The sequence below is a fragment of the Eucalyptus grandis genome, chromosome 8 (genome assembly GCF_016545825.1).
Source record: "Eucalyptus grandis isolate ANBG69807.140 chromosome 8, ASM1654582v1, whole genome shotgun sequence".
NCBI classification, from domain to species: domain Eukaryota; kingdom Viridiplantae; phylum Streptophyta; class Magnoliopsida; order Myrtales; family Myrtaceae; genus Eucalyptus; species Eucalyptus grandis.
Genome location: NC_052619.1, coordinates 51,868,366 through 51,935,625, shown reverse-complemented (window position 1 = coordinate 51,935,625; position 67,260 = coordinate 51,868,366). Strand labels below are relative to the sequence as shown.

At 38.7% G+C, this 67,260-nt stretch overlaps 1 long non-coding RNA gene and 3 pseudogenes across 1 annotated transcript; 1 reads left to right on the top strand and 3 right to left on the bottom strand.

Annotated features, from left to right (window-relative positions):
• Nucleotides 1-15,021: 15,021 nt before the first annotated feature.
• On the bottom strand, nucleotides 15,022-17,681 carry LOC104414924 (annotated as a pseudogene).
• Nucleotides 17,682-40,298: 22,617 nt separating this feature from the next.
• LOC108954573 lies at nucleotides 40,299-43,423 on the top strand. Its single transcript, XR_005545207.1, has 3 exons — nucleotides 40,299-40,667; nucleotides 40,752-43,189; nucleotides 43,284-43,423. It is a non-coding gene; the product is annotated as an uncharacterized LOC108954573 (long non-coding RNA).
• A 4,945-nt stretch (nucleotides 43,424-48,368) lies between these two features.
• LOC104414921 lies at nucleotides 48,369-51,369 on the bottom strand (annotated as a pseudogene).
• A 1,578-nt stretch (nucleotides 51,370-52,947) lies between these two features.
• LOC104414922 lies at nucleotides 52,948-57,934 on the bottom strand (annotated as a pseudogene).
• Nucleotides 57,935-67,260: the final 9,326 nt, after the last annotated feature.

Sequence of the window (67,260 nt, the reverse complement as noted above, 5' to 3'; positions counted from 1 at the left end):
ATTAGTAGTTTAGATAATAGCTCAAGAATTTCCAGGCCAGTTTACCCACAAAACCAGCCTGAACCAATTATAGAAAACACAGGTTTTCCTCATCATTCTCCTACTTATTCACAAATGATAGATGTCAAGCTTAATATTTTAGAAAAACATTTTGAACCAAACAAAGTTTTTCTTAATAAAGAATTTAATTCTAAAAACAACAGACAAATCAAAGAATGGTTCTTCAAAACCTTTGTTGATAAAACAAAAGATCTCAAACAAAAATATTACGACTACGGGTGCGTTTGGAAACTACTTTGGAAAGGGCTTTAGACACCTAAAGTCCTTTGGGCCAAGTATAGGGGTGTTTGGCAAAAAAATTTGAACCCCCATTTGGAGAATGTTAGCTTTGTGAAGCTGAAAGCGCAAGGAAGGTGAGGACTTGCCTTGGACTTTCGGCTTTTCTGGCATGCCAGGTGAGTATTGTTCATATTTTCTTTTTTCCTGAAATTATCCTTACGAACTTTTTATTTTTCCGTTTTTTTCCCTTATGAGGACAATGTTCATCTTCTTCGTCTTCTCCGTTGAGGGTGGTTGGCGTGGTCGCGACAACCTAGCGATCGTCATCGGAGAGTCAGGTGACCTACGCGAGTCGCGGTGTTGCCGGCGACCGTTGCTTGTTGCATCGCGACCTCCACATGGAGCTCGCCAGGGCCACGCGACCCATCTGGTCGCAGGTCTAGTCGCGACCAGATCTGGAGTCGGAGGCTCAAGCGGTGACCGAATCTGGGTTGCGCGACCTTGTCGTCCTTGGATCTAGGTCGCGGCGGCATCACGTGAGGTCACATGACCTAGATTCGGGGCGGTGAGGTCCTCTCGTGACCTCGACTCTCGGGATCTAGGTCGCCGGAGGTCGAGGCGGTATCACACGATGCGCGCGACCTTGTCGCCCCAGATTTGGGGTCGCTGGAGGTCACCAAAGACAAGGAAGGCTGAGGGGTCAGAGGCGGAGGTGTCGAAGAGGACATTGCCGGAGGAGCGACGAGAGACAGAGAAGGAGAAGGGCGTGGTGTTGTGGAGGACGAAGATGAGGTCGGAGTAGGCGGCAGCAGAGAGGTAGCATTGGGAGAGGAAGGCCGGCGTCGGCGATGGAGCTAGGGTGTGTTCGGGGAGAGCGCGGTGGGGAGGGGAGGGAGATCATCGAGGGATGAGGTCGTCGGGGACTTTCCATCGACGGTGGTCGGCGTCTATGATTCGGACTTGAAGACAACCGCCTGCTTCGAAGCTAGAAGGAGACTCGTGTAAGCAAAAGTTAGCTACTTTGCATGGATAGCCAAAGAAAAAAGCACATTGCAAATTAAAAAACTATATATATATATATATATATATATATATATATATATATATATACATATATCTGTTGTACATATACACTATTAAAATTAGAATTTTTACCACAAAGCTCCTTTGTAAATGTAATTCCCCAAATATTATTTTGCTCAAAGTACTTCATAAAGGGCTTTCAAAATACAATTTACCAAACAAGGTTTACATATACGAATATGAAGTCCATATATTTTTCTTTGATTGGTTTGAAGAACAATTCCTAGCACCAAAAGAAATAGTTGTTTTTTATCATCATTATAAATGGAAACTTGATAATGGTGAAACCATAGAATCCAATCATCCACCTCTTAGGAGAATAAAAATACAACATGGAGATAGTGAGGTAACAGCTACTCCTTTTAGGTTCCCAGACAAAGGAGACTCTCTTTTCACTCATAAAGTTATTGAACAAAACAATTATACAAATCAACATTTGTTTATCATAGGAAAACAATTGAATAGGATAGAATCCACCATCCAGAATCCTACTCAACTCATCACACCACAAGTTGATAAACTCAAAACACCCATTTTTCAAAGCTTTTGAATTTCCAAAAAACCTTAGTTCAGAGTTTGCCAAAGCCATAGAACAAAAGAAAAGAATTCCTAGGGAAATCAAAGCTAGAACCTGCTCTTATACTAGACAATCCTAAATTCCAAGGACTAATTATTAAAGACACCCCGGACAAACCTACTATTAGCACCCTGACCAAACCCTATAGTGACTTTGATAATGAATCAGTCGCTGAGGTTAACAGACTCAATTGGAGACAACCCCAAAAACTTTATTATAGTAGAGCTACCCCACTTGACATTGCCCAAGAAGTGTCGTCGCAAAAAATATGGAACAAATACTCTCCTGATGCCATTTATGAATGGAATATAGATGGTGTTGCCGAAAGCAATATCATGAATATTTTGAATAACATGGTAATGCTTGCCAATGCCTACAAAATATAGCAAGATGTTTATGATCTTGTTGTTGCTAATCTTTTAGTAGCCGGATTTACTGGCAATTAAAAGGTTGGTGGGATAATTATTTGACCGATGAACAAAAAATACAAATTTTAACTACCTATAAAATCGATGACTTTGGCCAACGCATGGATGATGATCAAGGACATCTCATCCAAGATGCGGTCAATACTCTTATCTATTCCATTTCACAACACTTCATAGGAGACCTTTCACATATTAGAGATAGGAATCAAGATCTCTTATCTAATATGCACTGTAAATCCTTAGGGAGATTTAGAGAATACAAAGAACTCTTCCTTCAAAGGGTTCTTATTAGACCTGACTGTAATAAACCTTTTTGGAAAGAAAAATTCTTCGCAAGTTTACCCCAAATTATAGGTGACCAAGTCAGAGATAAAATTAGAGAAGAATACAGTGGCCAAATTCCTTATGGTCTTCTTTCATACGAAGAAATAGTCTCCTACGTTTATAGACAAGGAACACAAATGTGTAATACAATCAAATTACAAAGACAACTCAAGGAAGAACAACCTCTCACCAATATAAGCCTAGGAGATTTCTGTGCCCAGTACAACCCCACTTATAATGAAAAACAAAGCCAAAATGTAAAGGGACTTGTCCTTCTGAAAAAGAAACAAAGAGATATCGCAACAAACCTCAACCTCATAAGAATAAATGTAGACACCATTGTTTCTAATCCTAATACTTATTACAATCTAAAAGACATTTTAAATAGAAACAAAAAACCCCAGTTTAGACCCATAAATATTAATGACCTTCAAAATGAAATAAAACAACAAAAATTAGAAATACAAGCCTTGAAAACAACACAGCTAGAAATGAAACAAGAAATTTCTTCTATAAAATCCATTGTCATAAAAGGAAAGACAAAATCAGAAGACTAAAACGAAATCACCAATACTTCTGACACCTTGGACCTAGCCTTTCTTATGTTATTAACATAAATAACATCTAGAAAATGGATAATAAATATAATGATAAAAATTAATAATGAATTTATCATTGAAACAACATCACTATTTGATACAGGAGCATATCTCAATTGTATCAAAGAATGCCTTGTTCCAACAAGATATTTTGATAAAACTTCCAAATCATTAAAATCAGCCTTAGGAGACAAATTAAACATTCAATACAAGTTTCCAGAAGCATTAATAATAAAAGACCAAATGTTCTATAAAACATCTTTTCTCTTAGTAAAAAATATGAGACAACAATTAATTCTCAGAACACTTTTCATACAATTGATCCAACCTTTTATAGTTACTAATGAAGGTATTGAAACTCATGCTCTTAATAGAAAAATCACTTTTAATTTCATAACAAAACCACAAAAGAGGAGTTTAAATACTTTCCAAGAACATTCCATTTCAGAAATATATTGCCTAATAAAAGACAAAGAAAACCAACTTGAATTCCTAAAAGAAGATTTAGAATTCAAAAGAATAGAAGAAAATCTTATAAAACCTAACATCATAGAAAAAATAGCTTCCCTACAAAAACACACAGAGAAAACTATATGCTCTACTTTACCCAATGCTTTTTGAGAAAGAAAGAAGCATATTGTCGATTCACCTTATGAACAAGAATTTTCTGAAAGAAAAATACCTAGAAAAGCCCATCCTACACAAATGAATCAAGAAGTTCTGAAATTTTGCCAAACTAAAATACAAGGCCTCTTAAATAAGAAACTCATAAGAAAAAGCCAATCACCTTGGAGTTGTTCTGCTTTCTATGTTAATAAAAACGCTGAACTAGAAAGAGGAGTTCCCGAATTAGTTATTAATTATAAACCTCTAAACACAGCCCTTAGATGGATAAGGTATCCAATACCCAATAAAAAAGATTTGCTTAACAGATTATGTAGATCATAAATATTTTCTAAATTCGACATGAAGTTAGGATTTTGGCAAATACAAATCAGTGAAAGAGATAAGTACAAAACAGTCTTTATCGTTCCTTTTGGTCAATACGAATGAAATGTTATTCCATTCTGTCTCAAAAATGCCCCCTTCAGAATTCCAAAGAATCATGAATGATATCTTTAATCCTTATTCAGAATACATCATAGTTTATATAGACGATGTTCTAGTTTTTTCCTCTAATATAGAACAGCATTTCAAACATCTTTCTACTTTCATAAAAATAATCTTACAAAACGGTTTAGTAGTCTCTCCTACTAAGATTGCACTCTTCTAGACTAGGGTTAGATTTCTAGGTCATTACATCCATTTAGGTACCATAATTCCCATAGAAAGATCGATCTCATTTACTGATAAATTTCTAGATGAGATTAAAGACAAAACCCAACTATAAAGGTTTTTAGGTAGCCTCAATTACATTATAGATTTCTTTCCCAATATAAATATTCTTTGCAAACCTTTACACCAAAGGTTACGTAATCCTCCACCTTGGACTTCTGTCCATACTGACATCGTCAAACAAATAAAAATCCATGTAAAAGATATACCATGCTTACATCTTATTGACCCGGGCATTCTCAAACAGGTTAATAACAACAAAGAATAAGTTATTCAGTTTATGTCAAAACATTGGAATTCCACTCAACAAAATTATTCTACAATAAAAAAGAAAAAGAAATACTTGCTATAGTTTTATCTATATCAAAATTCTAAGGAGACTTATTGAATAAAAAATTTCTCTTGAGAATTGATTGCAAATCAGCTAAAGACATTTTACAAAAGGACATTTTAAACATTGCATCAAAATAGATTTTTGCCATATGGCAACCCATACTTTCAGTATTTGATTTTGACATTGAATTCATAAATGATTCTTCAAATTCATCACCTGATTTTCTCACAAGAGAATTTTTATAGGGGATATCAATATGCCAAGATCCAAAAAAGACAAAGATAAAGGCAAAGGCAAAACCACTGCCGAACCCTCCAATACACCACTAAAGCCAATAGCCAATACGCCACTAAAGCCAACAGGCTTAAGGCTGCGTTTGGTTCAGCATTTGCAATGGGCTTTGAGTCCAATAAAAATGCTGAAAGCCCAAAGCTACTTGGAGAAAATGCAGTTGTGTTTGGTAAAAAAATTTTGCAAATGAACTTTGAGTTGAATGTGTGTTTGGTTAAAAAAACTTTCACAAGGGGCTTTGATGGGTATTATTTTTTCTTTTCTTTTCTTTTTTTGAAAATTCAGCTAAACCCTTCGCCGGACCGGCGAAGGGCTGCGGCCGCCGGCTAGCCAAATCTGCGCCGGCGGTCGTCCCAAGGTCCCCGAGGTCGGGCGACCTCCGGCGCCAGATTTGACTCGCCGGCGGCTGTCGCCATTCGCCGGACCGGCGAAGGGCTGCTCCTTTTTCGTTTAAAAAAAATAAATAAATAAATAAATAAATAAATAAATATATATAAGGGTAATAACGGAAATATGAAAAATTAATGAGGGTAGTTTAGGAAGAAAAAAATTATTTTCAGCATTTCCAATGGGAGACTTTCATTTGAAAGCTCCTTCAAGGAGGTTGCCAAACACCCTATTTTTGGGTGAAAGGGCTTTGGGGCGTGGATTAGCTTTCTAAATGCCCATCCAAACGCACCATAACACCCATCAAGACATGGCTCCAAATGGCAGAAAATAACCAGTCATTCTTACAACAACACCAAACACCTTTAAAAATAGAACCCATATTATCTGAACCATGATAGCCTTTAATCAGCTAGCCAACATACTACCAAAAGAAACAATATTGTTACTTGCCAGTCTTTACAAAAAAACAATAAAGAAAGAGCCATCTAGTGCCATTGATGTAAGCAACAATCCTTCCTCGCTTGCTACACAAAAACAAGCGGAATACAAAAGAATTTCGAATGAAGTGGTCATTAGGCCACAGGCAACTCATCATTCTCAAAGATCAAAATTTTTCCCCAAAACATCTTTTCAAAAAATATTAATTGTGGAAGATGGATTCTTCGATAAAGAGCCAATCAAATTTACAAAAAAACTTATATCCAAAAAATTGGCTTTTCAAACGACATAATACAAACAAAACCCTTGCTTATTATGAGCAAATTCTAGTGGAAACAGAATCGGCAAGGTTCACTCACTTTGCTGACAAAAACAATACATAAAATATCCTATACTTCACTATATCCATTAGTAAAGTCATACATCCCTTGCACTGGGGAGCTTCACCCCATACACCTAGAAAATTACAAACCAGACTTACCCAAAGCCTACCATACTCCTCCTCATATACATGTGGCACCCCTTGACATGGCCCCCGATCCGTTAAGGTCGCAACTGTTCGCTTACCTTTCACTTGTTCTAATAACATTTCACTTTGATATCATTTCAATTGCAGCGGGTCCATACAACTTGGGGGTATACATCTTTTAGATCGGTCCCTTGTGCAATTCATGTAGCGAAAGCACATCCATCAACTCCCTTCCCTATATTCAGAAAACGTTACACACCAACTAAACATCTTATATAAGTTAAAGCGGAACACTTTTATTTACATAAAGTAGATGGACATCTTTAGTCGGTACATCGAAATGCCATGGTTTTCTATACTTGGCTATACTTCAAAAGATGATCGACATCTGCTCCAATGTTGGCGTCCAAAAGTCCATCGATCAATGTTGGTGTCCAAAAGTTCCTTCCTTTGTTATCCTCCTCCTCGCGGTCATATCCAACCACTTGATCCATCTACCGGTGACAGTGGTAGTATATGTATCTTATCTAGTCTGAAATGTTATTCCCCAAAATAGGTGAGTACAGCCACTCAGTAGGTAAATGACCCAATAAACCACTCAATGCATTACACAATACAATCATAACAATCATAGCATAAGACATATCATTCAAGCGTCCATGCATAATTTACCTTGGAGCCATGCATATGTCATCATACCACATGTACACACATCCTCATGTAATCATCACTGTCATATCATACATGTACCATCATGCCATAGGTGCACATACATCCATGCACTTACCATCATGCATCCATGCATATATCACCATGCCATATGTGCACATACCACCATGCAATCATTATTAAGCATTCATGCATATCCATGCCATATGTGCACATACCACCATGATTCATATCATCCATGCTATCAAGCATACATCACCATGAGATCCATTCATGCCTTCATGATCGCATTTTCAATATCAAATAGCATCTATTTATTTTCATAAGCCGATCATGCATCATGCCATATGCATACACCCATGCACATGATTCATTTTGAATTCTTATCTTTCACAAGGATCTCATAAGTTTTTCTTTCCAGGGACCAATGTTTGTATCCCATAATTCATTGCTCGCATCCAACCAGGCATCGCGAGGAACCTCTGGGCATGTATTCAAAATACAACCAGGCATTCGGCCCCCCCACATTCCGAGCATCTCGCATCCCAACTAGTATCACGAGACATCCCCTTGGGCACAAACCTCCAGGACTTCCGGAATTACGTACCGACATACCACCAGGATTCCCCCCCTTTGGAATTACGTACTGTATACCACCGGGCATCTCGAAACTCTCGAGGACCCTCCGGAATTACGCCACTAGGCCACTGGGCATCCGGCACCCCCACTTTTCGGGCATCCCGACACTCCCGGGGCATCATCGGCTCACACCTCCGATGGTCTTCTCATCACCACAATGCATATTCACATACATCTCATTTTCAATTATAGCTCAATTTCAACATGGCATATGATGTGATGACAAACAAGATTATTTTCACCATTTGATTCTTATATGCATTTCCAATCATCATCATACATGCAGCAAGATACAACCACTTATGACAATACAATCCATGGGGTCCATACAACTTAGAATAATCCATACATCGTGACTTTTGAAATTAACCAAATTCCAGCTTACACAATTTCGGAAAAAATGTAAATTAAATATCCATATGATCTTCAAAAATCATACAATTAGAGCATGTAATAGAAAATACATAAATGTAGCAATTTCATGCAGAACACATGCCCAAAAGAGCTTCACACAAGAAGATATAGCTCACACAATACAACATGCAAAATTCGGATAAAATCAGATTGCGCAGTTCTTGAAATATTTCGATTAAAATACCCGAATGACCTTCAAAAGTTGTGAAATTTTACCATGTGATATTAAAGATCCTAAGGTATATTTTTCATGGAGACATCTAGGACAGATTCACTCTAGATAATTTACTATAGATGGTCGAAGCTCCTGTTCCTAGTACCGAACAGTCCAGTTTAGCTGTCTCCGAAAAATCAGGGTTTCGCCTACTTATATTTCTTTGCTTCCTCTGAAATTTTGATATGTTTTGCCTCAATAGGTCTCCTACAACTTTTATTAAGGTATCTAAGTGAGATTCTCAAATAATAGTCACCATATAGTCCACGAAGTCTCGGGAGTCCAGTACCGTACTTCCAGATCTGCCGTCTTCAAAAGAAAATCTTTTCACTAGGATAAACTTGCTCGTTTTACCTCAAATTTTAGTATGTTAATCTTCATGATGTTATCTACAACTTTCGTGAAGAAGTCGAAGTGAGAGTCTCTGTAAAAAGTGACATGCAACCCACAAAACCACCAAGAGGTCAACAAAACAGTTTCAGATCTGGCGTTTTCGTAGAGGAAGGGTTTCACCCCTTAAAACTCAGCCATTATGGCCCAAATTTTAGTATGTTATAATTTGAGATGTTGTCTACAACTTTCGTGAAGAAGTCGAAGCCAAAATCTGATTCGAAACCCACATTCAAGCCTCTACAAAATTCTGGGGCAGACGGCACACTCAAAAACAGAACACATTTTCAAGAACAACATACTCAAGCTTCGGTTTCTCACACCCTAAACGTCTGAGATTCACCACCATTCAAACACACAAGCAAGACATAACATGCAAGAGCAGAATATAGATCCCAACTTGCCTTTGTACCGAGCTATAACGAGCACGACGGTGGACGACGGACGCACGGCGACGAGCGACGGACGAGCAGACGGACGGACACACGGCTTCTTCTTCCTCTCTCTCGGTTCCTCACTCTCTCGGCAACTCCCTCTCTCTCTCTCTCTCTCTCTCTCAAAACCGGCCACTCCCTCTCTCTCTTTCTTTTTGGTTGTTTATATACTTGCATGCATCCTCATTTTGCATGGGAGACACTTGTCCCCCAGGAGGAGACAAGTGTCCCTCAGGAGGAGACAAGTGTCTCCCTTGCTGAGACACTTGGATAACCCTTCATGCCACTTGTCACTTTTCATGCAAGTTGATGGGCCTTCTTGGGCCGGGCCTCTTGGCCCACTTTAGGCCCATCTCACTTGGGCCTAAAGTCCAAACTTAAATGGCCCAAGTTTATTTTTAATAATACATCTTAATCCTCATTTAAATAAATACCTAACTTGCAAAAATAATAAAGCCGAAATCCTTTTATTATTTAGTAAGGAAAACTCGAAAACCTAGACCGAAAATTACTCAGTTCGATCCAAGACGGTTTAGCCATTTAACCCAAAATTATTCTCTTTTTAAATGTTCTTTTAAAAAATGTATTTATATGATCAGATTTCAAGACTTTAAAATATAATTATCAAATTCTTTAACAATAAATTCACCTATGTAAGCATATGTATCGTAATTATGTTTTTTGTTTACGGTGCATGGTTAACTCTCGTATTCAGGTCTGGCGATGCTTTTTGAGGAAAATTATGTTTTTTTTTTGGGAAAAATGCTTATTGGTATATAAGTTAGTTTCCGGAAATTAGTTTCTTTTTCTTTCTTTATATGGCAATTCTTCTTCACAGAGCTTTCGGATGACTTGGACGTCATCTTTACGTCAGTTGAATGTTGTTGAAACTTGCAAAATAATCTTATGTGCAAGCACACGGGAGCCACGTAATGTTCATCTTCGAAACAAATAGATATTGACACATGCATTTAAAGTTAAAGTACATGATATTCTATTCCAAAAGTTAAAGATGTTGGATATCGATGACCTAAATGAATTGTATTTTAATATTTAGTCATTTATAATTTTTCTCTGATAATTCAAAAACTAAAATTTTATCGAACTTGCTAGCCCGACAGAAAGGATGAATTAGGGCTTAAATTACAAACACCACCTAATGCAGAAAGTTAGGTTCTTTAACGGTGATTAGAGCAGCTAATTTAAAAAATTAACATTATATAAATATTATGTGTTCCTTTTGTATAAGAGTATGTTTTCGACCATTGGACTTGGAGTGCTTGAGCACACACTCATGTATTACAAATATATTTTTGTTTACTGTAAAAAAAGAGTAAAATATATTTTCTGAACCTAAATAAGATCAAATGTTTGAGGCGTGATTATAGAGTCGTAAGCTCTACTATTAGCGTGTGTTTGAAATTGGACATTTTATTTAATCTCTATCATCTCGATATATTATAAAGCCTCTATAGATATCAACGTTTAGGTTATGTGTTTATGTTTTTATCAATCAGAACTTTTCATTTTGCATAGGTAAAAATGGTGGCAAACTTGATTGTCTCCAATGTTCTGAGAAAAGCGAAAGAAACTGAGTGATTATTTCAGAAATTGATAAGTAAAACAGGGAAAGAAATAAAGAGTAATTTACAAAAATAGAAAGAAAAATGAGATAAATGATGTTTTGGCCAGGACATATATAGTTATTTGACAGTTTTAATTCAATTTTGTTCTTTCATGTCCTTCCTTCCCTCCACCATTTCTTCTTCACTTAGGACCGAAGCAAGTTCATAAAAGGTTCTGACAAAACAAGACCTCGTGTCGTAAAATATCATAGTGGCCTAAGACAAGAAAAAGATAATGAATCAACAAGGGGAGGGGCTAGGGAAATAACTCAACAGAGGCCCCTTGATATTGACCAGTAACGAGGTTACTGCGAATTCAATCGAAAAAATGTCTCGATTTCTCGTAGTTCATTGCCTTTTGTTTTGTAGAGTGAGTTGTTTAACTATAAGTTATTCTATTCTGTATAGGAGTTTCAGATAAGCGAATAACTAAGATGTCCATTGTGAGATTTTCCATCCATAGTCAAAGAGTAAGTAATGTGTTCTTTCGTTTCGTTTTATTAAACTTTAGTTGCATGATGAATTGCCTTTTGGGGGTCATGTTCTTGTGTAGTCATTTGAAAATATGTCACGATTCCCTTAGATTATATTGTCCTTCATTTTTCAATTCGTTGCTAAGTAGAACAAGATTTTGCATGGCAAAAATTTGATCTTTTGATATCTGAAGTAGTGACTCAGAATCACCATATATGCATATCTCATGTGCTTGAATGTTCCAGGATTTCAATTGAAAAATGAAAAAAAAAATGTTTGGGTGTATGTACATGTTTTGCATATGTTTTAGCACATGTGATGTGTCATCAATCTCTCAAATTCTGCACAAATAGATAAAAGGTGATAACTTTTAGAATAATTGGATTATATTTAAGCCGGTAGAGTTGCTCAAGAAGCAATTCCCCTTTATTTCTTTACATATAGGATTAGAGAATGAAACGTGTAGTGCAGCATACTTGGACAATTTGGCATCATCACTTGGTCAGTGACCTATTAATTGATCAAAGACCGCTCTTCAGCAGCATAAGCTCGGTCTCAACAAGTGAGCGAATGGACGTACTATGCCTACTTAGTCCAATGGTGCCAGAGAAGATATTGAAGCTTTTCTAGCTCTAATGCCATACGCTCTCATTCAAACTCGTCCTCCATGCGAAATTGATGAAGATCTGCACATTTGTCGATTTGTCCCTCATCGACCTTTCTGGTAATCGAGATACTGGCTGAGGTTCACTTTTTGCAAAAGAGGCGCACTTACTCTTAGTGAAAAAAGAAAGAGAATAAATAATTAAAAAATTAAAATATTATTAAAAATGTTAACGTTAGTGCTAGCTGTGTCATATTAGCCTAACCTATTAAAATTGATCGGACTACAAAATACAAAAATGTTTAAGAATTAATTGACAAAAAAAAAAAAAAAAAAACGTTACGATCGAATTAGTACAATTACAATAAGTTTATGAGTTTTTAAGTAATTCTTCTATGCAGTTTGTTGTCCCCTCATAGGATGTTAGAAGAAAATGGTTTTGTAATTAAAAAACAGATTGAAATTTTGCTCCCCAATCATCAAGTTTACCATTTAATTTTGGCACTCTAAATTTTGTAATAAGTTTATTGTTAGATAAAGTAAAGACGATCACAATCCTTTCTTTTTTCCTTTCTCCCAAAATGCTGTTAATTCATTATTTTATAAATATTCTATTGAATTTATATGTTCATATTTTCTCTCGCATCATCAATTTCAACTTTGAATTTTTCCATCCTACGAACAAGCTTATAAAAAAAAAAAGATTCCCTTTCCAATGTGCAACTCCATTATTTAATAAAAATTTTAGTATTTTGTTATAAAACAATTTTTTTGAAAAATATCTAATTCTTTTTAAATTCACGCAAATACGTGTATTTGTACTATTGTATAAGAAAAAGTCGGCTCGACTGGGTTAAAACTAGAGGAAGTTGCCTAAAATAAAAATACTAGACAAGGAAATAAAAAGGTAACTTCCAAAAAAAAATACAAGTAATTCAAAGTATCTTGAAATAAAAAAAATATCATGCGTTCAGAAAAGGAAAGTTTTAGAGATCTTCGCTATGTATATATATACAATGCCCAATTCAAGAACAATCCACTTTACCATCTCAACGATTTCTCGAAAAGATGTCGAATTATCAAACTTTAGTCTCTGCAATGCCAACGCCTGTTCCAGACGATCAGTCCTTGCCCGGACCTCGTGTGATCGTGTCATTCCATGTCCAACTCTGCTATCTTCAGTCCCAGGTACGAGGAGGCACTGAATTCCCGCCTCGCATCCTCGACCACCGTACCTTTTCGTACCGAGCCGACCACCCGAGCGCGCCATTCGCCTCCCGCGACCACCTGCCATCATCGCCGTCCTGGGCGATCGTGTCCTCCGTGTTGGACGACATGCGGCTGCCCTTCCTGCTGGACCGGCTATGGTGGCTCGACTTAAGTACGGAGACGAAGGCAACCAAGAAGTGCCTGACCCGTGATGAGCTAGCGTCTGAGATCGCGAGGGTCGCGTCCAGCGCCGTTAGCAACCCTTGCAACGAGGGGCGCAAGAGGACGGAGGTGGCGGTGAGCATGATTCACAAGGTCGCGATCTCGGAGCATGAGTTCCGCGAGATGCGAGCCCAACTGCGGAGACTCGAATTGTGCTACCTGCATTCTCGGATGCTCGAAGAGGAGGAGAGAGGGCGGCGGTTTCCTATTCTGGAGCGGCGGTTCCTGCTCAATCTAATGAGGCAAGAAGGGTTGGTGGCAAACCCTTATCACGACAGGGAAGATGTGGGCGAGGAGGGGGAGGAGAAGGGTCAGGAGAGACTCACTGGACCAAGCGGCGATCAACTTTGAAGCTGCACGGGAGTCGATAATTCAAAGCTTGAACAAAGTGGTGTTTAAGGGTGATGGACGCCCAAGTAGTCAAGAATTAGATTGCGTAATTTGCATGGAAGAAATTGCAACGGGAGACCAGCTTGTTAGCATGGATTGCGCTCATGAATTTCATAAAGATTGCATCGAAGCTTGGCTGAGGATACACCACACTTGCCCTTTGTGTCGCTGCAAGTTGCCCTCCACGAAGTCATGACATCCAAGTTTGAAATTATGTTTGATTTGCAAATGAAGTGTTTGCTCACAAGTCTAATTTTTTTCCAAACAGGATTTAAATCAAAGTGGATTATCAAGGCACTTTTTAATTACACTCAACCAAGTACAATCCGGTTTCTTGGTCTCTTTCTTCTTTGAAACATCGACGAACTTCCTCTCTCTGTATGAGCTGGGTTTACTGCTCTGTTTTCACCATACGCTGCAAACTGTGCGCAGAGAGAGAAAGGATGTTGGTCTTCATTTGAATTCTGAAATCTATGGAGCAGTCATCAACTTTGTCATCCGGCCTTCCAGGTAATGTATCTAAAGGCTATATCTCTCATCTGATTCACTGATGAACAGATAAGCAAACAGGCTTTGTGATTCTAATCATAGACTGTGCTTATGATTTCGAAATATATGTGTGGTTTTGATGATTTATGGGTTCATTGATTTCCTTCCACAGTTGCAGAGTAAGCAATGAGTTATCTATTTTCTTTCAATTAACTTCAGTTGCCTGATGAATTGCCTTTCAGAGTGCTTGTTCTTGCGTAGTCATGTGAAAATATGTGTCGATGGCCCTGAATCATATCATCCTCAAGTCTTAGATTCGCTGCTAAGTAGAACAAGATTTGGAAGGAAAGATCTCATCTTATAATAGCACAAGTTGTGAGCTCAGAATCACGGTATATGGGACACTTGGATGCTTGAATGTACAGGAGTTGAAATGAAAATTATAAGAATGCGGTCTATGTACACATTGTACACATTTTGCATCTGTTTTGGTAGATGTACTTGGGGTGTGCTGTTAATCGCACAAAACCTGTGCAAACAAATAAGGAAGGTGCTAACTTTCGGAAGCATTCCATCATACTTATGCCGGGCAGTGTTGCTAAAGAAACAATTACCTTTATTTCTTTACATCTGGGATTGGAGAATGAACTGATATGCCGTCATGTTTTCCATTTGTTGGATAATTTGGCATCATCACTGGGTCAGTAATCTTTTGTTTGATCGATCATGTTGTTCTTCAGCAGCATAAGTGCGGTCTCAATGAGTGAGTGAACGGTCATTCTGTGCCTGCTTAGTCCAATGGTGCCAGAGAAAATATTGAAGTTCTTTAGCTCTGATGTTGTATTTATGACTCCTTCAAGTTCCTCTTCCATGCCCAGATCCCTGAAGATCTGCACATTTGTTGATTTCTCTCTCATCATCCAGATTGCCAGCTCGATTGCAAACCTTCTCAATCCGGCACATTTATATGTGGGTTCCAGTGGCTTCTCAGGATCTCAACCAAAGCACACGCTAATTTGGCTTCACTAAACCCTGCCCTCTTGAAGAAGGCAGTCGATTCTTCTGCTGTCATGAACTTGAAAGCATGTACCGCTAACCCAACTATCACCTCTTGTAGTTTGCCTTCTCCTGACAAGATTGCCTTGAGAACCTGAATTGAGGAAATATGGTTAGGTGGGAACAATTAATATCGTTCTCTCCAGGACAACTTAAACTTGTACATAACTGCCCTTTTCGGTTATTGAGATGCCGGCTCAGGTTCAATTTTTGCAAAATAATGCACTTACTGTTGGTGCCACTGCTGTTACTCCCTTTAGCTGGTTGAAGGACTCTGGCCCACTGTAAGTGCACAGATTCCTCAAAATTCTTCCAGCATTAACATGAAGAAGCGGAATCTCCAATGCTTTTAGGAGCTTCTCCACTACATTTAACTTCAAGATGCGATGACAGTTACTCTTGCTCTCGAAAGCCAGCATTGCGAGTGCTTCTCCAGCCACAATCCTCACATCCCTTTGATTTTCCGGCACTCCTTGGAAGAAAATCTTTAACAGTTCTTTCAGAACTCCACCAGTCCCTCCTACACGCTCTGTCGCATTGTTGTCCTGTGCTAAACTGGTAAGAATCTCAATCCCTAGTTTCTGCAGTTCTGGTTGTTTCTCTCCATGTCATAGAATGTCTCTTATGTTGCTTATGGTGTAGACTATCTCTAAGATCTCTCTCCGGAGATTTTTTCCTATGGTACCTGTTGTGCTTGCCAGCATCTTTATAACCTGAAGGGATCTTTTAACAGTCAAAACCTGCGATGTGGTAATGGTTGAGTCCTTCAATATTCTTTTGTCAGCACGAGTGAAATCTATGATTTTGGAAAGAAGGCCCCTTGTGTTTCCAATTTTTCTGCAGTTACCCTGATCATGGGCTAGTTTCTTTCGAATGAGAAGTCCCAAATTATTGGAAGTCCAGTATCCATAGTCTTCATGGTCAAAGACGATTTTCTTTTCACCAATTTTGTCTGCTGCAGAACTGGGGCTTCCGTTTGTCAAGAGAAGAGATAATATTGATTCTATTGCCCCGGGAATTCCAGCAACACAAAGAGAGTTTTGCTTTTCCCCAGCTAATTTTGAAACTATTTCTGCAGCTGATAGCCTGATTTCTTCCTCTTGTGGGTCTTTCCAGTTCAAGAACTCCACCAGTCTCTGTATGATGTATGACTGGCAGAGTTGTTCTGATCTTCCGAAGCATGTCATCTGAAAACCGTTCTTTTGTAGAAAACCGGTAAAGAATCCTGGCTCCTATCAGCTGCTCATCCAGCGAGTTTGAACATAAGAGATCCATAGCAAAAGTGACCAAATCCATTCCCAGGCCATCAAAAATGCTCCCATTAATACATTTTCAATAGGAGTCATAGAAAAATCTCCGAGCCAAGATCATACCCAAAGCGCCCAGATTGCATTCCTCGTTCACCCGTTCAAGAAGCTTATAGATGACAACCTTCCACTGCCAGTAAATTTTCTCTGTCAAGACGACCAGAGCATCTGCCAAAGCGATGGCATAAAAGGTACGCAGAGCAGCTTCTTGGTGCCTCTCGACAGTGTCTCCTTCAGCCACCTCACCAAAATTGTGCTCAAGGAGCTTCATCAATGAGAGCATAACGCAGGCTGTTGCAGATAAGAGCTGAAGCCAATACAAAATCTTGCTGATATTTCTCGAAACGAAAACCCACCCTGCATAAGGTACGATGGGAACTTCCAAAGAAATCCAAATCCAGGTCAGCTTTGTATGTAATTTCCTCTCTCTAACATATGTCGCATCTTTAGTTTTGGAAATTTCCCTGTTTTGTTGACTTAACTTCCTCGGCGCAGTGCTGGTGGGGCTAAGCATATCCTTCAGGATTCAATTAGATCTCTAGAGCTTCATCTTTGTCCTCAGAAGCTGCTAATTCCGGCATCTGCTCTTGACCATGTGGATTGGCGTTGCCATTCCAGCTCGTGACTCCTTTTTAATAATCTTGCTCCTTCAATTAATAAAATGATGGCAATGAACAGAAGTCGGTTTTGTCCAGGGCATTGGCAAAGCCCCCCAGGATTACAACCATCGGCCAGATAAAACCAAGGGTTCCCAGGCCAGTGGCCGCGTTTTCGAGAACTGCACGGCGAAGAGCAAACAGTGTCAGCTTTTTCTCGGGGGGCCAGAACAGCCGACAGAGTGGGGAAACAGAGTTTCTTCTGTTTCTGTCTCTCATACCAGCACTAGTTTGCGGCTCAAAGATTGTGGCAGGTGAAATGATGGTATCATTTTTCTTCTGAACTGGAGGAATATCTAGATGAATGTTGCTTTGACCTTTAGCGGAGTTCTTCACCTTCATTTTGCAGTTTGGAGTGGCTCAAGAACGGACGCCTTTTTATCCGTCATATTTGTTGAGGAAAACTTATATTTAGCGGCGTTCAGTAAAACATGAATTCAATTTCTGAACTTTCTGTTTATGACTTTCCTAGATTGGGATGAGAAAGAGCAGCAACATCTATTGCCAACTTTCCTGGAAGTTCTGTTGCGCTTGGACCAAATTCCAATATCGTTGGCTTACTTACTTCTGAAGTTCCATCAACGAACTTTCTTGATTGCCCGATGAAGGTCTTGTGCTCTCTTTCCGCATGCTGGAGCTACGCCATTTGCTGCTTGGCGACTGCTTTGGCTTGTAATCAACAAAACTTGTACGAGAGAGAAGACAAGTTCGAGACAGTAGCAACTCTGCTTGAGATGTACTCAAGGTCCTGATATTATACAACGAATGATCTGGGTTCTTGAGTTGTACATCGCCATGCACAGCTCCTTGTAAGGCACTGGCGCCGACCTCAATGAAAGGAAGATCAGTTGTGAAGTTGAACCTTTCGAGGTTTCCTTCTTTGGGTCTCTCTGCGCACTAGGGTCATTGGGTCAACTGTACTATTGCAAGTGTTGAAATAATAGTTATTTTTTTTTGCACATTTTGCTGATTTGATTTTTCAGTTATTGGAGTTAGTGGAATCACGTTTAGCTAATTTGTGTGTTAGTTGTCCTAGTTTTTAGGTGTTAGTGGAGTAAGTGCTTTATGTAGAACATGGGTATTTATTGGTCCTATTTTAGTGGTGTTTTTACGTTATGTATTTGTTTTTTTTTTTAAACTTCGTGGTTCTGAAAAAAGAGGAAGTTTCAGCCTCATCTCTCCTCCCCTTTAGCTTTTCTACAGTGGTATTAGAGCCTTGAGAAGAGTGAGAGTTCAAAAAAAAAAAAAAAGATAAAGAAGGTTTACAGGTGTGAAATACTTTCGTGAGATAATTGCAGCAACAATATTTCCAATGGCCATCGATAATTTTGTTCAGCCAGTAATTCCACACTTTGATGGTCACTATTGTTGGAGAAAACTTCCTTGAGTGTTTTGAAGTTGACAAAACGTTTCCATCAGTCTAATCTGAAAACTTGTAGACTCTTCCATCAAAGTCTGAAAACCTCCGGACTATCAGACTCAAGACTCAAAGTTTATCCTCATTGACAGTTTCTAGTCCGTCGAAGAAGACTTATCCAGAATTAGATGTTTCGTCAAGGATTTGACTTTATCGACTGGAGAAGATCTCTTGACTAGATATAGTATGTCAGAATCCATTATTCTAATCAAGATTGATTCGGGAATTGTGGATCCGTTGATTGGTGAAGTATACTTGGAAGGTTCTACTTATGGAAACCAAGATCTTAATTGTATGGGCGAGCATGATTGATGGGCTATCGTCATGTTCCTTAAATAGCTCGAAGATCTTCCTAATTGATTCTATCTACTTGGTAGATTGGAAGAATTCCTTTGGTAAGTGCCAACGGGTATGATGGCATAAAGAAGTATATAAGGAAGACGTTCCAGTTGTTCGAGTGTGTGCACAATAATAGAATTCCAAAGTCTGAAGCTCATTGTTCTTAGTCAATTAAACCGTTGAGCGAAATCTTGTACACAAAATAGAGTCTATATCATTGAGAGACCTTGAGGAAGTGTAGTAGAGTCTCTACACTTTGTGGAATCAAGGAAGAGCCTAATCAACAACTCTTTTGTTCATAGTGAAATCTGCGCGGGGCTGTCGGTGCGGAAAAGTGGACGTGAGCTTGGATTAAGCCGAACCACTATAATCTCTGTGTTCATATTCTCTTCTCTACACTCTTTTACTTTGATCATAACTCGTTTTGTTTACAAGAGAGAATTTTCTTTTCATAATCTATTGTTGATCAGCACTGCACATTGATATAGCTAGTATAAGCACCTAGAGGAGGCTGAATAGGTGTAAAAATAATTTCTAGAGATATGAAAGCAATAGTGGACAAACAACATAAAGGAAGCTCTCCTTTAGTTAACAAATCGAACTATGATCAAAGTAAAGCAGAGAGTAGGGAAGAGAAAATTGAACATAAGGTTTATAGTGGTTCGGCTTATTCCAAGCCTACGTCCACTCTTCTGCACTAACAGCCCACTAACTGGATTTCACTATGAACAAAAGAGATGTTACAGCATTGATTTCCCTTGATTCCACAGTGTAGATATTCTACTACACTTCCTCAAGGTATCTCAAAATATAGACTCTCTTTTGTGTACAAGATTTCGCTCAGTAAATGAATTGACTAAGAATCAAAGAGCTTCAGACTTTAGAATTCTTCTATCGTGCACACGCTCGAACAACTAGAACGTCTTCCTTTTATACTCCTTTGTGCCATCATACCCGTTGGCACTTACCAAATGAATTCTTCCAATCCTCCCGTTGGATAGAATCAATTAGGAAGATTATTCGAGCTATTAAAGGAACATGTCGACAGCCCATCAATCCTGCTCGCCCATACAATCAGGATCTTGGTTTCCATAAGTAGAACATTCCAAGAATACTTCGCCAATCATTGATCTTTAATCATTCTTGATTTGAATAAAGGAATCCGTTATGTCATATCCAGCCAAGAGATCTTCTCCAGTCGATAAGGCCAAATCCTTAATGAAGCACTCAGTTCTGGATAGCCTTTCTTCAATGGATTAGAAACTGTTAATCAGAATAGACTTTGAGTCTTGAGTCTGATAGTCCGAAGGTCTTCAAATCTTCAGACTAGACTGATAGAAACGTTTTGTCAGCTTCAAAATATTCCAGAAAGATTTCTCCAATACACATATCTCGCAAAATTATTTCTGCACCTATTCACCCTCCTTTAGGTGCTCATACTAGCTTTCACAATTGGTATCAAAGCTTATGTACTCATTTAAATTGAAGTGTTTTACTTTAGAGTTAAAGATCCATGGCTAGTATGTTGGCTTGAGGACTGGTGTTGGAGAAATCCTCATGAAGAGTTTTGAAGTTGACAAAACGTATCCTTCGGTCTAGTCTGAAAGTCTGCAGACTCTGTCAGTTTAAAGTCTGAAGACTTCCGGACAGCCAGACTCAAGACTCAAAGTCTATCCTCATTGACATCTCGAATCCGTTGAAGAAAGGTTATCCGAAACTAGGTGGTTGGTTCAGGGATTTAACCTTATCATCTGGAGAAGACCTCGTGGCTGGAGAAGACGTATCAGAATCCTTTGATTGATCAAGATTGATTCAATGACTGAAGATTCGATGATTGTCTATATATTATTGGAAGGTTCAACTCAAAGAAACCAGGCTTTCAAAGACAGCAGACCAAGTCTGTTGACGATGAGGAACCAAATAAAGATGTAGTCTGCTTTGAATGCAAGAAGAAGGGACAAATAAGACCCAACTGTCCTCTTCTGAAGAAGAAGAAAGGAAAAGCTTCGAAAAGCTCTCAAAGCTGAAACCTATATCAATAATAGGTCTTGAGTCTGGCTCTCAAAGCTCTCAAAGCTGAAACCAAGCTCCCAACTGTCCTCTTCTGTGTTTAATTTTCTCTTCCTTACTCTCTTTACTTCAAACGTATATCAATCTGTTAAGAATTGCTTCCGTATTCAAGAAAAATTGCTTGTGCGCCTATTCACCCCCCTCTAGGTGTATATACTAGCAATATCAATTGGTATCGAGCACTGTACTTACTTTATTTGAAGTGTTTTACTTCATAGTAAAAGATCCATGGCTAGTATGCTAGCACCCGGGGGGCTGATGGAAGGGCAAAGCAATACCGGACCACCTTACTTTGATGGAAAGGATTACAACATCGGAAGAACAAGATGAAAGCTTTCCTACGATCAAAGGATCCTCTGGAATGGGATGTTGTAGAAAAAGGATTAATTCCTACCCTTTTGCACCCGTCTACGAAAGAGGAAAAGATCTTGAAGAATCCAGCGGATTGTCTCGGGAAGAAATAACCAAAAGACAAACACTCGATGCAAAAGCAATTTACTCTTTATATTGTGCTTTATCACCAACTGAGTATAATAGAATATCTTCTTGTGGTACAGCAAAAGAAGTTTGGGACATATTGCATATCACTTATGAAGGAACATATCGAGTGAAGGAAACAAGAATCAACATTCTTCTCGGTCAATATGAAGCCTTTAGAATGAAACCAGGAGAATCAATATCTGATATGTTTAGTCGTTTTACAGATATTGTGAATGGTCTTGAAAATCAAGGTTAACCAACTTCTGATCCCATGAAGGTAAACAAGCTTCTGCGTGGACTCTCCAAGGATTGGAATCACATAAAGACTTCGATAAGAGAGACGTAGAGAATTATGCCACTGTCTGTTGATGAGCTTATTGGAACGCTTCAATCCTATGAAGTGGAAATGATCAATGAAGAAGAAGATCCAAGAGGTAAGAAATCCATTGCATTAAAATCAAATGATGATTCGATGTTATAGATTCGAAGATGATATGGACGATGAGGAGCTTGCTCTCATGATAAGAAGATTCAGAAAACTAAATAGAAAAGGGAGAAGGTTCAACTCAAAGAAACCAGGCTTTCAAAGACAGCGGACCAAGTACATTGATGATGAGAACCAAATAAAGATGTAGTCTACTTTGAATGCAAGAAGAAGGGACACATAAGACCCAACTGTCCTCTTCTGAAGAAGAAGAAAGGAAAAGCTGAAAAGTTTCTTACTTGTTCAAATATATGTAGATGATATCATTTTTGGATCCTCTAATGAAAGTCTGTGCAAGAAATTTTCAAAGTCTATGCAAGAGGAGTTTGAAATGAGTATGATGGGAGAATTAACATTCTTTCTTGGTCTTCAAATAAAGCAATTGAAAGAAGGAACTTTTATTTTTCAAGAAAAATATGTTAATGATCTTGTCAAAAGGTTTGGACTGGAGAATTGCAAAAAGGTCGACATACCAATGTCAAGTTCTTTAAAGATAGACAAAGATGAAGAAGGAAAGAAAGTTGATCAAAAGCTGTACAGGAGCATTATCGGATCACTTCTTTATCTTACTGCTTCTAGACCTGATATTTTGTTGAGTGTTTGCATCTATGCAAGGTTTCAATCAGATCCTAGAGAATCTCATCTCAGTGCTGCGAAACGCATCATCAAATACGTCGCTTCATCATCAAGCATCGGTCTTTGGTATCCTAAGAAGGGAGACTTTAATCTTCTAGGTTATTCAGACGCAGATCTGGCCGGTTGCAGAGTTGATAGAAAGAGCACTTCAGGAACTTGTCAGTTGCTTGGAAGCGAAACAGTGTCTTGGTTTTCAAGGAAACAAAGTCTTGTGTCTCTTTCAACAACGAAGCGAGTATGTAGCTCTTGGAAGCTGCTGTTCGCAAATTCTATGGATAAAACAACAGCTAAGAGATTTTGAAATTGAAGACTCATGCACGGAGATTAATTGCGACAACACCAGCGCTATCAACCTCACCAAAAATCCAATTCTCCACTCAAAAGCAAAGCATATAGAGATTCGACATCACTTCATTAGAGATCATGTTCAAAATGGAGATGTCTCAATTCAATTTGTTGACTCAAAGAATCAACTGGCTGATATACTCACAAAGCCTTTGGACAAAAATCAATTTGAGTCTATACGGACCCGGACTCAACATTTTGAGGTATGAGGATATCAAAGTCTAAAGACCTTCAGACTCAGGCTTATAAGACTTTATCTACGATCTTGTCTCAACCTTGGTATGTAAGTCTTTCTCTCTCCAATGTTATCTTTAAAAGGTACGATCATCAGACTCTGTTTAAATTGTTGCTATATTTAACCGTAAATTTTGCAACGATTCATTTTCAAAAAGAGAAGTTACTTTTGGAATAGCTATTTTTCCGGATAAAGGCAGTTATTTTGAAAAGGAATATTTTATTTCCTTTGTGACGATTCGTTTACTTCTCTTTTTAACCGAACGAGCACTATCGATTACTCTTCACTTTTCTATTCTCTTTACTCTCAAAACCCTAGAAAACATCGATTCTCCACTTCTGGTTGTCTCCTTCGTTCATTCTTAAAAAGTTTTCATCTTTTCTCGGAAAGACAAGCAAGGAATCTTCCATTCACTGAGAAAGATGTCGTTTTCAAGAAAGTCCTCAAGAATCGCAAGCAGGGGACCACAGAGAATGAGTGAAGGGCCTACTCACTTTGATCTCACGAAGATGAAGTTTCTCCCGGATCGGCATCCGAGCCCACAACATTCTCGCGGCGTCACTCTCCACCATCTAGTCCTCAAGGTGTTGTTCAACGGAAGAAATCATTGAGGAAGCGAACCGTAAGATCTCAAAAAGCCTGCTTTTATCTATAAGCTATATCGAGCTTTAAAAGGAATTCGTACTCCTTTGAATTATGTTGATAGTTTTGTTAAAGAAAAAGGATATAGGAACGAATATATCTTTCTGAAAAGAATGGAAAGTTTGGGAATTGCTCGAAAAGGGGTGGTGAGGAAACCCTTGCAAATATACCAAGTGATCCTCGTGATCGGGGGCCAAATCTGTAGATGGGAATGATGATGACAATATGTTCAGTTTATTTCAACCGAGAATGGGTATTGCGGCTGAAATTCAAGGAAAAAGGGGAGATTTGTTCAGATCAAAGGAACAAAAAGATCTATACTCGAAATTGCTGAAGCGTGGGGTAATAAACCCTAGAAGTGTGGACTTTGATTTTCTGGATGCTGTGAAAGTGAACTTGAGGGAAAAGTTCAGTTATCTCCAACTGGAAAAATTCGGTTCTGACTCAACAGAGGCCTATGCTGAACTGACTGCATATTTCTATTCAAATCTTAGCTTTTTATATGCGAATAGATTTTCCTTCAGTGTCAAAGATCAAGATTATGTTGTTGATATGGATATGCTGGCTGATGTGTTGGAAGTTGAGAGAGGGAGATATCAACCGATAAAGGTTTCCATTGCTCGTGCTACACTTGAACTGGTGAAGGATAGGAGAACAGAAGAGAAGATCACCTACTCAAGGATGAATGCATTCAACATCCTGCTTCACAAAACTGTGATTAATTGCCTTCGGCCAAAATCTACTTCCAAAACTGATGTTTCAAGCCCTGAGGCAAAGCTGATGTATGCTATCCTCTGTGGAAAGAAGTTTTCTCTTCCTCATACTATCATGTTTCACATGTATAGAGCAGTGATGAAGGACAGAGGTCAACTCCCTTATCCAAGCCTTGTTACAAAGTTATTCAGACATCTGAATATTCAGCCTCCACAAATCCTTTGTATTCGATCATGCGATCAAATGGTGGTAGGACTGAAAATGGTGACTAAAATGCGTCTGAAGGAACTGAGCAAGGAATTGGAGAAATTCAAGGAGAAGACTCCTGCTAAGTCTCATCAACTCTCTTCTGCTAAGAGAAAGGGAAGGAGCCCATGGTTGCTCCATCAAAGAAAAGAAGAGCTCTCCTCGTTGAGGATGAAGATGATGACGACGACATCACCATCTCTGCAATGGCATTGAAAAACTTGAGTCGTCCTGTTCCAGAGAAAGATTCGGAACAATTGACGAAAGAAGCAGAGGAGAAGGAAGAAGAAGAAAAAGAAGCAGAGAAGAAGAAAAATGAAGAAAGAGAAAAAGTGCAAGAAGCAGATCAAGTAAGATCTGAAGAAGAAAGAAGAGAAGGAGAACCTGAAGGAATCTCTTCTCCTCCCGTAGGCATTGAAACATGGGGAGATCAGGAGAAAGGAGTGACATCTTCATATCGAGATGAAAGTGAAGGAGTCAGTCGTTCGCCTGCAGACCCAGAAGATGTCTATGCATCTCAATTTCCAGAGGAAGGTCATGAAGCTTCATCGCCAAACCTGCGAGATTATGCGATCCACCATCGTCTGCTTTTACTCCATCGAAATGAGCGAAGCAAGTACTCAGACTGATAATGGAGCAGATTTTCGCAGAATCATGGACATTCTCTTGGAGATGAAAGGTCAGATTTATGCCTTGGGATATGAAGTTCAAAGCTTGAAGAATGAAAGTCAAGCTTCTTCCTGTTCATTAAATGAAAAGATGCAAGCCCTCTCTATTCAGAATCAGGCAAATGCCAAGAGTGAGGAGGTTGTATAGCTGAAGGAAGACTTTAAGAGGCTGGAAGGCATTGTTCAGTCTATGGAAGATTTCCAGCTTGTTCGCGTTCCCAAGCAATCTTGATTTCATCTTATCCTTTTTCAATGATGACAAAAAGGGGGAGAGATGCAAGATTTTGATTCAAAAACTCTTTACTTTCATTAAACTTTTTAGACAAATTTGAGGTTTATGGTTTGAACCTGTTTGACTGTGTTTTTGTGTCTGGATGCCTAGACTTGGATTTAACTTGACTGCTTCTATTTATCAATATTGATATCTTATGAATGGCTTAATCATATATTGGACTAACTTATTTTCTGTGGTTGCAGAATCTAGTGTTATTCTATTAGCCATTTATTTCAATAAGATATGCATATGTGTTTGAGAAATGTTTTGCGGGTCAAAGTTATCCAAATCTGCGGGGAAGGTTTTGTCACCATCAAAAATGGGGAGATTGTTGGAGAAATCCTCATGAAGAGTTTTGAAGTTGACAAAACGTATCCTTCGGTCTAGTCGAAAGTCTGCGCAGACTCGTCGGTTAAAGTCGAAGACTTCCGGACAGCCAGACTCAAGACTCAAAGTCTATCCTCATTGACAGTCTCGAATCCGTTGAAGAAAGGTTATCCAGAACTAGGTGGTTGGTTCAGGATTTAACCTTATCATCTGGAGAAGACCTCGTGGCTGGAGAAGACGTATCAGAATCCTTTGATTGATCAAGATTGATTCAATGACTGAAGATTCGATGATTGTCTATATATTATTGGAAGGTTCTACTTATGGAAACCGAGATCCTGATTGTATGGGCGAACAGGATTGATGGGCTATCAACATGTTCCTTTAATAACTCGAACAATCTTCCTAATTGATTCTGTCCAACGGTTAGATTGGAGGAATTCCTTTGGTAAGTGCCAACGGATTTGATGGCACAAAGGAGTATATAAGGAAGTCGTTCTTAGTTGTTTGAGGAGTGCGCGATAGAAGAATTCCAAAGTCTGAAGCTCCCATTTGTTTAGATAAATCTCTTGAGCGAATACTTGTATACAAAAGAGAGTCTATATTTGTGAGAGACCTTGAGGAGGTGTGGTAGAACATCTACACTTTGTGGAATCAAGGCAAAGCTGTGCTGTAACTTCTCTTTTGATTATAGTGAAATCCAGCCGGTGGGCATCGGTGCGGAAGAGTGGACGTAGGATTGGAATAATCCGAACCACTATAAATCCTGTGTTTAATTTTCTCTTCCTTACTCTCTTTACTTCAAACGTATATCAATCTGTTAAGAATTGCTTCCGTATTCAAGAAAAATTGCTTGTGCGCCTATTCACCCCCCTCTAGGTGTATATACTAGCAATATCAACTGGTTGAAGGGCAAAGCAATACCAGACTGTCTTATTTTGATGGAAATGAATACAACATATGGAAAAACAAGATGAAGGCATTTCTAAGATCAAAGGATCCTCTGGAATGGGATGTGGTAGAAAAAGGAATCATTCCTAAAGCTGCATGAGTCTCAGAAAGAGGAAAAGAAGCCATTGAGTCTAGCGAAATGACTCAAGAAGAGATAACCAAGAGACAAGCTCTTGACGCAAAAACTATTTATTCTTTATATTGTGCATTATCACCTACTGAATATAACAGAATATCTTCTTGTGTTACAGCTAAAGAAGCCTAGGATAGATTACACATCACCTATGAAAGAACTGACCGAGTGAAAGAAACCAGAATCAACATTCTGCTCGGACAATACGGAGCATTCAAAATGAAAACAGGAGAATATATCACTGATATGTTTAGTCGTTTTACAGAGATAGTGAATGGTCTTGAAAATTAAGGTCAACCAATTTCTGATCCTATGAAAATAAACAAGTTACTGCGTGGACTCTCCAAGGATTGGAATCACATAAATACCTCAATAAGGGAGACACAAAGAATCATGCCACTCTCTGTTGATGAGTTGGTTGGGACTCTTCAGTCTTATGAAGTGGAGCAAATCAACGAAGATGAAGATCCTAAATGTAAGAAATCTATTGCATTAAAATCTAATGATGATTATGATATCACAGATTCTGAAGACGATATGGATGATGAAGAGCTTGCTCTCATGATAAAAAGATTTAGAAAGCTAAACAGAAAGGAAAGAAGATTCAATCCAAAGAAATAGAGTTTTCAAAAGCAACAGAGTAAATCTGTTGAGGATGATGAATCCAATAGAGATGTAGTCTACTTTGAATGTAAGAAAAAATGATACATCAGACCCAACTGTCCCATTCTGAGGAAAAAGAAAGGAAAAACTGAGAAGTATCGAAAGGCACTCAAAGCAGAAACTTGGAGTGATACAGAACGTGAAGAAAGCGATGATGATTATGCAAATATTTGTCTCATGGCTTAATCAGACTTCGAGACAGACTCAGATTCAGACAGTGAAATCGAGGTAAGTAATTTGAAAATCCCTACTAAAGACTCTAGATACATTGATGAATTGTGTCTTAGTCTTAAAACTTCTCTTAAAAGGATTTCCGAACTTAAAAGAGAAAATTCTGCACTAAAACAACAGGAAAATGTTTTGAAAGAAAACGTCAAAAGTTTAGACAAAAGTGTTTCTACCTTAAAAGAAAATGAAAACAATCTTTCAAAAGAAATGCATTCTTGAAAAATGACATCTCAAATATTTCTAAAAGATTTTCTATAGGATCTGAGAAACTTGAGAAAATTCTTTTAACACAAAGACCTTACTTCAACAAATAAGGTTTAGGAATTACTGCTGAAACTATTCCTCTAATTGATTTTCATAAAGTAAAAGAAAGAATTAAGCAAAGACTTACAAGAAATGTTTACAAAAATCATTTCCAAAAAGTGTTTGTAAAACCAGTAGGTCGCAGTGCACTTAAATGTTCTAAGTGCAATAGTTCTAATCATTTTGAAAAATAATGTTCTATGGTTTGGAAACCTGTTAAGAAGGTATGGGCAAAGACAATATATCATACTAACACCAATGGACTAAGAAAATATGGGTACCAAAGAAAGCTTGAGTCTCTTTTCTAAATGCAGGTCACTATCAAGAGAAAGATTAAATGGTACCTGGATAGTGGATGCTCAAGGCATATGACAGAAGATTCAAATTGCTTCATAAAACTTGTTCAAGTTAATGGTGGAAAAGTTTCATTTGGAGGAAACAGCAAAGGAAGAATTGTGGGATACAAAATTGTAAAGATTGGAAGTCTCACAATCAGTAATGTTTCCTTAGTGGAAGGACTCAACTACAATTTGCTAAGTATCAATCAGCTGTGCGATACCAGTTTCAAAATCAATTTTCAAGAGGGAATCTGTTCAGAAACCAGTAAAGACTCATCGCAGTCTTTTACGGGTCAAAGACATGGAAATATCTACCTCTTGGATGTCAAACCAGATGAAACTCAATGTCTAATATCAATTCAAGAAGAATCAAACTTATGACACAGAAAACTTGGGCACATCAATATGAAGCAAATAGCCAAAATTTCAGCAAAGAAGCTTGTTCGTGGTTTACCCAATATGTCATGCCAAAAGTCTTATCTATGCACACCATGTGTGTTGGGAAAACATGTAAGAAACTCATTTAAACCAATAAATCAAATTTCTACTAATCGTGTACTGCAACTTCTGCATATGGATCTCTTTGGACCAACCAGAACTCAGAGCATTGGAGGTAAGAAATATTGTTTAGTGATTGTGGATGATTATTCAAGATTCACTTGGGTATATTTCCTGGTAAGTAATTCTGAAACATTTTCTTACTTTAAAAAGTTTGCTAAAAAGATTCAAAATGAGAAAGGGTATGTTATTTCAAGTATACGGACATACCACGGAGGTGAATTTGAAAATCAAGATTTTGCTAAGTTCTATGATGAATCTAGTTTTCAGCATGTGTTCTCTTCTCCATATACTCCAGAGCAGAATGGAGTTGTGGAATAGAAGAATAGATCTTTGCAAGAGATGGCTAGAACTCTTTTAATTGAAAGTAACATCTCTTCATGTTTTTGGGATGAAGCAGTTTTACAGCATGTTATATCGTTAATAGAGTTTTTCTAAGGCCTATTTTAAAGAAAACTCCCTACGAGTTATTCAAAGGTAAGAAGCCCATTGTTTCATATTTTCACCTGTTTGGATGTACATGTTTTATTTTGAAAAATGCAAATGATCGAGTAGGGAAGTTTGAAGAAAAATCAGACGAAGGGATCTTCCTTGGATATTCGACCACAAGCAAAGCTTACATAGTATACAACAAAAAGACTTAATCTGTGGAGGAATCAATGAATGTCAAATTTCAAGACTCTATGCAAAACAAATCGATTTAGACTCAACTTGAAGAATCTGAACTTACTCTAGACTCTACAAAGTCTAAATCTCCAGAAGCAGCTAAGACTTTAGAAGATTAGCAACAAATGATAGTAGAAGATTCAAATGAGGAAAAAGATCAACAGTCTGACAAATCAACCAGCAATTGGAAGCATAAGTCCGGTCATCCCACAAATCTTATTATCGGCGATATTAATGAAGGAATTCACACAAGATCCAAAAGGTGCAAAGAGTCTAGTGCTGTGGCTCTTCTGAAATAGAACCCAAAAGTATAGAAGAAGCTCTAACTGATGAAAGCTAGATTGAAGCCATGCAAGAAAAACTCAGGCAATTCAGTATCCATGATGTCTGGGAATTGACTCTTAAATCGAAAGGTAAATCCATCATTGGAGTTAAATGGGTTTTCAGGAACAAGATGAACGAGAAAGGAAAGGTCGTAAGAAACAAAGCAAGACTTGTGGCCAAGGGATATACGCAAGAAGAAGGGATAGATTATGATGAGACTTATGCACCAGTAGCAAGGTTATAAGCAATTAGATTATTACTTGCTTTTGCTTGTCATAAAATTTTCAGGTTATTCCAAATGGACGTCAAAAGTGCTTTCTTAAATGGATTTATCCAAGATGAAGTCTATGTGGAACAACCACCCGGTTTTGAAGACCCAAGGAAACCGGACTCTATTTTTAGACTGAAAAATGCTCTATATGGTCTAAAGCAAGCACCTTGAGCTTGGTACGATAGACTAATATGTGCAAGAAATTCTCTAAGTCTATGCAGGATGAATTTGAAATGAGCATGATGGGTGAGCTAACCTTCTTTCTCGGGCTTCAAGTGAAACAACTTAAGGAAGGAACTTTTATTCATCAAGAAAAATATGCAAATGAACTTGTCAAAAAGTTTGGACTAGAAAATTGCAAAAAGACCGATATACCAATGTCAAGTTCCTTAAAGCTAGACAAAGATGATGGAGGAAAGAAAGTTGACCAGAAGCTATACAGAAACATCATTGGTTCACTTCTTTATTTTACTGCTTTTAGACCTGACATTTTGTTTAGTATTTGCATTTGTGCCAGATTTCAATCAAATCCTAAAGAATCTCATCTAAGTGCTGCAAAGCGTATTATCAAATACATTGCCTCAACCTCAAACATGGGTCTCTGATATCCTAAAGAATGAGACTTTACTCTTCTTGGATACTCAGACGCAGACCTAGCCGGATGCAGAGTTGATAGAAAGAGCACCTGTCAACTACTTAGAAGTAGGACAGTGTCTTGGTTTTCGAGGAAGCAAAGTACAGTAGCTCTTTCTACAGCAGAAGCGGAATATGTATCTCTTGGAAGTTGTTCACAAATAAAACAACAGTTAAGAGACTTTGGAATTGAATATTCATGCATTGAAATCAAATGTGACAACACCAGCGCAATCAATCTCACCAAAAATCTGTTCTTCACTCAAGGGCAAAACATATAGAGATTCGACATCACTTCATTAGAGATCATGTTCAAAATGGAGAAGTTTCGATTCAGTTCATTGACTCAAAGAATCAACTGGCGGATATATTTACAAAGCCTTTGGAGAAAAATCAATTTGAAACTATTCGTTCCAGACTAAATATCCTAAAGTCTGAGGAAGTTTAGACCCATGACTGAAAGTCTAAAGACACTCAGACTCAGACAATCAAGATTTTTTACTGTAAGCTGGTTTTATTATCCCCCAAATCAAATCCCGAAAAGGTACGATTATCTATCCTTAATTGATTGTTGCTATTTTCAATTTTCGTGATTATTGCAATTTTTCCTTTTCGAAAAAGAAGTTATTTTTGAAATGACAGTTATCCAACTTTTAAAAAAGGCAGTTAATTTTTTTTAAAGGCATCTTTACATTTCTTTTACGACAGTCTGTATGCCTTGTTTTGACTGCCTTATATACTGTCGGTTCTTCTTTGTTTCACTCTCACAAACCCTAAGAGAGCTCCGATCTTCCATTTCTATCTTCTTTTCTTGCTTAATCTTCGAAAAGTTGTCATCTTTCTTGGAAAACAAGCTTGGAATCTCTCAAAAACTATGAAAGATGTCATCCTAAAGAAAGTCTTCAAGGATCGCAAACAGAGGACCACATCATACACGTGAGTGGTCTACGCACTTTGATCTCACTGAGGAAGAAGAATCTACTCATTAGCGACAAAGCCCACAACATTCTCAGCAGCGTCCATCTTCTCCTCCTAGACCTCAGAATGTTTCACATCAATAAGAGGAAGAAATCATCGAAGACGCAGAACCCGTAAGAACTCTTAAGCCTGGCTTCACTTATAAGCTTTACCGTGTTTTGAAGGGGGGTAGTACTCCTTTGAACTACATTGACAAATTTTTGAAAGAAAAAGGATATCGAAATGAAATCTATTTTCTACGCACAATGGAACAATTGGGAAATGCCCCTACTGGATTGGCGGAAGAGGCATTGGCAAATATCCCAACTGATCCACGTGTTGGAGGGCTGAGTCAGCTAGATGGGAATGACGATGATAGGATGTACAGTCAATTTAAACCGAGAATGGGTGTTGCGGCAAAAATCCGATGTAAAAGGACAAACTTGTTTCGATCGAATGACCACAAGCAACTGTAATCTAAGTTGCTGAAGCATGGAGTAATAAACCCTAGAAGTGTGGATTTTGATTTTCTTGACTCTGTGAATGTCAATCTGCAGGAAAAAATCACTATTCTTCAACTCGAACAGCTTTGTTCTGAATCTACATAAGGTTATGCTGAACTTATTGCTTATTTCGATTCAAATTTAAGTTTCTTGGATACGAATAAATTTTCTTTTAGTGTTCGAGATCAGGACTATGTGGTTGACATGAATACATTGACTGATGTGATTGGGGTTGAAAGAGGGAGATATCAACCTATCAATGTGTCTATTACTCGTGTAACGTTGGAACTTGTTAAGGATAGAAGAACGGAATAAAAGATTTCCTATTCAAGGATGAATGCAACCAACATTTTGCTTCACAAGATTGTGATTAACTGCCTCAGACCGAAATCAACTTCAAAAACTGATGTTTCAAACTCGGAGGCAAAGCTGATGTATGCCATCAATGCTGGTAAAAAATTCTCTCTTCCACACACCATTATGTTCCACATGTACAGGGCAGGGCAGTGGTGAAGGACAAAAATCAATTCATGTACGCAGCTCTTGTAACCAAGTTATTCAGACACTTGAATATTCAGCCTCCCCAAATTCTTTGTGGTAGAGCATGTGATCAAATGGTGGTGGGACTGATAATGGTCTCTAAAATGCGTCTGAAGGAACTCAACAAGGAGTTGGAGAAGTTCAAGGAGAAAACCCCTGTCAAGACTCATCAAATCTCTTCGGCTGCAAAAAGGAAAGGGAAAGAGCCCATGGTTGCTCCATCTAAGAAAAGAAGAGTTATCATCATTGAGGATGAGGATGATATCACTATTTCTACAATGGCATTGAAGAACTTGAGTCGTTCTGCACCAGAATCAACGGAGAGATAGGAAAAAGACACGGCTGAAACAGAACAGAGGACTGGAGAAAGTGAAGATTTTGAAAAAGAAGCAGAGGAGAGAGATGCAGAGGATGAAAGAATTGAAGAAGAAGAAGAAGATGAGAGAGTAGAAAAAGAACATGAGGAACACTCTTCTCCACCTAAAGGCATGGAAACAGGGGGAGATCCTGAGAAAAGAGGAACATCCTCAATGCCTGCCACCAGTGAAGAAGTAAGTCGCTCTCCAGCAGATCCAGAGGACATATATGCCTCACAATTTCCTGAGGAGGGACACGATGTTTCATCGCCCAATTTGCGTGACAATGCTGATTTGCCATCATCTGCTTATACACCGTCTGATCGTGGAGAAGCAAGTACTCAGACTCATAATTCAGCACACTTTCGCAGAATTCTTGATGTTCTTTTAGAGATGAAAGGTCAAATCTATGCTCTGGGATGCGAACTTCAGAATTTGCAGAATGCATGACAAGCTTCTTTAGTTTCTTTGAATGATCAACTCCAAGCCCTTGCTCTTCAAGTTCAAGCAAATGTTAAGGTTGAAGAAGTAGCACAACTGAAGGAGGACTTGAAAAAGCTAGAAGGCATTGTATAGTCAATGGGAGATTTCCATCTTGTTTTTATTCCCAAGCCATCTTAATTTCATTCTCTTTTCATCTCTACCTTTTTAATGATGACAAAAATGGGGAGAGATGTGCAGATTTGACTGTTTGGATTTAAAAACAAAAATATTGATTGACTTGATGTTTGTGTTTGGCTGTTTGGATTTGGACTAGATTTGGAATTGACTGTTTGAACATCTGTTTATCTTAAGTATTATTGATATCTCATGGCTTTGTTCATAAGACTAACCTACTTTCTGTGTATGCAGATTCTAGTGTTATTACTAAGCCATTTATCTTTAAGATATCCATATTTTCTTGAGTAATGTTTTGTAGGTCAAAGTTATCCAAATCTGCAGGAAAGTTTTGTCACCATCAAAAAGGGGAAGATTGTTGGAGAAAACTTCCTTGAGTGTTTTGAAGCTGAAAAAACGTTTTCATCAGTCTAGTCTGAAGATTTGCAGACTCTTCCATCAAAGTCTGAAGACCTCCGGACTGCCAAACTCAAGACTCAAAGTCTATCCTCATTGACAGTTTCTAGTCCATCGAAGAAGACTTATCCAGAACTGGATGTTTTGTCAAGGATTTGACTTTATCGACTGGAGAATATCTCTTGGCTATATATAGCATGTCAGAATCCATTATTCTAATCAAGATTGATTCGGGAATTGTGGATCCGTTGATTGGCGAAGTATACTTGGAAAGTTCTACTTATGGAAACCAAAATCCTAATTGTATGGGCGAGCAGGATTGATGGGCTATCATCATGTTCCTTAAATAGCTCGAAGATCTTCCTAATTGATTATGTCCAACAGGTAGATTGGAAGAATTCCTTTGGTAAGTGCCAACGGGTATGATAGCATAAATGAGTATATAAGTAAGACGTTCCAGTTATTCGAGTGTGTGCACGATAGAAGAATTCCAAAGTCTGAAGCTCCTTGTTCTTAGACAATTAAACTGTTGAGCGAAATCTTGTACACAAAAGAGAGTCTATATCATTGAGAGACCTTGAGGAAGTGTAATAGAGTCTCTACACTGTAGAATCAAGGAAGAGCCTAACTGTAACAACTCTTTTGTTCATAGTGAAATCTAGTCGGTGGGCTATTAGTGCGGAAGAGTGGACGTAGGCTTAGATTAAGCCGAACCACTATAATTTCTGTGTTCATAATCTATTGTTGATCAGCACTGCACATATCTCGCAAAATTGTTTCTGCACCTATTCACCCCCTCTAGGTGCTCATACTAGCTTTCACAACTATGACTATTGGAGCATGCTGATGGAGAATTTTTCATGGTCAAAGGAATATTGGTCGGTTGTTGAATTTGGAATTCAAGAGCCATCAGCAGGCACAGGCTTTGAAAGATCCCTAGAAAGTAAAATTGGAAGCTAGAAAGTTGAAGGACCTGAAGGCAAAAAATTATCTCTTTTAGGTATTGATCGTCTTTACTTGGAGACTATTCTTTGCAAAAAAACTTCAAAAGATATTTGGAATTCTATGAAGAAGAAATATTAAGGTTCTGTTAGAGTGAAGTGTGCACAGCTTAAAGCCTTGAAAAGAGATTTTGAGACACTAGTGATGAAGGATTGAGAGTCTATTACTAGTTATTGTGCCAAAACAATGGAGATCGGCAACAAGATGCGATTCCAAGGCGAGAAGATAAATGACATCACCATTGTGGAGAAGATTTTACGTTCCCTAACATCAAAGTTTAATTATGTTGTCTGCTCAATTCAAGAGTCGAAAGACATAGATGTGCTCTCTCTTGATGAATTGCAAAACTCTTTATTGGTCCATGAACATAAGATGAATAGAAGTTCAACAGTAGAGGAGCAAGCGTTGAAGGCTTCTATCAATACTCATTCCAATAATTTTAGAGGAAGGAGTAGAGGTAGAGGTAGAGGAAAGAGAGATTGAGGAAATAGAAATGTTAGCAAGAATTTCAAAGCCAATAATGACCAATTTCAAGGCAAAGGCAGAGAACGGGATCCTAACAAATCCAAAATAAAGTGTTTTAGATGTCATAAATTTGGTCATTATGCATCTGAATGTTATACTAGGCTACTTAATAATAAAGAAAATGCAGAGAATTCAAATTTTGTTGAAGAAAAATAAGTAGAAATGTTGTTGATGGTTGTTCAAGATGAAAAGAAGCCTGAGTCAGATATTTGGTATGTGAATACAGGCTGCAGTAACCACATGAGTGGAGGTAAGTCTTTTTTTTCTTATCTAAATGAAGATTTTCATTCCACTGTGAATTTTAGGGATCATTTTACTATGAAAGTGATGGGAAAATGTGATATTAAGATAACAACCAATAATGGTTTTGTGAAAACGATCTCTAATGTGTTGTATGTTCTTGACTTAAAAAGTAACCTAATGAGTGCTGACCAATTACAAGAAAATGATTATGTAATCACCATTCAAAGGGGTGTCTGTGAAATTTATGATTATGTTAGAGGTGCAATTGCTGTTGTTCCTATGAGTTCATATAAATTGTTTCCATTAAAGATTGAAAACATTCAATCTTGTTTGATGACTGAAAAGAAAGATCCCTCATGGTTGTGGCATTGCTATGGTCACTTAAGTTTTGGTGGATTGAAGACCCTCTAATAGAAATACATGGTGACATGTCTTTCTCAAATTACTATTCCTTCCCAAGTCTGCGAAAAATGTGTTATTAGCAAACAATATCGTTCTCAATTTTCAAAAGAGAAGTCATGAAAAGCAAATGATGTTTTGCAACTGATGCATTTGAACATTTGCGGTCCTATAAACTCATCTTCTAATGGAGGTAAAAGATACTTAATTACCTTCATTGATGATTTTTTCAGAAAAACTTGGGTTTATTTTTTACAGGAAAAATCAAAAGCTTTCTCTGCATTTAAAAGCTTCAAAGCTTGTGTGGAAAATGAAGTAGGAAAGACCATTAAGACCCTTCGAACAGATCGTGGTGGTGAATATTGTTCAAAAAAATTTGAAGCTTTTCGTGCAGAGCATGACATTCGAAGAGAGCTTATTGCTTCATATACACCACAACATAATAGTTTATTTGAGAGGAAGAATAGAACCATTCTCAACATGGTGAGAAGCTTATTGGCAAGAGGAAGAGTTCCAATGACTTTCTGGCCAGAAGCAGTAAATTGGAGTATTCATGTTTTGAACAGAAGTCCAACTTTTGCTGTTCAAAATATGACACCAGAAGAGACTTCGAGTGGGAGAAGACCGGCTATAGATCACTTCAGAATCTTTGGATGCATCGCATATACCCATGTTCCAAATGAGAAAAGAAAGAAACTTGATGACAAGGTTGAAAAATGTTTCTTTCTTGGTTTAAGTGAAGCATCCAAAGCATATAAATCATTCAATCCACTAACAAAGAAGATTGTGACTAGCATGGATATTGTTTTTTATGAAGAAAATACTTGAAATTGGAATAGGCAGTAGCCTACCCAAGTCTTTTATGACAATGATGCTGAACAGGAGCATATTTCAGCATCTTGTATGCCTAAAAATTCATCAAATATGACTTCTATAGCTACTGGAATTGAACCAACAGTCGTTGAAGTCAATGAAGAAGAAGTTCAATCTCTTCACTGCGTTAGAAGAAGGTATGCTTAGATGGAAGATTATGAGGTAACTGGAATTGGAGATTTAATTACTCACTTTGCCTTGTTTTCAGATTATGATCCTACAACTTTGAGAGTGCTATCAAAGAAGGAAAATGGCGAAAAGTAATGGATGATGAAATTAATTTCATTGAAAGAAATTATACTTGGCAGCTATCCGATCTTCTGGATGGACAAAAAACCATTAGTGTAAAGTAGATCTTTAAAACAAAACTGGAAGAAAATTGTGAAGTTGACAAATATAAAGCGCGTTTGGTAGCCAAGGGATACAAGTAGCAATATGGGATCGACAATACATAAGCTTTTTCTCCAGTTGCGAGACATAACACAATCATATTGCTGGTTGCATTAGCGATACAGAATTCTTGGCCTATTTTTCTAACTAGATGTCAAATTGACATTTTTGCATAGGTACTTGGAGGAACAGATATTTGTCGAGCAACCCAATGGTTATGTCAAGATTGGAAATAAGCATAAAATTTATAGATTAGAAAAAACTCTTTATGGGCTAAAACAAGCCCCTCGAGCTTGGTATACTCGTATTGAAACTTATTTTCTTAAAATTGATTTTTCAAAATGTTCTTATGAGCATACACTTTTCATCAAGATTGGAGATAAAAGGAAAATGCTTATTATCTGTTTGTATGTTGACAATCTTATATTTACTGGAAATTGTGATATCATGTTTAAAGAATTCAAGAAATCTATGATGTATGAGTTTGAAATGTCTAATCTTAGTATGATGCATTACTTCATTGGCATAGAAGTGGTACAATCGGATGATGGGATTTTTATTTCTCCAAAGAAATATGTGAGAGAAATTTTGGACAATTTCGGATGAAGGATTGTAATCCCATAAACACTCCAATTGAGTTTGGCTTAAAGCTATACAAATATTATGAAGGGAGGAAGGTTGACAGCATAATTTATAAATAAATTGTGGGCAGTTTGATGTATCTAACTGCAACAAGACCAGTCATAATGTATTCTATGAATTTAATTAGTAGATATATGGACAATCCTACATAAATGTATTTGTTAGCTGTCAAGAGAATTCTTCGTTACTTGCAAGGAACTAGAAATTTTGGGCTATTTTACAATAATGGTGAAAAATCCAATTTATTGGGATTTACTGATAGTGACTATGTAGGACATCAAGATGATAGAAGGAGCACTTCGGGTTATGCTTTTATGTTTAGGACATGTGCTATTTCTTAGTCATCCAAGAAGCAATCAATTGTTACATTGTCAAGTATAGAAGTTGAATTTGTTGTTACAACAGTTAATGCTTATCAAGCTATTTGACTAAGGAGCTACAATTTAAGCAACTAGGAGCTACTAAATTTTTTTGTAACAACCGTTATAAAAAAAAATTGTAACAACAACTTAGCAATCAAACTCTCCAAGAATCCTGTGCTACATGGAAAAAGCAAGCACATTGATGTGAAGTTTTATTTCTTAAGAGATCTTAGCAATGATGGAATAATTGATCTAATCTATTGCAGAAGTGAAAATCAAGTTGCTGATATATTCACCAAGGCCCTCAAGATGGAGTCATTTGTGAAGCTTAGAAGGTTACTAGATGTTTACACATTGAAAATAGTCAAGGCTTTAAATGTTAGTAAATATCAGTTTAAGGGAGGGATTGTTAAAATAATAGTTATTTCTTTTTGCACGTTTTACTAATAAGGTTTTTCAGTTATTAGAGTTAAGTGGAGTCGCGTTTAGCTAATTTGTGTGTTAGTTGTCCTAATTTTTAGGTGTTAGTAAAGTAAGTACTTTATGCAGAACATAAATAGTTATAGGTCCCAATTTAGTAGTGTTTTTACGTTATATATTTACTTTGTATAAAAGATTTCCTAATTATGAAAAAAGAGGAAATTTTCAGCCTCATCTCTCCTCTCATTTAGCTTTTCTACAAAGTCATCATCATTCGGTCCAGTCTGGAAATCGCCACATTACTTGCAGCAGTTGTTTACGTCAGAATCTGTCAAATCTGTTTTGCATCCGTGTTCATGCATCGAATAATATTGTAATCTCTCGCGTGACAGGTGCTTTCTCGGGTTTCCGCGGCCACTTGCTTGGTTGCTCCTTGACGATTCTTGCAGTGTCATGGAAAAAGCAATTTGGCATTTTAGTCTGTAGCTTGCTGGAGATGTGCAAAAATTCGAAAACCTTTGAAACGTTTATCTAAGGTTATGGCAATTTTTATTGACCTCGGGATCTTTTAATATGCAATTAAGGTTATGGCGGGTGTAGCAGTTACTGGCGCTCGCGCACGCATAATAAAGTAATTATGCATAGAAAGAAAATGAATATGTACGCATAGTAGGTGAGCTCAAGAGAGAGAAAGTAGGGACAATTCTGAAATTTTAATAGTGAGGAAAAAAAGGGAGTGGTCAACTGAAGAGTGAAAGAATGGAAGGGGGTAATATATATTTATATTGTAATTTCTTGTGCAGGGTCGACAGTTTCAATTCACTTCCGTTCTTTCCGTTTCCTTCCTTCCCCTCCACCATTTCTTGTTTTTCCATCTTCGCAATTCACATCGACTGATCTCGCTCACCGTCGAGACGCTGAATCCTCGCTTGTCTCAGCTCCAAAACTCCCTGATGTGCATCACAAGAATGTCGGTTCGCGTAGATTACTATCTTAGTTTCATTCGCTTTTGCTTTATGGAGTCAGCTGTTCAACTGCGAGTTCCCATTTTTTCTTTGGTTCGTCGGTTCTCATCCTATTTAAGGGGTTTCAGAGAAGCGTGTAGTGCAGATAATTTATGGGTTCATTTCGAGATGTCCTTCTAAAGACGTCACAAAGTAAGCAATGGAGTCTTTCTTTTTCTTTTTGTCTACTTCTGTTGCCTGATGAATTGCCTTCTGGGATTGTTGATCTTGGTGTAGGCGTTTAAAAATATGGAATGATTGCATTGGATTATGCCGTCTCAGGTCTTCGAGTAGCTGCTAAGTTGAAAAAGATTTGGGAGGGGAAATCCAGTCTTTTAATAGCAGAAGTAGGGAGCTCAGAATCAGGGGATATGCAAAACTCGGATGTTTGAATGTTCAAGAGTTGAATCGGAAAGCAATAATTGCTTGGGTGTATGTATTCATAGTCATATGTTATGGTAGTAGTACATGTGGTGCGTCGCACGACACACAAACTCCGTGTGAAACAAATAAACATGGTTGTAACTTTCAGAAGCATTTCATCGGACTTAAGGGAGTTGCTAAAGAAGCAATTACCTTTATTCATTTGCTTCTGGAATTAGTGAATGAAATGTGTATTCTAGCATGCCTTCATCGGTTGATCAAACCTGTTCTTGAGCAGCATAAGTGCGGTCTCAACAAGTGAGTGAATGGTTGTGCTGTGCCTGCTTAGTCCAATTGTGCCAGAGAAAATGTTGTAGCTCTCTAGCTCTGATGTCGTATCCATGACTCCTTCAAGCTCCTCCTCCATGCCCAGATCCCTGAAGATCTGCACATTTGTTGATTTCTCTCTCATCATCCAAATTGCCAGCTCGATAGCAAACCTTCTCATTCTTGGCACCTTTACATGTGGGTTCCGGTGGCTTCTCAGGATCTCGACCAAAGTGCAAGCTAATTTGGCTTCTCTTAACCCTTCCCGCTTGAACAAGGCGGTCGATTCTTCTGCTGTCATGAACTTGAAAGCATGTACCGCTAACCCAACCATCACCTCTTGGAGTTTGCCTTCTCCTGACAAGATTGCCTTGAGAACCTGAGTTGAGGAAATATGGTTAGGTTGGAACAATTAATATCATTTTCTTCAGGACAACTCAAAGTTGTACATAATTGCTGTTTCCAGTTATTGAGATACCAGCTCAGGTTCAATTTTTGCAAAAAATCCACTTACTGTTGGTGCCGCTGCTGTTACTCCCTTTAGCTGGTTGAAGGACTCTGGCCCACTGTAAGTGCACAGGTTCCTCAAAATCCTTCCAGAATTGACATGAAGAAGCGGAATCTCCAATGCTTCTAGGAGCCTCTCCACTACATTGAACTTCAAGATGCGACGACAGTTGCTCCTGCTTTCAAACACCAGCATTGCCAGAGCTTCTCCAGCCACAATCCTCACATCCCTTTGTTCTTCCTGCACTCCTTGGAAGAAAATGTTTAACAGTTCTTTCAGAACTCCACCAGTCCCTCCTATACACTCTGTCGCCTCATTGTCCTGTGCTAAACTGGTTAGGATCTCAATCCCTAGTTTCTGCAGTTCTGGTTGTTTCTCTCCATGTCGTAGAATATCTCTTATGTTGCTTATGGTAAAGACTATCTCGGAGATCTCTCTACGGAGATTTTTCCCTGTGGTACCTGTTGTGCTTGCCAGCATCTTTATAACCTTTAGGGATCTTTTAACAATCAAAACCTGCGATGTGGTAACGGTTGAGTCCTTCAATATTCTCTCGTCAGCATGAGTGAAATCTATCATTTTGGAAAGAAGGCCCCTTGTGTTTCCAATTTTTCCGCAGTTATCATGATCATGGGCTAGTTTCTTCAGAATGAGTAGCCCCAAATTAATGAAAGTCCAGTGTCCATAATCCTCCTGATCAAAGACAATTTTCCTTTCTCCAATTTCGTCTGCTGTAGAACTGAGGCTTCTGTTTGTCTGTAGAAGAGATGATATCGATTCCATTGCCGCGGGTATCCCAGCGACCCGGAGGGAGTTTTGCTTTTTCCCAGCTAATTTGGAGACTATTTCTGCAGCTGATAGCCTGATTTCTTCCTCATGTGGGTGTTTCCAGTTCAAGATCTCCACCAGTCTCTCTATAACTGGCAGAGTTGTTCCCATCTTCTGAAGAGTGCCATCTGAAAACCGTTCTTTCGTAGAAAACTGGCGAAGAATCCTGGCTCCTATGAGCTGCTCTTGCGGCGAGTTTGAAGATAAGAGATCCATGGCAAAAGTCACCATATCCATTCCCAGGCCATCAAAAATGCTCCCATTAATACATCTTGAATAGGAGTCATAGAAAAATCTCCGAGTCGAGTTCATACCTGAAGCCCCCAGATTGCATTCCTCATTCACCCCTTCAAGAAGCTTACAGATGACAACCTTCCACTCCCAGTAAAGTTTCTCTGTCAGGAGAACCAGAGCTTCTGCCAAAGCCAAGGCATAAAAGATATACAGAGCAGCCTTCCTGTTCCTCTCGTCAGTGTCTCTTTTAGCATTGTCACCAAAATTGTGCTTGATGAGCTTCATCAATGAGAGCACGACGCAGGCTATTGCAGATAAGAGCTGAAGCCAATACAGAATCTTGCTGACATTTCTCGAAAGGAAAACTCTCCCTGCATAAGGTATAATAGGAACTTCGGAAGAAGTCCAAATCCAGGTTGGCTTCCTTCTCAATTTCTGCTCTGTAATGTTTGTTGCATCTGTAGTTTTGGAAATATTCCTGCTGTGTTGACTTTGCTTCCTTGTAGCAGAGCTTACAGGGCTTAACATATCCTTCACGGATTCAACTAGAGCTCTAGAGCTTGATCTGAGTGCTCGGAAGCTGCTAATTCCTGCGTCAGCTATTGACCATGTGGACTGGTGTTGCCATTCCAGCTCGTGACTCCTGCTGAAGATTCTAGCTCCTTCAATTGATAAAATGATGGTGATGAACCAGAAGTCGGTTTTCTCTAGGGTACTGGCAAAGCCCCCCAGGAGTACAACCGTCGCCCAGATGAAACCAAGGGTTCCCAGGCCAGTGGCCATTTTTTCAAGAACTGCAAGGTGGACAGCAAACAGAGTCAGCTTTTCCTCCGGGGCTGAAACAGCTGGCAGCGTGGGAGATACATAGTTTCTGCTGCTAGGATTAGTTTGTGGCTCAAAAATTGTGGCGGGTGAAATGGTGCTTTCATTTTCCTTCGGAAGCTGAGGAATATCCAAATGAATGCTGCTTTGACCTTCAGCAAAGCTCTTGACCGTCATTTCGCGGTCTGGAGTGGCTCAGGAGCAGATTCTTCTGGAGTGGCTCAGGAGCAGATTCTTCTTTATACGTCAAATCAGCTGAGGAAAACTTCCACCTAGCAGTCTGTTGATAAATTTCCTGGATTGGGATGGGACAGAATTGCTATGCCTCTGTAAACAAAGAAAGGGGGGTGTTGTTATAACTTATAACTGCATCTTGCAGAGGAAAAGGAAGGTTAAGCAGCTTCTATTGCCTACTTTCCTGCAAGTTCTCTTGCTCTTGGATCGAATTCCAGTATCGTTGGATTGTTTTCTTCTAATGTTCCATTGACGAGCTTTCTTGATTGCCTGATGATCTCCTACTCTCTTTCTGCATATCGGAGCGACACGCTTGCTGCTTGGTGACTGCGTTGGCTTGCAGCCGACAAAACTTGTACAAGAGTGATGACGAGTGTGAGACGGTATCGACTCTGTTTGAAGAACATATGCTTAATATCCTGATGTTATAATGAATTATCAGGGTTCTTAGAGTTCTATAACGCCGTGCACAGCTCCCTGAAAGGTGTGGTCGACGTGAACCTCATCGAAAGGAAGATTAGTCATTGAGTTGAACCTTCAAAGTCTCCTTTTTCTTTAGGCGTCTCTGTCCATGAGAATCATTTGGTCAAGTGTGCTGTTAAAATTCGTAGTCATTCGGTCCATGATAGGCGCATTCTCGGATCTCCACGGCCACTTGCTTGCTCCTCGACGATTCTTTCCATGTCGTGTTTAAGAGTTTGGCATTTCGTTTGGAGATTGCTGGAGATATTTTATCGATTGTCTTCGTCTCGAGCTAGAGGACACGCAGATGGTCCACCTGCTTTGTGTCGAAGGTCCAGACGGCTGGCTATTTCATGAGGAGAAATTACTTCTATTTACTCGCCAAAGTTCGAAAACCCATTAACCATTTATTATGTGTGGCGTCATCAAAACGAAGAAAAAGGGCACAACTTTTATTGTCCCGGGTATTCCTTAATATTCAATCATGGGAAGGCGTCGCAACTGGCGTTTGCGGGTGCTTAATTAAGTAATTACACTTAGAAAGGAATTGAATAACTATGTATAGTAGGTTAGCATAAGGTAAAGAAAGTTTGGACAATTCAGAAAATTTTTGGCAAAAAAAAAAAAAAAAAAAAAGTCGACGGTGGTTCAAAAAATGAATGAAGACAAGCGAAATAAAGAATGGGTAATTTCTTACCTTACCAAAAAAAGGGTAATTTAACAAAAATGTGTGTATGTGTGTGTGTGTTTTTTTTTTTTTTTTTTGAATATATGGTGAATTCGTGCAACTATCATTTGAAATTGTTTTGAGTAGTGATAATAATACAAATGGCCTTTAAATTTAACTCAATATACAACATAGTTTCTGGACTTTTGATTTGTTTGATATGATTCTTAAATTGTACCTCAATGTGTAATGTGGTTCATAAACTTTTAATTTATTCAATAAGATCTCTAGACTTAAATATATATATTCAATTTAGTCCCTAAACTATATAAAAATGTTTATTATTGTCCCAAAACATGTATCAAATATCTAGATACCACATTTAACAAATTAAAAGTTTAGAGACCACATTACATATTTGGCTAAGGTTCAAAGATCATTTGTGTCATTTTTCCTTTTGCATAATGTTTCCTTTTCAATTTCTTGTTCGGGGTAGATAGTTTTTAACTAATTTTCGTTCCTTCCATTTCTTGCCTTTCCCTCTACCATTTGTTCTTCACGGAATCTGCAATGACTGAGCTTGCTCGCTGTCAAGACGCTCAATCCTCACTCGTCTCAGCTTCGGAACTCCATGATCTCAACGGGTAGCGAGGTTCTCGCCGAATTCAATCACAGGAATGTCTCGGTTTTCATAGTTTATGAGCTTAATGCATCGACTTTTGATTGTTGAGAAAACTCTCATCAGGTTTTGAAGTTAACAAAACTTTTTTGTTCTTGTTCTTATTCTGAAGAATACTAAACTTTTGTCAAAATCTTTTTACTCCAAAAATATTTCTTACTTTGACAAGATCCAGACTAAAACCAAGTCAAAAAAAAAAGATATAATTAGACTTAGGATTATTGATCTTTCGACAATGATTCAGTACGAACATTATAGAGATTTATCCTTAATATTTGGTTTTATGACGGAAAATGTCATTTACCTTTTATAAATATATTGATGGAATAAATCACGAATTGATGAAATCAATCTTGAAGACAAGTTCCTTTTGGAGAAGCATCTACTTATGAAACCTAGATTTTTGATTGTATGGGCGACCAGAAACATCGGATTTTCATTTCAATTTTCAAACGGCTAAAAATTTCCTTAATTGATTATGTTTAATGGATTGATTGAAAGAAATTTCTCTTGAAATTTCCAATAGTTAGAAATGTGTAGATGAATATTTAAGGAGGTCATTCAATCCATTTGAGATAATGCGTGAAATTGAAATTCCAAAGTTTGAGGCCTTTCCAACCACTTGTTCTTCATCGACATCACTTACAAATTGTATTCAAGAGAGAAAAACACAAGAAAAGTGACTTAGTGAGAGAAAAAGAAATCCTTCAATGAGTGTTCATACTCAAATAATTGTATTTCTCTATTGATATCTTAGTGAATTTCAGTTAAAATGCTATCAACGTGGGAGAGTAGACGTAAGCTTGATCTAAGTCAAACCACTATAAATCTCGTGTTCAATTTTCTTTTTCCTTAACTCTTTGATTTGTCTGTTGCAATCATTTTCTGAACCTTTCAAATTTCTAAACCATCTTTAATTGAGCTTGAATTTACTTCAAAATTTTGGTGGCACTTTTAGTTAGACTTTGCTTGCAATATAACTTATTCTTCATTTATTTGCTTAATTTGTTTCTACACCTATTCACGTTCCCTCTAAGTGGTAATACTATCATTTTCAATTGGTATAAGAGTTTTGATGCTCATTTTATTGAAGTGTTTTTATTTATGAACTAAAAATCTTTTATTGCTAGTATCTTGACACCGGGACTGATTGAAGGATAGAACAATACCAAGCCACCCTATTTTGATAGAAAATAATACAATGTGTGGAATAATAAAATGAAGGCGTTCCTAAGATCCAATGATCCTCTGAAATAAGATGTTGTGGAAAGAAGAATTAACCCAAATGCAGCATCAACTTCAGACAAGGGAAAATAATTCTTAGATAAAGATGCTGAGGATTCCAACTAAGTAGAAATTATCAAGAGATAGGCTATTGATGCTAAAGCTATTTTTTATTTTTATAGTGTGTCATGTCTCCTGCTGAATATAATATAATATTTTCATGTGAAACAATTAAAGAAGTATGTGATAAGCTTCATGTCACCTATGAAGGAATATATCGTGTAAATGAGACAAAAGTAAACTTCTTACTTAGCTAATATGAGTCCTTCAAAATGAAGCCTAAAGAGTCTATTAGAGATATGTTAAGCCATTTTACGGAAATTGTAAATGGATTGCATATCAATGTCAATTAATTTCTACTCCAATGAAGGTCAACAAACTACTAATTTTCTTTCAACAGAAAATAAATGTTTGAAAAAGGATTGGAATCATGTGAAATTTTGAGACATAAATGATCATACCTCTTTTTGTTGACGAGCTAATACACTCTCTTCAATTGTATGAAGTGGAACAGATGAATGAGAAAGAGTATCCAAAAGAGAAGTTAATTGCACTTAAGTTTAATATTGAGTTTGATGATATAGATATAGACGATGACATGGACGATGAAGAGCTGACCCATATGAAAAAGAAATTCAGAAAATGAATAAGTATGCATAGTAGGTGAGCTGAAGAGAGAGAAAGTTGGGACAATTCTGAAAATTTAATAGTGAGGGAAAAAAAAAAGGGAGTGGTCAACTGAAGAGTGAAAGAACACTAAGATTCGCCCTAGTAGCCACTTTTCCAACATGGAAATGGGAGATGAGGGGTTCAAATCCCCACATTCTTAGGGAATGATGGGATGGAGATGCGTAAGTTTCAGGAGTGAGTTTCGACTCCCATACCCTGTCTCAGGGTAAAAGTCTGAAAGTGAGTGTAGAGTAAGAATAGAGTAGGACTGACCAAAAAAAAAAAAAAAAAAAAAAACTCAAGAGTGAAAGAATGGAAGGGGGTATTCTATGTGTATGTGTAATTTCTTGTGCAGGGTCAACAGTTTCAATTCTTTTTCGTTCTCTCCGTTTCCTTCCTTCCCCTCCACCATTTCTTGCTTTTCCATCTTCGCAATTCACAGCGACTGATCTCGCTCACCGTCGAGACGCTGAATCCTCGATTGTCTCAGCTCCAAAACTCCCTGATGTGCATCACAAGAATGTCGGTTCGCGTAGATTACGATCTTAGTTTCATTCGCTTTTGCTTTATGGAGTCAGCTGTTCAACTGCAAGTTCCCATTTTTCTTCGGTTCTTCGGTTCTCATCCTATTTAAGGGGTTTCAGAGAAGCGTGTAGTGCAGATAATTTATGGGTTCATTGCGAGATGTCCTTCTAAAGCTGTCACAAAGTAAGCAATGGGTTCTTTCTTTTTCTTTTTGTCTACTTCTGTTGCCTGATGAATTGCCTTCTGGGATTCTTGATCTTGGTGTAGGCGTTTGAAATTAGGGAATGACTGCACTGGATTATCCCGTCTTAAGTCTTCGAGTAGCTGCTAAGTTGAAAAAGATTTGGAAGGGGAAATCCAGTCTTTTAATAGCAGAAGTAGGGAGCTCAGAATTAGGGGATATGCAACACTCGGATGCTTGAATGTTCAAGAGTTGAATCTGAAAGCAAAAATTGCTTGGGTGTATGTATTCATATTCATATGTTTTGGTAGTAGTACATGTGGTGTGTCGCATGACACACAAACTCCGTGCAAAACAAATAAACATGGTCATAACTTTCAGAAGCATTTCATCGGACTTAAGGAGTTGCTAAAGAAGCAATTACCTTTATTTCTTTGCTTCTGGAATTAGCGAATGAAATGTGTATTCTAGCATCGCTTCATGTTTCTCATTTGTTGGATAATTTGACATGGTCACTTGCTCAGTAACCTATCGGTTGATCAAACCTGTTATTCAGCAGCATAAGTGCGGTCTCAACAAGTGAGTGAATGGTCGTGCTGTGCCTGCTTAGTCCAATGGTGCCAGAGAAAATGTTGTAGCTCTCTAGCTCTGATGTTGTATCCATGACTCCTTCAAGTTCCTCCTCCATGCCCAGATCCCTGAAGATCTGCACATTTGTTGATTTCTCTCTCATCATCCAGATAGCCAGCTCGATAGCAAACCTTCTCATTCTCGGCACCTTTATATGTGGGTTCCGGTGGCTCCTCAGGATCTCGACCAAAGCACAAGCTAATTCGGCTTCTCTAAACCCCGCCTGCTTGAAGAAGGCGGTCGATTCTTCTGCCGTCATGTACTTGGAAAGCATGCACTGCTAACCCAACCATCACCTCTTGTAGTTTGCCTTCTCCTGACAAGATTGCCTTGAGAACCTGAGTTGAAGAAATGTGGTTAGGTAGGAACCATTAATGTCATTCTCTCCAGGACAACTTAAAACTTGTACATAACTGCCCTTTCCGGTTATTGAGATGCCGGCTCAGGTTCAATTTTTGCAAAATAATGCACTTACTGTTGGTGCCGCTGCTGTTACTTCCTTTAGCTGGTTGAAGGACTCTGGGCCACTGTAAGTGCACATATTCCTCAAAATTCTTCCAGCACTAACATCAAGAATCGGAATCTCCAACACTTTTAGGAGCCTCTTTAACTTCAAGATGCGATGACAGTTGCTCTTGCTTTCAAAAGCCAGCATTGCCAGGGCTTCTCCGGCCACAATCCTCACATCCCTTTGATTTTCCAGCACTCCTTCTTGGAAGAAAATCTTTAACAGTTCTTTCAGAACTCCACCAGTCCCTCCTATACGCTCTGTTGCATCATTATCCTGTGCTAAACTGGTAAGGATCTCAATCCCTAGTTTCTGCAGTTCTGGTCGTTTCTCTCCGTGTCGTAGAATATCTCTTATGTTTCTTATGGTGAAGACTATCTCTGAGATCTCTCTCTGCAGATTTTTCCCTGTGGTACCTGTTGTGCTTGCCAGCATCTTTATAACCTGAAGGGATCTTTTAAAGGTCAAAACCTGCGATGTGGTAACGGTTGAATCCTTCAATATTCTTCTGTCAGCATGAGTGAAATCTATGATTTTGGAAAGAAGGCCCCTTGTGTTTCCAATTTTTCCACAGTTATCATGATCACGGGCTAGTTTCTTCAGAATGAGTAGCCCCAAATTAATGAAAGTCCAGTGTTCATAGTCCTCATGGTCAAAGACGATTTTCTTTTCTCTAATTTCATGTTCTGTGGAACTGGGGCTTCTGTTTGTCTGTAGAAGAGATGATATTGATTCCATTGCCCCAGGTATCCCAGCGACCCGAAGGGAGTTTTGCTTTTACCCGGCTAATTTGGAAACTATTTCTGCAGCTGATACCCTGATTTCTTCCTCTTGTGGGTCTTCCCAGTTTAAGATCTCCACCAGTCTCTCTATAACTGGCAGAGTCGTTCCTATCTTCTGAAGCGTGTCATCTGAAAACCGTTCTTTCGTAGAAAACTGGTGAAGAATCCTGGCTCCTATCAGCTGCTCATCCAGCGAGTTTGAACATAAGAGATCCATAGCAAAAGTCACCATATCCATTCCCAGGCCATCAAAAATGCTACCATTAATACATCTCGAATAGGAGTCATAGAAAAATCTCTGAGTCAAGTTCATACCTGAAGCCCCAGATCGCATTCCTTGTTCACTCGTTTGAGAAGCTTACAGATGACAACCTTCCACTCTCAGTAAAGTTTCTCTGTCAGGATGACCAAAGCTTCTGCCAAAGCCAAGCCATAAAAGATATACAGAGCAGCTTTCCCGTTCCTCTCGTCAGTGTCTCTTTTAGCAATGTCACCAAAATTGCGCTTGATGAGCTTCATCAATGAAAGCACAACGCAGGCTATTGCAGATAGGAGCTGAAGCCAATAGAGAATCTTGCTGAAGTTTCTCGAAAGGAAAACTCTCCCTGCATAAGGTACAATAGGAACTTCAGAAGAAGTCCATATCCGGGTTGGCTTCCATCTCAATTTCTGCTCTCTAACGTTTGTTGGATCTGTAGTTTTGGAAATTTCCCTGCTCTGTTGACTTTGCTTCCTTGTAGCAGAGCTTACAGGGCTTGACATATCCTTCACAGATTCAACTAGAACTCTAGGGCTCGATCTGAGCATTCGGAAGCTGCTAACTCCGGCATCAGCTATTGACCTTGTGGACTGGTGTTGCCATTCCAGCTCATGACTTCTGCTGAATATTCGAGCTCCTTCAATTAATAAAATGATGGTGATGAACCAGAAGTCAGTTTTGTCTAGGGCATCGGCCAAGCCCCCCAGAAGTACAGCCGTCGCCCAGATGAAACCAAGGGTTCCCAGGCCAGTGGCCGTTTTTTCAAAAACTGCAAGGCGGAGAGCAAACAGTGTCAGCTTTTTTTCTGGGGCGGAAACAGCTGGCAGCGTGGGGGAAACAGAGTTTCCACTACTTCTGTCTCTCGTACCAGCACTATTTTGCAGCTCAAACATTGTAGCAGGTGAAATGACGGTGTCATTTTCTTCTGAAGCTGAGGAATATCCAAATGAATGCTGCTTTGACCTTCAGTGGAGCTCTTGACCGTCATTTTGCAGTCTGCAGTGGCTCAAGAACAGACTCTTCTTTATACGTCAAATCAGCTGACGAAAACTTCCATCTAGTGGTTCGATGGAACCTGAATTCAATTTCTGGATTGGGATGAGACAGAGCAGCTATGCCTCTGTTGGGGGGAGGGGCGGAGGAATAAGATGATCTAAGTAGCTGGTCACTTGAAAATTATGTGATGATTGCCTCGGACTATATCGTCCTTAACCCTTGATTCGCAGCTAAGTGGAGCAAAATTTGGATGGAAAAATCTGATCTTTTAGTAGCGGAAGTGGTGAGCTCAGAATCACAGTATATGGAACTCTTGGATGCTTCCATTTTCAAGAGTTAAATTGTGAAATAAAAGAATGTGTGGGTGTTGTAAGCAATAGTGTAATTCTTTTATGCGGAAATTCAAAACATGAAATCTTTGATCTTCTTGATATTTCACAATAAGGGAAATGAAAACATACCTTTATCCATGATATATCACAATGAGGGTGAAGAGAGAATCAGATTCTTAGAATGCATAATGATAATGTTTCTATTCCCAGGAACAATTTTTATTTAGAAACATTTTCTTTTCTATTTTTGTTCTTAGATCAGTTTCTAAGTATTTTAAGGCATTTAGAAACTAAACAAAATTTATATTCTTGAAATAAAAATGTGTTTGGTACGACCCAAATATTTTTTTAACTTAAAATTTCTTTTAATTTATTAATAAATTTATTACATCTTTCTTTCTTTTTTTCCTCTTATTTTTTTTTTTATTTTATTTTTCTTCTCCTTTCTCTAGCTGGTCATTCGCCGGACGAGGGCAGCAAGGTCGTCGACCTCGGGAGCCTCGCCCTAGCTAGGCGAGGTCAAGGATTGGCTAATTGAGGTGACCTCGCCTGACCACCGCGAGCTTGGCGTCACCTGGGTGGGCAAGGCCGACCTTGCAATGGCTAGCCAAGGTCAAGCCTTGTTGTTGGCTAGGTAAGGCTCAAGGGGGCCTTGCCTGTGGTCAACGAGCTCAGGGTGACCTTGTCGGGGGCTAGCAAGGCTTCAGTGAGGTCGCCGGGTCTTGTCTAGCCAGTCACTGACCATCGTTGAGGCCTGTGACCAGCTAAGGGGAAGAAGTGAGAAAGAGAAAAAAAAAGAAGAAGAAGAGAAAATGCTTGTTTCTTGAGTTGTTCCCGGAAACAAGGAAGCAATTTTGGTTTATTGTTTCTATTCAAATCTATTCCGAGAACAAAAAATTTATCAAATATGTTTTTGTTCTATTTCTATTCTAGACAAAGGAAAAACAAAAACACTTGTTCTTGGAAACATCCTTATTTATACATGTTATCAATAAGTACTTTCCATCAAAGCGCCTTTTTAATTTCCAATGAGAGTCGCATATCTTCGGAAGAACGGTAACTTCTCAATGAAGATTGTATCCTTTCATTAGAGTCGGAACTTTTTTAACATTAACTATTTATTAAATCATTAGTTAATAGCATCATGTGGTCCACAATTTTCTTATAAGTGTATGTACACATCTTGCATATGTTTTGGAAGTAGTACATGGGGTGAGCTGTAAATCGCACAAATTCCGCGTGCAAACAAACAAGGAAGGTGATAACTTTCAGACATCAGACTTAAGCCAGGCAGAGTTGCTAAAGAAGCAATTACCTTCATTTCTTTGCTTCTGGAATTAGAGAATGAAATGTGTAGTCTAGCATACCTTCATGTTTCCCATTTGTCGGATAATTTGGCAACTTCGCTTGCTCAGTGACCTATCGGTTGATCAAACCTATCCTTCAGCAGCATAAGTGCGGTCTCAACAAGTGAGTGAATGGTCGTGCTGTGTCTGCGAAGTCCGATGCTGCCAGAGAAAATATTGAAGCTCTCTAGCTCTGATGTCGTATCCAAAACTCCTTCAAGCTCCTCCTCCATGCCCAGATCCCTGAAGATCTGGACATTCTTCAATTTGTCTCTCATCATCCAGATTGCCAGCTCAATAGCAAACCTTCTCATTCTTGGCACCTTTATATCTGGATACCTATAGCTCCTCAGGATCTCGACCAAAGCGCAAGCTAATTTGGTTTCTTTGAACCCTGCGCTCTCGAAGACGGCAGTTGATTCTCCCGCTGTCATGAACTTGAAAGCATGTGCCGCTAAACCAACCATCACCTCTTGCAGTTTGCCTTCTCCTGACAAGATTGCCTTGAGCACCTGAGTTGAGGAAATTTGGTTAGGTAGGCATAATTAATATCATTCTCTCTGAGATATCTTAAACTTGTACATAACTGCCTTTTCCAGTTTTGGAGATGTCGGCTTAGGTTCAGTTTTTTCAAAATATTGCACTTACTGTTGGTGCCGCTGCTGTTACTCCCTTTAGCTGGTTGAAGGACTCTGGGCCACTGTAAGTGCACAGATTCCTCAAAATTCTTCCAGCATTGACATGAAGAAGCGGAATCTCCAATGCTTCTACGAGCCTCTCCACTACATTTAACTTCAAGATTCGATGACAGTTGCTCTTGCTCCCAAAAGCCAGCTTTGCCAGGGCTTCTCCGGCCACAATTCTCACGTCCTTTTGATCTTTTGGCACTCCTTCTTGGAAGAAAATCTTTAACAGTTCTTTCAGAACTCCACCGGTCCCTCCTATTCGGTCCGTCGCATCGTCATCCTGTGCCAAACTGGTAAGGATCCCAATCCCTCGTTTCTGCAGCTTTGGTCGTTTCTCTCCATATCGTAGAATATCTCTTATGTTGCTTACGGTGAAGACTCTCCCTGAGATCTCTCTCCGGAGAATTTTCCCTGTGGTACCCGCTGTGCTTGCCAGCATCTTAATAACCTTTAGGGATCTCTCAACAGTCAAAACCTGCAATGTGGCGACAGTTGAGTCCTTCAATATTGTTTCATCAGCATGAGTGAAATCTATGATTTTGGAAAGAAGGCCCCTTGTTTTTCCAATTTTTCCACAGTTATCGTGATCACGGGCTAGTTCCTTCAGAATGAGTAGCCCCAAATTATTGAAAGTCCAGTATCCATAGGCTTCATGGTCAAAGATTTTCTTTTCACCAATTTCGTCTGCTGTGGAACTGGGGCTTCTGTTTGTCTGTAGAAGAGATGATATTGATTCCATTGCCCCGGGTATTCCAGTGACCCGAAGGGAGTTTTGCTTTTTCCCAGCTAATTTGGAAACTATTTTTGCAGCTGATAGCCTGATTTCTTCCTCTTGTGGGTCTTCCCAGTTCAAGATCTCCACGAGTCTCTCTATAACTGGCAGAGTTGTACCAATCTTCTGAAGCGTGTCATCTGAAAACATTTTTGTGAAAGAAAACCGGTGAAGAATCCTGGCTCCTATGAGCTGCTCATCTGGCGAGTTTGAACATATGAGATCCATTGCAAAGGTCACCATATCCATTCCCAGGCCATCAAAAATGCTCCCATTAATACATCTCGCGTAGGAGTCATAGAAAAATCTCTGAGTTGAGATCATACCTAAAGCCCCCAGATTGCATTCCTGGTTCACCCCTTCAAGAAGCTTACAGATGACTACCTTCCACTGCCAGTAAACTTTCTCTGTCAGGAAGACCAGAGCTTCTGCCAAAGCCAAGGCATAAAAGATAATCAGAGCAGTTTTCTGGTTCCTACTGTCTGTGCCTCCTTTAGCTACCTCACCATAATTGTGCTTGATGAGCTTCATCAATGAGAGCACGACACAGGCTATTGCAGATAAGAGCTGTAGCAAATAGAAAATCTAGCTGATATTTCTCGAGAGAAAAAGCCACCCTCCATAAGGTAGAATAGGAACTTCTGAAGACGTCCATTTCCGGGTTGGCTTCCGATGCAATTTCTGCTCTCTTACGTTTGTTGCATCTGTAATTTCGGAAACTCCCGTTCTGTGTTGACTTTGCTTCCTTGTACCAGAGCTTACGGGACTCAACATATCCTTCACGGATTCAACTAGAGCTCTAGAGCTTGATCTGAGCTTTCGGAAGCTGCTAATTCCGGCATGAGCTATTGACGAAGTGGACTGGTGTTGCCATTCCAGTTCATGACTCCTGCTGAATATTCGAGCTCCTTCAATTAATAAAATGATGGTGATGAACCAGAAGTCTGTTTTGTCTAATGTAATGGCAAAGCCCCCCAGGAGTACAACCGTTGCCCAGATGAAACCAAGGGCTCCCACGCCAGTGGCAGCTTTTTCAAGAATCGCAAGGCGGAGAGCAAACAGAGTCAGCTTTTTCTCCGGGGCAGGAACAGAGTGTAACGTGGGGGAAACAGAGTTTCCACTGCTTCCATCTCTCCTACCAGCACTAGTTCGCGGCTCAAAGATTGTGGTGGGTGAAAGGATGATTTCATTTTTGTCCTGAAGTTGAGGAATATCCAGATGAATGCCGCTTTGACCTTCAGCACTGTTCTTGACCTTCATTTTTGCCAGTCTGGAGAAGCTTAAAAACAGACAATTCTTTGCACAGCAAATCAGCTGAGAAGAACTTCTAATGGTTTGATGGAACCTAGATTTGAATTCTAAAATTTCTGCCCATGAACAGCCTGGATTGGGATGAAAGTGAGCAGCTATGCCTGTATGAAAGGTGGGGAAAATAATCCAGCAGCGGATAAGGTAAGGTTATAGCAGCTTCTATCACCAACTTTCCTGGGAGTTTTCTTGCGCTTGGACAAAATTCCTAGATCCTCCGCTTGTTTACTTCTAAAGTTCCATTAAGGAGCTTTCTTGATTGCCCGATGAAGATCTTGTACTCTCTTTCAACATATTGAAGTGACACGTTGCTGCTTGATTACGACTTTGCTTTGTCTTGCCTTGAAGAAACCTTGTACAAAAGAGAGGACAAATTGAGACAATGTTGAGTCTCTCAGAGGAGTATGTGCCTGAGGTTCTGATGCCGTAATGAGTGACCTGGCTCTGAGTTCTATATTACCATGCACAGCTCCTTGCGAGGCATTGACTACAATATCAATGAAATGAACATTAATCTCTTGCTGCTTGGTTACGACTTTGCTTTGGCTTGCCTTGAAGAAACCTTGTACAAAAGAGAGGACAATTTGAGACGATGTTGACTTTGTCAGAGGAACCTGTGCCTAAGGTTCTGATGTCGTGACGAATGATCTGGCTCTGAGTTCTATATTGCCGTGCCCAGCCCCTTGCAAGGCATTGACTTCACCATGAATGAAAGGAAGATTCATCTCTTCCTGCAAATTGGAGTGACGCATTGCTGCTTGGTTACGACTTTGCTTTGGCTTGTCTTGAATAGACCTTGGAGGCATTGACTTGAATATCAATGACAGGAATATTCCTCATGAAGTTGCACAGCTCCTTGGAGGCGTTGACTTGAACTTCAATGACAGGAATATTCCTCATGAAGTTGAACCCTTGAAGTTTTTTGTTTTTTTCTTCTCGTCTCTTTATGCATGAGAGTCATTGGCCAACTGTATTAATGTCGCGTCCTATTGGCATGATCATGCTAGTGATATTATAATCTCTTATGTGGCAGTACATTTTTGGGATTCCACAGCAACTTGCTTGCTCCTTGATGATTTCTTGCCCCTCGACAATTATTTCAATGTCATACTACGCATGGCTGAGGCATTTATTTTGTACTTTAAAGGCGGCATCTCTTCACTGTGTTTTCTATTGCTTGATGTGATTGTGAAACACGGAACTTTTGTGCCTGTTCTCATTGATGTTTCCTGTTTTGGGAGAGTCCCTCAGCGGATAGCGAGTTCCAAGCGTTGAACTTAGGATTAGTGCAAGATGCTGACTTTTCTCTGCCTACTCATTGCTCTGCTAACACGACAAAACTTGGTGGATAATTTTCTAAATCTAGTGATGAAAATCTTCTAAATGTGCGGTTGCTAAGCAACTCAACCTCATGACAAGCAAAACTGAATTTGCACCCACCTCAAAAATCTAAAGTTTTGAAAGCTTTCGAGTAAGAATGCTGAATGAAGAGGCCTTGAAGTTGTGGGTCATATTTGCATTAATAGTGAGTTGAGCGTGAATTCATCCTCTCTTCACATGGAAGTAGACGAAAAAAAAAACTCAGTATAAGTTCATCCTAAGTGCATTACTAAGTCATCATAAATAGAATACAAGCATCGATCGGGAGAGATTTTACTTCGTCTAATCTTTATGGCAGAACTCAAGTCGAGATGAAGAAACAGAAAACAAAATCCCCACTAGCCTTCTCCATTTCCTTGGCAATAGCAGAATGCAGAAAGTAAACAGCGTCAGCTTTGTTACACAACAAGTTGTCACATACCAGAGAGTGGGTTTTCAACTGATGCCAGAGACTTCCCTGAATTGACAGACTTTGCAAACCACTCTAGTATATCCCAATTCACCTCGGCAAACTTCACCACTGCTTCATCAGCAACATCATACTTGACAGTCCACCCATGGGAAACTTTTGGAGACATCTTCACTCGTGCATCAACCTGTGAAACAGTCTCATATTCATACAAAATCTCCACTACCATGAGGCAAAGTAAATTCTCTGAGTGGCTCGCATATGTAACTTCCCAATTGGAAAGTAAATAGAGTGCATGAACTCAAGAACCATAGGTTATATGCCAAATGTAAAAATCAAATAATAAATCAGAACCATCAACCCCGAAATTGTTCTCCATAAAAATTCTGATATGCGATCATGAGTGGATGCCATTGATATAAAGAAACCAAATGAAAAACTGTGGAAAATAGATATGACCAAAGCAATCCATCCTTTACAACATGCAAACATAGGCTCAGGATCAGGAAAGGTTGAGTATCCCAATCTCATCGATGATTTGATCTGATTGGGTGATGTGATGTGATCGTGTATATTTGATATATATACTGACTTACAGGAAGGAACTGAGACCAAGGTAAGTCCTCTGACTCGTGTTGTGCTTAGGCAACCCTAAGGTGTAGTGGCTTCCTAATCGGGTCTTAGGGAATAGAACTTGTTGAGATGTGGTCTCATCCTGGTTGTGAGACAACATTTCATGTTCTTAGATGGCAGCACCTCTACCTCCTCGTCCTCCTATGCATTTTGGTATACCCAAGGAGATCACTGAGATAGGGTACCACTTCCCGGTACACCCCCACCCAGAAGGTCTAGAGTATGTTCTGATAAAATCAACCGTCTGGGTTGATATGGGTAATGACGGCTTGAGACCCCATGAGTATCGATTGTGGTATCGTCACTACCATGATGGGCAAAGAGAGGGTCTGGTACCAAAGGGTGATGTGCCTCTGTTCGTCTTGAAAGCAAAATTCGGAGAAGGGACCACAGATCCCAAGGACGGAGCGGTGACCGATATTAAAGACCCTAAGCTCGAGAGTGACGTCGACTCTCCCAAGCAATCAGTAGTAGACTCCAGTTGGAGTGTGGAATAATGAGAGATTGAGCAAGAAGAGGTGTACCCAGGAGAGAACCCAGAGGAGGAACCTGAGGAAGAGGAACCCGAGGAGGAAGAACTTGAAGAGGAGGACCCTGATAAGGAATCGGAGGAGGAGTTTGAGGAGGATCCCGAGGATGATCCGAAGTATGACTCAGATGAGAATTGAGACCTCACCCTGTTTTGCAAACTCTAAGTTGTGATCTGATATGTAATAGGTCTAACTTGTTAATAGTATTGTAATATATACTATGGGATTTGCTTGTATAAAAGTATGGTTATGGTTTTTCAGTTGGGAAAAATATAGCTCTATTTTTCTATCCCATTATTTTATTGTCTGATAATTTTTTATCTGCATACTAAAAGAAAGGGTTGGTGATGTGTCTTGAGACGTTGCTAATAATCGACCAAGATGAGGGATTGGTGTGTACCTGAGGATCAAGGCGTGACATATCCTGTTTTGCCCAACAGGAAGGGTGGGATAGGAAAGTCAACATCAATCCAGAATAAAGTGTGTCATTCTTGCGGAGGACGACATGGATTAACCCCATGCCCTTCTAGGATGGGCGTTTGTTTTGTGTGTGGCCAACAGGGTCACATGGCTAGGAGTTGTCCCAAGAGACAGATGGGACCGCATTTGCTGCCACCGCCATTGATGGGTCAGAATCGAGGACTTTTGCCACCGAATGCACAGCAAGGTGGACTGATCCAACCTCCAGCTCAAGGAAGGACATACGCTATCACTAGAGGACAGGCGGAGGATGCGCCTAATGTGATTACAAGTACTGTCTCGTTGAACGACCACGCTGCTTATGCTTTATTTGACCCTGAAGCTACTCATTCATTTATAGCTAAGCAGTATGTTAAGTTGGTAGAAATGATTCCTGAGTTGTTGGAGTCAGTGATTAGTATATCGATATCATTAAAGGATAATGTGTTAGCTACAGTGGGTTGTCCTAGTTGCATGTTAGCGATTGGTGAGCGAGAGCGGAAGATAGACTTGATAGTCCTAGCCATGTATGATTTTGATGTGATAATTGGCATGGACTGGTTCACTAAGCAATGAGCTAAGATAGACTGTTATCGCAAGGTGATTTTGTTTAACCCGATAGAGGGTGAGAGCTTCGAGTTTATTAAGAGTCAATGAGGACCCTTGATTTCATTAATCTCGTCGCTTGAGGCAACTTGTTTGTTAGACGAGGGTTGTCAAGGTTACCTGGTGACTGTCGTGGATACGATAGTTGAGGAGCTGAAGATAGAAAACATCGCAATGGTTCAAGAATTCCCAGATGTATTTTCGAAAGAACTACTAGGTCTGCCGCCAAAAAGGGAAATTGAGTTTGTGATTGAGTTAGCCCTCGGGACAGAGCCAATCTCTAAGGCTTCTTACCGGATGGCTTTGTTAGAGTTGAAAGAACTAAAGGTGCAGATGCAAGAATAGCTGGATAAATGATTCATACATCCTAGTGCATCATTTTGAGGAGCACAAGTTTTGTTCATGAAGAAGAAAGATGGATCATTGTGCCTGTGCATCGACTATTGATAACTCAATCAGGTGACAATCAAGAACAAATATCCACTATTGAGGATCGATGACTTGTTTGACCAGCTGTAAGGAGCGTTGATATTTTCTAAAATTGACTTGAGGACGGGATATCACCAACTGAGGATCAGAAAGGAGGATATACCAAAGTCAGCGTTTCGTACTCGATATGACCATTATGAGTTTACTGTAATGCCATTTGGATTGACAAATGCTCCAACTATTATTATGGGATTTGATGAACCGAGTGTTCAAGGAATATCTAGATCAATTCGTGATCGTGTTCATCGATGATATCCTAGTGTATTCAAGAAGTGTTGAGGAGCAAGAGAGTCATCTGAGATTAGTATTGCATACTCTAAAGACTCATGAGTTGTATGCTAACTTCAGCAAGTGCGAGTTTTGATTGACTCGTGTTGCTTTCTTAGGTCACGTGATTTCAAGTGAAGGAATCTCTATAGACCCGACCAAGATAGAAGTAGCAATCAACTGGCCAAGACCAATTACCATGACAAAGATCAGAAGCTTTATGGGTTTAGCAAGGTATTATAGATGGTTTGTGAAGGGATTTTCAGCATTAGCTTTGCCTTTGACTCGACTATTGAAGAAGGAAGAGAAATTTGTCTAGACAGACAAGTCCAAGAGCTTAAGGAAAAGCTAACTACTGCACTTGTGTTGACCATACCATCCGGTCTTGGAGGATACGAGATCTACAATGATGCATCGTTTAGAGGACTGGGTTGCATGCTAATGCAGCATAGTAGAGTTGTTGTATACACGTCCCATCAGTTGAGACCTCATGAGATGAATTACCCAACGCATGACTTAGAACTCGTAGCTATAATTTTCACTCTGAATATTTAGAGACATTATTTGTGTGGAGAAAGATTCCATATCTTCACTGACCATCAAAGTCTCAAGTATCTAAGAGTTGAACATGAGACAATATCGCTAGATGGAACTCTTGAAGGACTATGATTGTGATATTTTGTATTACCCAAGAAAGGCAAACAAGGTCGTAGATGCGCTGAGTTGGAAGTCTTTAGTTGCATAGAAGGTGCTCAATGAATGGACTTTAATTGAGAAGGTTAGAGATTCGGTTTTCAAATTCGAGGTAGGCCACCTTTCAAATCTTATGGCTGTTAGAGAAGACTCCTTATTATTTTGAAACTGACAAAACCTTTCCAAAACTCTAGTATGAAGACTTGCAGACTCAAGTGTTATAGTTTGAAGAACTCAAGACTCATCTGTCAAAGTCTGAAGACTGTTAGACTTTATTCTCAAAGTTTGACCTCACTAATAGATTCCAGACCGACGAGAGAAGACTTATCCAGATGTGAATTTATTTTTAAGGATTCGGTTTGTACGGTTTGTACGGTTTGTGGAAGATCTTACGGTTGGAGATAGCACCTTGTAATCAATTATTCTTATTGGAATCGATTTGGATAATCAGATCTTTTGAAATGTGAAGTATACTTGGAAAGTTCTACTTATAGAAACCTAGATCCTGATTGTATGGGTGAACATGATTGGTGAGATATCATCACATTCCTTAAACGACTTGAGATCTCCTTAATTGATTATGTTCAACGGATAGATTGAAAGAACTCGTTTAGAAAGTGCCAACGGTTGTAGAGGCATGGATGAGTATATAAGGAAGACTCTCAAGTTATTTGAGTATGTGCGTGAAAGAAAAAATTCAAAGTCTGAAGCTCTCAGTTCTTTGCTATTTCAATTGTTGAGCTAAACTTGTACTCAAAAGAGAGATCAAACATCTGTGAGACATTGAGTAAGTGCAGTAGAGTTTCTACACTATGGAGTCAATGGCGTGAAATTGTAAAATCTCTTTTGGTTAATAGTGAAACTCAGCCATTGGGCTGTCAGTGCGAGAGAGTGGATGTAGGTTTGATTTAAGCCGAACCACTATAAACCTTGTGTTTCTATTCTCTTTCCCTGAACTCCTTACTTTAATTCGTAACTTTATATAACTACTTATAGTCGCTTACATCTTTAGTCTATTATCTTCTAAAGTCGATTTGATTCATTAAGTATTGCAAAATTTCTTTTAACACCTATTCACCCCCTTTAGGTGTCCTTACTAGTCTTATCGATTGGTATCAGAGCCTGTGTGCTCATTTTATTGAAGTGTTTTTACTTCTGAGTTAAAGATCTATAGCTAGTATTTTGGCTCCAAGTTTGGTTGAAGGCTAGAGCAACACCAGACCTCCTTACTTTGATGGAAATGAATACAATGTGTGGAAAAACAAGATGAAGACATTCTTGAGATCGAAAGATCCCCAGGAATGGGATGTAGTAGAAAAATGGATCATTCCTAAAGCTACATTTGATAATGCTAATATGAACACCTAGAGGGGGGGTGAATATGTCTTAAAGAAGTTTTTGCAAAACTTAACAACTTAATTCGACTTTTATGAAAACAATAGATTGAAGATGTAAAAGACCGTAAACAGTTATATAAGACTATGAAATAAAATAAGGAGTTTAGGGAAAGAGAATTGAAATACAAGGTTTATAGTGGTTTGACTTAGACCAAGCTTATGTCCATTCTCCCGCACTGACAGCCCACTGGCTAGATGCCACTAAGAACCAAAAGAGATTTTACAGTCCCACGTCCTTGATTCCACAGTGTAGAGACTCTACTACACTTTCTCAAGATCTCACAAGTATTTAATCTCTTTTTTTAGTACAGTTTAAGCTCGACAAATTGAAACAACAAAGAACTAAGAACTTCAGACTTTTGAATTTTTCTTTCACACACACACACACTCAAATAACTTGAGCGTTCTCCTTATATACTCCTCCATACCATTATAACCATTGGCACCTTCCAAAGGAGTTCTTCCAATATACCCGTTGGACAAAATCAATTAGGAAGATCTTGAGTTATTTAAGGAATGTAATGATAGCCCACCAATCCTGCTCACCCATACAATCAGGATCTAGGTTTTCGTAAGTAGAACATTCCAAGTATACTTTGTCAATCAACAGATCTAATTATTCAAATTGATTTCAATAAGAATAATTGATCTCAAGATGTTATCTCCAGTTGTGAGATCTTCTTCAATTGTACAAACCAAATCCTTAAATATATACTTTCATTTGGATAAGTCTTTTTCATCGGATAAATATTTTCTTCGGCGTTCTAGAAACTATCAGTGATGGTAGATTTTAAATCTTGAGTCTGGAGGTCTTTAGACTTTGACGATAGAGTCTGCAAGTTTTCAAACTAGACTAATGAAAACGTTTTGTTAACTTCAAAACTGATAAGGAAGTTTTCTCCAACAACATCAACCTCAGAAAAAAGAAAAGAAGTTGTAGATGATGGCAAAATGGCTCAAGGAGAAATAACCAAGAGACAAGCTCTTGATGCTAAAGCGATCTACCCTTTATACCGTGCTTTATCTCCTACTGAGTATAACATAATTTCATTTTGTGAAACAGCCAAAGAAGTCTAGGATAGGTTACATGTTATCTATGAAGGAACTAATCGAGTTAAAGAAACAAAAATCAATATTATGCTCGGATAGTATGGAGCCTTCAAGATAAAGCCAGGAGAATCTATCACTGACATGTTCAGTCGTTTCACAGAAATTGTAAACGTTCTAGCATATCATGGACAACTAATCTCAAGACCAATGAAGGTTAACAAATTGCTGCGTGAACTCTCCAAAGACTAGAATCATGTGAAAACTTCAATAAGGGAAACTCAGAAGATCATGTCGCTTTTTTTAGACGAACTAGTTGGCACACTTCAATCATATGAAGCGGAACAAATCAATGAGGAAGAATATCTTAAGGTAAGAAGTCAATTGCTTTAAAATCTCACGATGATTCTAATACAGATTCAGAAGATCATATGAACGATGAAGAATTAGCACTCATGATAAGGAAATTCAGAAAGTTGAATAGAAAGGGAAGAAGATTCAATTGGAATAAGCAAAGCATTCAAAAGTTTCAAAACAAATCAACTGAGGATGGTGAAGCCAACAAATATGTAATCTGTTTTGAATGCAAGAAAATGGACACATAAAATCCAACCGTCCTCTGTTGAAGAAAAAGAAGGGAAGAACTGAGAAATACATCAAGGCTTTCAAAGCAAAGACTTAGTATGATACTAAATGTGAAGAAAGTGATGAAAAATATGCCAAAACATATATATAATGGCAAATTCATAATTAGACTTAGACTCTGAAACAGATTCAGACTCAGACTCAAACAACGAAATCGAGATTAGTAATTTAAAAATTCTTGCTAAAGTCTCGAAATATATAGATGAACTTTGTCTCAGTCTCAAAACCTCTATTAAAAGGATTTTCAAACCGAAGAAGAAGAATTCTACACTTAAGCAACAAGAAATTTCTTAGAAAGAAAAATTTGAAAATCTAGACAAAAATTTTGCCAATTTGAATGAAAATGCAGATTCTCTTTCAAAAGAAAATACCTTTTTAAAAGAAGACATCTCAAATATTGCAAAAAGGTTTTCAATAGGATTTGAGAATTTGGAAAATATTGTTTTAGTACAAAGATCTTATTTCAACAAATCTGGTTTGGGAATGACTCCAGGAACTATTTCTCTAATTGATTTTCCAAAAGTAAAAGAAAGAATCAAACAAAGACCTACAAAAACGTTTTACAGAAATCATTTTCAAAGAATTTTTGTAAAACCTGTTGTGACATCCTGAAATCCAGGTTCTGATTTCGATCGAAATAGTTGGGCATTTCATTGACGCATTTATAGTTCTTTTCCTTGAACTGATCACTCATGGGATAACTAGTTTATCGGGTGAAGCCGTTAAAGAATTTTAACGCATTAGACTTGAGAATTCAATTAGGAAACGACTGCTCGACCATGCAAATTTGCAAGAGATCATTATGACATAGTAAGATCGATTATAAATTGGAGATAGGTTGACTCAACAAAGGTATGTGATTAAGTGTGGGTGATTCCACCTAATTGCACAATTCTTGTCGATCGATACTAGACCGATTCTTCTGTTGTTTTGTTACCCTGTGTCTGTATTTGAAACCTTAAGATTTCTATGACAACTGAGAGTCACTAATGTGTCGAAGATGTACTTCGTGGCTTGAGAATAATCAACCACATGTCAAATGTACGAAAATTCCTAAAAGCTACCCGGTAGATTAGGACGCACTAAATTCGCGCCAAATTGAAATTAACTATGAAATCGAACCCGAATTCAAAAATAAGAGTTCCGTCAAGTCACAATTCATTTTAGAAACATCGACTCATCCTCATAAGATTTTTCTACAACCGAGATTTTTGGCTGAAAAGCAAAGTAAGGCCGTTTTTGTTCGAGATTGTCAAAAGGCCTTTTTTGATCGAATCTTTGGGAAGCAAGTTGGATAATTTGATGGGGAAAAGTCATAAGAAGGTTGAGGACACAAGGGTTAATTTAATTGAGCTTCAATTGGATGGAATTGATTGAGAATTGATTGAATTAAGTGTACAAGATTTTATGCCACGACGGAAAATGAAATTGCAACCATTGGACTAAGGTTGTGGGAGATTGGAGATAGTGGAGTATGACATCAGCAAGTGATGTTATGGTGGGCCATGTTTGTTGGATTAAAGAAAGACAAAAAGAAAAGAAGTGGTCCCTTCTTCCTTCTCTCTCCTTCTTCTCTCCCGTCAATGCTCTCTCCTTCATTCTCCATCTTCTTATTCTTCTTTGAAACCTAGTAGACCAGCGAACCAGAGAAGCTCCATCTGAAGTCGCACGCCGCCATCGTCACCGTTCGTCCCAGCTGATGGCCGTCGTTGCTCGCCATTGCTTTGCATGCCTCCGCCTCTCTCCTCCATCTCTGGTTCTTGCTTGAAGACCCAGCAGATCTGAGGACGCCGAAGTAGCCAACTAGCTACTGGACCGCCGTCTTGCACCTTCGCCCTCCGCCGTTCGCCGTCATGCTGCCATCCTCATGTGCCGCTGCTGGCTGCGCGCCTTGGCTGCCCTCTTGCCTAGCCCTCTATTCTAGAGACCGTTTCAGATCTAGTGGAGCTCCAACGGAGCCGTTCAGCCCACCTCAGGCCACCGTGAAGCCCCGCTTAGGTTCGGTTCAGCTCCTCCGCCCATTCCCGACCCTAACCTGCCCCGGATCTGCTCATTTTCGACCCCAACCAGTAGCAAATAGAGAGGAGAAAAATGGGTATGACAGTGGCTATTTGGCCGATTTTGACCGGCTTCCTAACCTCAGAAGTTAGGTCCGCTTTGGAGTGAATCGATCCCCTCGGCATCCTCATTGATTTGAGCCGCTCAAATCGCTAATCAGGTAAGTTTAACTCACTAATCCCCGCTTAGTAGGTTAATCACGTTTAAGGAGTGTTTAGATTATACTAAGTAGATTTAGGTGATTAGATTAGTTTATTTAAATGTTATGTGGATTAAGGGATGTGATTAGTTTAGTGGATAATTAATTAAGGCTAAGTAAATGTTTGGATTAAAGTAATCTTGTTTAAGCCTTAATTAATTAATTTATATCAAATAATTATTTCGAATTTATATTATTATTTATTATATTATATTATTATAATATAATATTATTATACTTAATTTTCGGAATAAATTTATTATTTATTATTTTCCGGAAATTTTGACCGGGATAGTCGATGACCAGAATTTTATGCTAATTATCGTGGTGTAGTCTATTTATTTATTTGAGCATTATTGTACTGAATTGAATTAATTGTGAATTTAATATTTATTTCTAAATTATTTGATTTTGGTTATTAATGGAAAAATAACCGGGCGTCGGTTTACATCACCAAAAATATGTAATGGGCTATTGAAATTGGTGGGATATTTGTAAATGAAATTATTATATTTTGGCTAAGGCCAACCGT